This window comes from Lolium rigidum, chromosome 3 (assembly GCF_022539505.1).
Source record: "Lolium rigidum isolate FL_2022 chromosome 3, APGP_CSIRO_Lrig_0.1, whole genome shotgun sequence".
Taxonomy (NCBI): Eukaryota; Viridiplantae; Streptophyta; class Magnoliopsida; order Poales; family Poaceae; genus Lolium; species Lolium rigidum.
The window spans coordinates 402,943,525-403,015,613 of NC_061510.1; the positions used below are offsets into that span (position 1 = coordinate 402,943,525).

The 72,089-nt window shown below is 44.8% G+C and overlaps 2 protein-coding genes and 2 pseudogenes across 2 annotated transcripts; 3 read left to right on the forward strand and 1 right to left on the reverse strand.

The window, feature by feature from the left end:
- Positions 1 to 3,982: 3,982 nt before the first annotated feature.
- Positions 3,983 to 15,052, forward strand: LOC124697790 (annotated as a pseudogene).
- A 2,900-nt stretch (positions 15,053 to 17,952) lies between these two features.
- Positions 17,953 to 19,180, forward strand: LOC124700956 (annotated as a pseudogene).
- A 1,577-nt stretch (positions 19,181 to 20,757) lies between these two features.
- Positions 20,758 to 21,960, forward strand: LOC124700957 (polygalacturonase-like). Its single transcript, XM_047233024.1, has one exon. The coding sequence runs from the start codon at positions 20,758 to 20,760 to the stop codon at positions 21,958 to 21,960; it is 1,203 nt and encodes a 400-aa protein (XP_047088980.1).
- A 938-nt stretch (positions 21,961 to 22,898) lies between these two features.
- On the reverse strand, positions 22,899 to 28,500 carry LOC124704639 (probable cellulose synthase A catalytic subunit 2 [UDP-forming]). The gene is made up of 14 exons (XM_047236912.1): positions 28,465 to 28,500; positions 28,158 to 28,356; positions 27,715 to 27,953; positions 27,493 to 27,592; positions 27,214 to 27,391; positions 26,652 to 26,918; positions 26,144 to 26,489; positions 25,926 to 26,063; positions 25,699 to 25,824; positions 25,406 to 25,618; positions 24,811 to 25,060; positions 24,480 to 24,682; positions 23,829 to 24,179; positions 22,899 to 23,746 (listed from the first exon to the last, which is right to left on the reverse strand). Exons 1-14 carry the CDS (start codon positions 28,483 to 28,485, stop codon positions 23,162 to 23,164), a joined length of 3,216 nt encoding a protein of 1,071 aa, XP_047092868.1. The 5' UTR covers positions 28,486 to 28,500; the 3' UTR covers positions 22,899 to 23,161.
- Positions 28,501 to 72,089: the final 43,589 nt, after the last annotated feature.

The window sequence follows — 72,089 nt, forward strand, 5'->3', positions numbered from 1 at the left end:
CTTGACTCGTTGGAGTCGTTGTTGTAATATATGTATCTTGTGGGCTCTATTGTAATCCTGTTGTAATGTTACCGCTCGTGTTAATTCCTCTGGCATCACGTGTGTGATTCGTCGCGCACGTCGTGTCGGAGGGCGTCTCTGGATCGATATCGTGCGGATTTCGGCGGGATCGCTGGAATCCTCAGGATACCGGTTCCGGGGCGTCACAAGTTGGTATCAGAGCCTCAGGTTGTCGGTACCCCACTAGTCCAGCCTCTTGGATAACCTTGCCAACGCTCGATCAGTTTAGAGTGTCAAAACCTATTTTCTAAAATTTGTTGGATAGCTCTGATTAGCTCTGATTTTTCTCCTTACCTATATTCTTTCTCCTCTTACCTATGCGAGTTTTGAGTCTTCTCTCTTATCTGAGTTTTCGAGTCTTAGGTTCCGACGTGGGTTGGACGATCTATGCCTTCACCTAATTGGTTCGATCTTCGGAGCATCCAACAGAAGCGCATCATCAACAGCGGAACAACGACTTCTTGTTGGTGGTGTCGACCGTTCTACATGGAGCAAGAACTCTTGTTAGTGGTGTCGAGGATATCGACACGTCGCCAGAAGATCCGATAGTCCACCCCTCTCCCCCGTACCTGGACGTGGGATCTCGGGGCGCGATCCCTTGTTAGTGGTGTCGATTGTAGCGGCCCAGGAAAACCCTCATATTAGATTTTTTTGTTATTTTTTCTTTTGTGCATAATCATGACATCAATCACCTTGCATGTTTTAATAAAATCCCTCAAGAAAATTATTTTTATTAAAATCCTATGTTTGGTTGAAAAATTATTCCAAGGTTTAATAAAACCCTCCCACCTTTACTCCTATTTTCTATTGAACCTAATAAAAATTATTTTGAAAATGTTTTCAATTGGTTTACAACCAAATACCTAGTTTTTGTAAATAGTGCCACTATTTTAAAATCTTAGCAAAACCTTCCCTCTATCCCTTTTCGTTCCTGAGATAAGTGAGCAAAAGAAGAGAAGATGCAGAAAATAAAGAGAGAAGAGAAAGAAGCCCAAAAGCAACCTACATCTGCCACGACCCAAACCCACCTTGACTTCTCCATCCATCGTTGCAGCCCAACAACCCTTTCAGCCCACAGCCATCTATCTCCACGAAGCTACCTCCCTGCTTTCTTTCTTCCCTGTACGGAAGCTCATCGAGCGGAGCCACATCGACACATCTCGGACGGGACGGACGAGCAGCTCGCGTATAAAACCAGCAACCCGTCCCATCAACCCTAGCTCACCCACTCCTTCCTCCCCGCCGCCGCTCCGTTTCTTTTTCTCCATCTCTCTGTGAAACGAGAGGGTTTTTGGCCGCCGTTGCCATCCACCGCGCCGTCGCCATGGACTGCTCCGAGCCCAGCTGAGAACGGAAAAAGAACCTCCGCGACCTCCTCTTCTTCCTGGACGTGGACCTGGACCTGCTCGAGCTCTACTTCCTCTTCCACGTCCACGCCGTCGTCTTTTTTTTTCCCAGAACGTGTCGTCGTCCGCGACCTCGTCTCCGTCTTCGACCGCCGCCTCGCGTGAGCTCCGCCTCCCTGCAGCGCGAATGGGTCTCCAAGATCTTCAACCGCTGACAGCCGCACGACCCCGACCTTCCCATGCTGCACCAGCACACCGCTATGCTCGCGGCCGCGCGCCGTCAAGATCGTCTCCGACATCGGCGACCCCGTAGACAAGAACTGCGTCTTCGCCGTGTGTCCTCCACCTCCCCGAGCTCCTCGTAGCCCTCCACCGTCTCTCGTCGTCTCCGACGTCCAGCAGCCAAGAAGAGCTGCGCGCGCTATAGCACATGGCCGGCACCTGCACAAGTGCTCATCGACCTCTGTGTTCGTCCGCTTTCTTTGCCAAGGCCAAGTTCGGCATGGTGACCCGGCGTCGTTCCCCGTCAAGCGTGTACTGACGTCTCCCAGCACCACGAGCCGGCGAAACCCTAGCCCCTCCCCTGGCAATCTTCCACTCCCACCCCCGCCGCCAGCCTTCTCTCACCCCCCTGTTCTTTTTCTTTTTTTTCCGAATCAGTCCTTCCACCTCTCCTCTCGTCTCTGCGTCGACTCAGACCCAAACCCGAGCCCGCTCGACCTCCCTGCTCTCTCTGCCACGGCCGCCGTCCCGCGTGGCCCTCTCCCTCCTCTCCGCCTCCGGCCGCCGCGCGGCCGGCGTCGCCTCCCCGCCGCAGGGCCCTCGCCACGCGCGTCGTGCCACCCCGTCCGGCGCCCTCCTCTCGTTCCCCGCGCGCGTCCGCAACGTCCGTGGCCCCGGCCTCCTTCATCGACCGGGTCCGCCTCCCATGGTCGCTCCCGTCCCCGGCCTAGCCGGCAACCACCGCGCCGCGGCCACCTCCCGCTAGGCCACCCCGAGCCGCTGCTCACCACCATGCCGCCGTTTCGCCCATGTTCACCTCCAGCTCGCGGGCATCCTTGATGTTGAAGCACACGTGAAGGACCTGCTGGCCTGCTGCATCTAGTGCATGTACTCAGCAGCAGTTCCACGCATCTGCTTGTCAAACACGAGTTTTCTCCGATTGTTTTGGCCGGAGGAGGTCGAGGGCGGCCGGAATTGAAGAATACGGTCGCCGGAGTTGAAGAAGAAACGTCGAATTTGCCGGTGAAGTAGCGAGCCCCCGGTCGATTCCTTTGGGGAGGATGAAGAGGAAGACAAGGCGCATCTTTCGGTGGTCTCAGCACGGCGAGGGGTGGCCTAGAACGACAACGCCATGGCGAGGTGGAGGCGGTACTGTGAGGTTGTTCTCCTTTGTTTCGTTTCCTCACAGAAAAGAGAAAAGAGAATGGGTGGAGGAAGGTAGGTGGCGGGGGTGGGAGTGGAAGATTGCCAGGGGAGGGGCTAGGGTTTCGCCGGCTGGGCCGGTTGGGCTGCCTGGGGCCGACTTGGGCCTGGCTGGCTTGGCCGGTTCTCTCCCTTTTTTATTTTAAAAATTGTTTCCTGTTTTACTTTTTCTGTTTGTTTAAAACCATTTTAAAAATAGTTTTGATACCAGAAAATTACTAGAAAAATAGGATTTAATTTTGGGATGAAAAGGACAGAAGAATTTTGGCAACAAAAATAAAGTTTAATAAAATAATTAAGGGTTCGAAAATATGCATGATGCCATGATGATGCAAAAAGGATAAGAACAAGCAGAATCTATTAGGGGTACTACCCGGGGCCGTTACAATGCGCCTGCTGCTCTTGAAGGACAGTGCTCTTCGCCTCCGTCTTGAGTTGGAGAAGCTGCTCCGCCGCTCGCTGCCGCTCCTCCGCGGCAACGATTTCCCTCTTCCGTTGGTCGAGCGCCCTGCGGCGGTCGGCCCTCTTCTTGCTCTCGATCTTCCTCTGCTCCGGGGTGAGGTCGGCCTTCGCCTTCTTCGTCGGCGGCCCGGGGGGGCGCTCGGCCTCCGCCAGTTCAGGAGCCGCCTCCACGGCAGGAGCGGCAACGGCCGCGAGTGCCTCCTCTCCGATGGTGGCGGTGGTGGCGGTGGCGGCGGCAGTCGCTTCGTCGGCCATCTCTAGGTTTTGGGAGTATAGTGGAGTGTTTCTGTTTTGGGAGGCAGACAGGCGGGCCAGGTGCGGACAAGGGGAGGACGCGAGCGACCAGCCTTTCGCGTCCGCGGCCACGCAAACTCGTCCAAGATTTGGGCCGGGTTTGGGTCGTCCCGGACGCCGCGGCCATCCGTTTTAGGGATGGGTCCGCGCGCTGGGCCGCGGTTTTGTCCGTTTCGACCCATCCGGACGCGCGGACGCGGGATGGGTCGCCCGGTTGGAGATGCCCTAACTCTCGCCAAGCTTCTCTCATGCCTCACCTATAAATATCCTCGTCCGGTGACCCGTCTTCTCCATCGCATCTACACTTCTTCCACGGTGAAACTCCACGCTACAAACTTATTCATGACTTGCGGATAAATAATTGCATATCCTGCGTTACATATACTCCCTGCAAAATGGCATGGAGCGTGCTCGTCTTGTACATGGAGGCTCTCGTGATGCTCTTGCTGTGCAGCGCTACAGCCGCCACGAGCAATGACAGCTCAACCAACGAGGCTAAACAGAATACCTTCAACATCGACAACTACGGCGCCTGCCGGCGACATGACGGTTAGCGGGATGACACACATGCGCTGGCAAAGGCGTGGAACACAGCGTGCTCCTCGTCACGGCCGGCCGTGCTACTCGTTCTCAAGGGCAAGAGCTACCTACTCAACTCCATCGCCCTATCTGTCTTGTGCAAGTCCAACATCGTTTTCATGGTGCAAGGCCCGCTGGTGGCTCCTTCGAGCAGGTCGGCATGGATCCAAGATAGCAGAAGTCATTGGATCTTGATCCAAGGCGTTGCCGGTCTCATTGTCACCGGCGGTGGCACGATCAATGGAAATGGGGATGACTGGTGAGACCAACAAGGCTTTTCCATGCACAACGGCTCCCACGGCATTTACATTTCAGCTCTGCAACAATTTGAAGGTGGAGAACTGCTTGTGACGGTAAAGCACACGTTCGTTGGGAACCCCAAGAGGAAGGTATGATGAGTACAGCAGCGAGTTTTCCCTCAGTAAGAAACCAAGGTTATCGAACCAGTAGGAGATGAAGATCACGTGAAGGTTGTTGGTGAAGGAGTGTAGTGCGGCGCAACACCAGAGATTCCGGTGCCAACGTGAAACCTGCACAACACAATCAAACTACTTTGCCCCAACTTAACAGTGAGGTTGTCAATCTCATCGGCTTGCTGAAAACAAAGGATTAAACGTATGGCGTGGAAAATGATGTTTGCTTGCAGAAAACAAAAGAGAACAATGATTGCAGTAAGTTGTATTTCAGATGTAAAAGAATGGACCGGGGTCAACAGTTCACTAGTGGTGTCTCTCCAATAAGATAAATAACATGTTGGGTAAACAAATTACAGTTGGGCAATTCACAAATAGAGAGGGCATAACAATGCACATACATATCATGATGACTACTGTGAGATTTACTTAGGGCATTATGACAAAGAACATAGACCGCCATCCAGCATGCATCTATGCCTAAAAAGTCCACCTTCGGGTTAGCATTCGCACCCCTTCCAGTATTAAGTTGCAAACAACAGACAATTGCATTAAGTACTGTCCGTAATGTAAACAATACAAATATCCTTAGACAAAGCTTTGATGTTTTATCCCTAGTGGCAACAGCACATTGATGCGTGTAATTGACACGTTCGTTGGGAACCCCAAGAGGAAGGTGTGATGCGCACAGCGGCAAGTTTCCCTCAGTTAGAAACCAAGGTTTAATCGAACCAGTAGGAGTCAAGAAGCACGTTGAAGGTTGATGGCGGCGGGATGTAGTGCGGCGCAACACCAGAGATTCCGGCGCCAACGTGGAACCTGCACAACACAACCAAAGTACTTTGCCCCCAACGAAACAGTGAGGTTGTCAATCTCACCGGCTTGCTGTAACAAAGGGTTAACCGTATTGTGTGGAAGATGATTGTTTCCAAGAAAACAGTAAAGAACAAGTATTGCAGCAGATTTGTATTTCAGTATAAAAGAATGGACCGGGGTCCACAGTTCACTAGAGGTGTCTCTCCCATAAGATAAAAGCATGTTGGGTGAACAAATTACAGTCGGGCAATTGACAAATAGAGAGGGCATAACAATGCACATACATGTCATGATAAGTATAGTGAGATTTAATTGGGCATTACGACAAAGTACATAGACCGCCATCCAACCGCATCTATGCCTAAAAAGTCCACTTTCAGGTTATCATCCGAACCCCTTCCGAGTATTAAGTTGCAAAGCAACGGACAATTGCATTAAGTATGGTGCGTAATGTAATCAACAACTACATCCTTAGACATAGCATCAATGTTTTATCCCTAGTGGCAACAGCACAACACAACCTTAGAACTTTCTCGTCACCGTCCCGGGTATCAATGCGGGCATGAACCCACTATCGAGCATAAATACTCCCTCTTGGAGTTACTAGCATCAACTTGGCCGGAGCCTCTACTAATAACGGAGAGCATGCAAGATCATAAACAACACATAGGTAATAACTTGATAATTAACATAACATGGTATTCTCTATCCATCGGATCCCGACAAACACAACATATAGCATTACGGATAGATGATCTTGATCATGTTAGGCAGCTCACAAGATCCAACAATGAAGCACAATGAGGAGAAGACAACCATCTAGCTACTGCTATGGACCCATAGTCCAGGGGTGAACTACTCACTCATCACTCCGGAGGCGACCATGGCGGTGAAGAGTCCTCCGGGAGATGAATCCCCTCTCCGGCAGGGTGCCGGAGGAGATCTCTAGAATCCCCCGAGATGGGATTGGCGGCGGCGGCGTCTCTGGAAGGTTTTCCGTATCGTGGTTCTTCGTACTGGGGTTTTCGCGACGGAGGCTTTAAGTAGGCGGAAGGACAACGTGGGGGGCCACACGAGGGCCCCACACCATAGGTCGGCGCGGCCAGGGCCTGGGCCGCGCCGCCCTATGGTGGCGGCGCCTCGTGGCCCCACTTCGACTCCTCTTCGGTCTTCCGGAAGCTTCGTGGCAAAATAGGACCATGGGCGTTGATTTCGTCCAATTCCGAGAATATTTCGTTGCTAGGATTTCGAAACCAAAAACAGCAGAAAACAACAGAACGGCTCTTCGGCATCTTGTTAATAGGTTAGTTCCGAGAAAATGCACGAATATGACATAAAGTGTGCATAAAACATGTAGATATCATCAATAATGTGGCATGCAACATAAGAAATTATCGATACGTCGGAGACGTATCAGCATCCCCAAGCTTAGTTCTGCTCGTCCCGAGCAGGTAAAACGATAACAAAGATAATTTCTGAAGTGACATGCCATCATAACCTTGATCATACTATTTGTAAACATATGTAATGAATGCAACGATCAAAACAATGGTAATGACATGAGTAAACAAGTGAATCATAAAGCAAAGACTTTTCATGAATAGTACTTCAAGACAAGCATCAATAAGTCTTGCAAAAGAGTTAACTCATAAAGCAATAAATCAAAGTAAAGGTATTGAAGCAACACAAAGAAAGATTAAGTTTCAGCGGTTGCTTTCAACTTGTAACATGTATATCTCATGGATAATTGTCAACATAGAGTAATATAACAAGTGCAATATGCAAGTATGTAGAAATCAATGCACACTTCACACAAGTGTTTGCTTCTTGAGGTGGAGAGACATAGGTGAACTGACTCAACATAAAGGTAAAAAGAATGGTCCTTCAAAGAGGAAAGCATCGATTGCTATATTTGTGCTAGAGCTTTTATTTTTAAAACATGAAACAATTTTGTCAACGGTAGTAATAAAGCATATGAGTTATGAAAATTATATCTTACAAGTTGCAAGCCTCATGCATAGTATACTAATAGTGCCCGCACCTTGTCCTAATTAGCTTGGACTACCGGATCATCGCAATACACATGTTTTAACCAAGTGTCACAATGGGGTACCTCCATGCCGCTTGTACAAAGGTCTAAGGAGAAAGCTCGCATTTTGGATTTCTCGCTTTTGATTATTCTCAACTTAGACATCCATACCGGGACAACATGGACAACGAGATAATGGACTCCTCTTTAATGCATAAGCATGTGGCAACAATTATTATTCTCATATGAGATTGAGGATATATGTCCAAAACTGAAACTTCCACCATGAATCATGGCTTTAGTTAGCGGCCCAATGTTCTTCTCTAACAATATGTATGCTCCAACCATTAAGGTGGTAGATCTCTCTTACTTCAGACAAGATGGACATGCATAGCAACTCACATGATATTCAACAAAGAATAGTTGATGGCGTCCCCAGAAGCATGGTTATCGCACAACAAGCAACTTAATAAGAGATAAAGTGCATAAGTACATATTCAATACCACAATAGTTTTTAAGCTATTTGTCCCATGAGCTATATATTGCAAAGGCGAATGATGGAATTTTAAAGGTAGCACTCAAGCAATTTACTTTGGAATGGCGGAGAAATACCATGTAGTAGGTAGGTATGGTGGACACAAATGGCATAGTGGTTGGCTCAAGTATTTTGGATGCATGAGAAGTATTCCCTCTCGATACAAGGTTTAGGCTAGCAAGGTTATTTGAAACAAACACAAGGATGAACGGTGCAGCAAAACTCACATAAAAGACATATTATAAACATTATAAGACTCTACACCGTCTTCCTTGTTGTTCAAAACTCAATACTAGATATTATCTAGACTCTAGAGAAACCAAATATGCAAACCAAATTAGCAAGCTCTAAGTGTTTCTTCATTAATGGGTGCAAAGTATATGATGCAAGAGCTTAAACATGAGCACAACAATTGCCAAGTATCAAATTATCCAAGACATTTTAGAATTACTACATGTAGCATTTTCCAATTCCAACCATATAACAATTTAACGAAGAAGAAACTTCGCCATGAATACTATGAGTAGAGCCTAAGGACATACTTGTCCATATGCTACAGCGGAGCGTGTCTCTCTCCCACAAAGTGAATGCTAGGATCCATTTTATTCAAACAAAACAAAAACAAAAACAAACCGACGCTCCAAGCAAAGTGCATAAGATGTGACGGAATAAAAATATAGTTTCGGGTGAGGAACCCGATAATGTTGTCGATGAAGAAGGGGATGCCTTGGGCATCCCCAAGATTAGACGCTTGAGTCTTCTTAGAATATGCAGGGGTGAACCACCGGGGCATCCCCAAGCTTAGAGCTTTCACTCTCCTTAATCATATTGTATCATACTCCTCTCTTGATCCTTGAAAACTTCCTCCACACCAAACTCGCAACAACTCATTAGAGGGTTAGTGCACAATAAAAATTAACATGTTCAGAGGTGACACAATCATTCTTAACACTTCTGGACATTGCATAAAGCTACTGGACATTAATGGATCAAAGAAATTCATCCAACATAGCAAAAGAGGCAATGCGAAATAAAAGGCAGAATCTGTCAAAACAGAACAGTCCGTAAAGATGGATTTTATTAGGGCACCAGACTTGCTCAAATGAAAATGCCCAAATTTAATGAAAGTTGCGTACATATCGGAGGATCACTCACGTAAATTGGCTTAATTTTCTGAGTTACCTACAGAGAATTAGACCCAGATTCGTGACGACAAAGAAATCTGTTTCTGCGCAGTAATCCAAATCTAGTATTTACTTTACTATCAAAGACTTTACTTGGCACAACAAAACATAAAACTAAGATAAGGAGAGGTTGCTACAGTAGTAAACAACTTCCAAGACTCAAATATAAAACAAAAATACTGTAGTAAAAACATGGGTTGTCTCCCATAAGCGCTTTTCTTTAACGCCTTTCAGCTAGGCGCGGAAAGTGTAACTCAAGTGTTATCAAGAGACGAAGCATCAACATCATAATTTGTTCTAATAATAGAATCATAAGGTAACTTCATTCTCTTTCTAGGGAAGTGTTCCATACCTTTCTTGAGAGGAAATTGATATTTAATATTACCTTCCTTCATATCAATAGTAGCACCAACGGTTCGAAGAAAAGGTCTTCCCAATATAATGGGGCAAGATGCATTGCATTCAATATCCAAGACAACAAAATCAACGGGGACAGGGTTATTGTTAACCATAATATGAACATTATCAACTTTCCCCAAAGGTTTCTTTTTAGCATTATCAGCGAGATTAACATCCGGATAACGAGTTTTTCATTGGTGGCAAGTCAAGCATATCATAGACTTTCTTAGGCATAACGAAATACTTGCACCAAGATCACATAAAGCATTACAATCAAAATCTTTGACCCTCATTTTAATGATGGGCTCCCAACCATCCTCTAGCTTTCTAGGAATAGAAGTTTCAAGTTTTAGTTTTTCTTCTCTAGCTTTTATGAGAGCATTTGTAATATGTTTTGTGAAAGCCAAGTTTACAGCGCTAGCATTGGGACTCTTAGAAAGTTTTTGTAAGAACTTTATAACTTCAGAGATGTGGCAATCATCAAAATCTAAATCATTACAATCTAAAGCAATGGGATTATCATCCCCAAGGTTGGAAAAAATTTCAGCGGTTTTATCACGAGCGGTTTCAGCAGTTTTAGCGAGTTTCGGGTAATTTTGCGCGCTTTGCACTAGGAGTAGAAACATTGCCAACACCAATTATTTTATTATTGATAGTAGGAGGTGCAGCAACATGTGAATCATTAGCATTGCTAGTGGTGGTAATAGTCCAAACTTTAGCTACATTTTTCTCTTTAGCTAGTTTTTCATTTTCTTCTCTATCCCACCTAGCACGCGAGTTCGGCCATTAATCTTATATTCTCATTAATTCTAACTTGGATGGCATTTGCTGTAGTAACAATTTTATTTTCAATATCCCTATTAGGCATAACTTTCGATTTCAAAAGATCAACATCGGAGGCAAGACTATCAACCTTAGAAGCGAGAATATCAATTTTATTGAGCTTTTCCTCAACAGATTTGTTAAAGGCAGTTTGTGTACTAATAAATTCTTTAAGCATAGCTTCAAGTCCAGGGGGTGTATTCCTATTATTGTTGTAAGAATTCCCATAAGAATTAGCATAACCGTTACCATTATTATAAGGATATGGCCTACAGTTATTACTAGAATTGTTCCGATAAGCATTATTGTTGAAATTATTATTTTTAATGAAGTTTACATCAACATGTTCTTCTTGGGCAACCAATGAAGCTAACGGAACATTATTAGGATCAACATTAGTCCTATCATTCACAAGCATGGACATAATAGCATCAACCTTATCATTCAAGGAAGAGGATTCTTCAACAGAATTTACCTTCTTACCTTGTGGAGCTCTTTCCGTGTGCCATTCAGAGTAATTAACCATCATATTATCCAGAAGCTTTGTTGCTTCACCAAGAGTGATGGACATAAAGTTACCTCCAGCAGCTGAATCCAATAAATTCCGCGAAGAAAAATTTAGTCCTGCATAGAAGGTTTGGATGATCATCCAAGTAGTCAGTCCATGGGTTGGGCAATTTTTAACCAAAGATTTCATTCTTTCCCAAGCTTGAGCAACATGTTCATTATCCAATTGTTTAAAATTCATTATGCTACTCCTCAAAGATATAATTTTAGCAGGGGGATAATATCTACCAATAAAAGCATCCTTGCATTTAGTCCAGGAATCAATACTATTCTTAGGCGAGAGATAGCAACCAATCTTTAGCTCTTCCTCTTAATGAGAAAGGAAACAATTTTAATTTTATAATGTCACCATCTACATCTTTATACTTTTGCATTTCACACAATTCAACAAAATTATTGAGATGGGCAGCAGCATCATCGGAACTAACACCAGAAAATTGCTCTCGCATAACAAGATTCAGTAAAGCAGGTTTAATTTCAAAGAATTCCGCTGTAGTAGCAGGTGGAGAAATAGGTGTGCATACGAAATCATTATTATTTGTGGTTGTGAAGTCACGCAACTTAGTATTTTCAGGGGTGGCCATTTTAGCAGTAGTAAATAAAGCAAACCAGATAAAGTAAATGCAAGTAACTAATGTTTTTTGTGTTTTTGATATAGCAAACAAGACAGTAAATAAGGTAAAACTAGCAACTAATTTTTTTGTGTTTTGATATAATGCAGCAAACAAAGTAGTAAATAAAATAAAGCAAGACAAAAACAAAGTAAAGAGGTTGAGAAGTGGAGACTCCCCTTGCAGCGTGTCTTGATCTCCCCGGCAACGGCGCCAGAAATTTATTGCTGGCGTGTAGTTGACGTGGGAGTTAGAAGTCTTTGTGGTGTAGCTTTTCTTCAGTCCCCGGCAACGGCGCCAGAAATTTGCTTGATGCGTGTAATTGACACGTCCGTTGGGAATCCCAAGAGGAAGGTGTGATGCGCACAGCGGCAAGTTTCCCTCAGTTAGAAACCAAGGTTTAATCGAACCAGTAGGAGTCAAGAAGCACGTTGAAGGTTGATGGCGGCGGGATGTAGTGCGGCGCAACACCAGAGATTCCGGCGCCAACGTGGAACCTGCACAACACAACCAAAGTACTTTGCCCCAACGAAACAGATGAGGTTGTCAATCTCACCGGCTTGCTGTAACAAAGGGTTAACCGTATTGTGTGGAAGATGATTGTTTGCAAGAAAACAAGTAAAGAACAAGTATTGCAGCAGATTTGTATTTCGAGTATAAAAGAATGGACCGGGGTCCACAGTTCACTAGAGGTGTCTCTCCCATAAGATAAAAGCATGTTGGGTGAACAAATTACGGTCGGGCAATTGACAAATAGAGAGGGCATAACAATGCACATACATGTCATGATAAGTATAGTGAGATTTAATTGGGCATTACGACAAAGTACATAGACCGCCATCCAACTGCATCTATGCCTAAAAAGTCCACTTTCAGGTTATCATCCGAACCCCTTCCAGTATTAAGTTGCAAAGCAACAGACAATTGCATTAAGTATGGTGTGTAATGTAATCAACAACTACATCCTTAGACATAGCATCAATGTTTTATCCCTAGTGGCAACAAGCACAACACAACCTTAGAACTTTACGTCACTCGTCCCAGGTATCAATGCAGGCATGAACCCACTATCGAGCATAAATACTCCCTCTTGGAGTTACTAGCATCAACTTGGCCAGAGCCTCTACTAATAACGGAAAGCATGCAAGATCATAAACAACACATAGGTAATAACTTGATAATTAACATAACATGGTATTCTCTATCCATCGGATCCCGACAAACACAACATATAGCATTACAGATAGATGATCTTGATCATGTTAGGCAGCTCACAAGATCCAACAATGAAGCACAATGAGGAGAAGACAACCATCTAGCTACTGCTATGGACCCATAGTCCAAGGGTGAACTACTCACTCATCACTCCGGAGGCGACCATGGCGGTGAAGAGTCCTCCGGGAGATGAATCCCCTCTCCGGCAGGGTGCCGGGGGAGATCTCCAGAATCCCCCGAGATGGGATTGGCGGCGGCGGCGTCTCGCGGAAGGTTTTCCGTATCGTGGTTCTTCGTACTGGGGTTTTCGCGACGGAGGCTTTAAGTAGGCGGAAGGGCAACGTGGGGGGCCACACGAGGGCCCCACACCATAGGTCGGCGCGGCCAGGGCCTGGGCCGCGCCGCCCTATGTTGGCGGCGCCTCGTGGCCCCACTTCGACTCCTCCTCGGTCTTCCGGAAGCTTCGTGGCAAAATAGGACCCTGGGCGTTGATTTCGTCCAATTCCGAGAATATTTCGTTACTAGGATTTCTGAAACCAAAAACAGCAGAAAACAGCAACTGGCTCTTCGGCATCTTGTTAATAGGTTAGTTCCAGAAAATGCACGAATATGACATAAAGTGTGCATAAAACATGTAGATATCATCAATAATGTGGCATGGAACATAAGAAATTATCGATACGTCGGAGACGTATCACACATCCACAACCTTAGGGGTTGCTTTCACTCCCCCAGATTCAATGGAGACATGAACTCACTATCTAGCATAAATACCCCCACTTGGAGTTACAAGTATCAACTTGGCCAGAGCCTCTACTAGCAACGGAGAGCATGCAAGATCATAAATAACATATATGATAGATCAATAATCAACTTGACATAGTATTCCATATTCATCGGATCCCAACAAACACAACATGTAGCATTACAAATAGATGATCTTGATTATGATAGGTAGCTCACAAGATCTAAACATGATGGCACAATAGGAGAAGACAACCATCTAGCTACTGCTATGGATCCATAGTCCAAGGATGAACTACTCACGCATCAGTCCGGAGGCGGGCATGGTGATGTAGAGCCCTCCGGTGATGATTCCCCTCTCCGGCAGGGTGCCGGAGGAGATCTTCTGAACCCCCGAGATAGGGTTGACGGCGGCGGCGGCGTCTCTGGAACTGTTCTCGTATTTTGGCTCTCGGTATTAGGGTTTTCGGGGACGAAGGAATAAATAGGCGAAGGGGCAGCGTCGGGGGAGCCAGGGGGCTCCCTCCCCACATCACGGCGCGGGGGGGCCCACTACCACGCCGCCCTATGGTGTGGGCCCCCTGCTGGCCTTCCTTGACTCTTCTTCGGTCTTCTGGAACACTCCGTGGAAAATAGGTCCGTGGGCTTCTGTTTCGTCCAATTCCAAGAATATTTGTAAACCAGCTTTTCTAAAATCAAAAACAGCAGAAAACAGGAACTGGCACTGTGGCATCTTGTTAATAGGTTAGTCCCAGAAAATGCAAAAAAACATTATAAAGTGTGAATAAAACATGTAGGTATTGTCATAAAACTAGCATGTAACATAAGAAATTATAGATACGTTGGAGACGTATCAAGAACCTTAAAATTGTGGACAGCCAACAAATTCACGTGTCAGTTGAAGATTGCAGCGATGTCCAATTGGCTCGCCTATCCATCACGATGCCTGGAACAAACCCAAATATCGACGGCATCCACATTAGCCGGAGCAAAGATGTCCAAGTTAGGGATTGTGTCATCAAGACTGGGGATGATTGCATGTCGATTGAGGATGGAACTCCTAACCTTCATGTCACCAAAGTTGTGTGTGGTCCGGGTCATGGGATTAGCATCATAAGTTTAGGAGATGACAACTCCAGGGACGAGGTTTCTGGTATTATAATTGACTCCATACAGTCATATGGAACTACCAATGGTGCTCAGATCAAGACATGGCAATAAGGAAGCGGATACGCCAAGGATATCACCTTCCAAAATATTATCATGGACAATGTGCACAACCCAATCATCATTGACCAGAACTACTGCGACACGACTACGCCATGCAAGAAGCAAGAATCAGCGGTGGAGATTAGCAATGTGGTGTTCAAGAACATTAGAGGGACAACCATTTCTATGGATTCTATCAAGCTTAGCTGCAGCAATCACGACTACATTGTCTTGGAGAACATCGAGCTAAAAAAGGCATCAAGGATGACACCCAAAGCACCTGGCAGAATGCAAAATGGCGAAAAACTGTTATTCCACAACCTTGTGAAGCCGAAAACTAGGAAGGGTTATGCGAATTGACAAGGTTTTTGTGACATGTATAAATGATGTACATGATTTCAAAACAGCTAGTCGAGATACTTGTGCATACATAATACAAGAAAATTTCCTAGAAAACTGTAATACAATGCAAGTACTAGTTTATTTGTCAAAACAAAAAAGGCCACATTATTTAGGGTGCATTTGGCATCAAAGTTTCTTAAAATATTCTTGGAAATACCATGTTTTAAATAACTTTGAGGTGATTGGCTTTGCAGAAACTACATTAGCTACCATCACTATAGGAAAATCATTTTTTTTCAAGGTATGCCTATGTTTTCCTAGTGTTCTTTTACCGGAACTTGACAAATATGCTATTTTCTGAGTGTTAAAACAAAAACACTCAACAAATACAAAAACTCGACAAAGATCTAATAAACACTCTCGGAAAACAAACATACTCAGCGAACACCTTATACTCGGGAAACACCTTATAATCGACAAACAGGAGGGACCACTCGCGGCAACCGCGTTCTCACATAACGGCGCCATGACAGAGCTAGGGCTATGCCAAGTTTCGAATATCCCCTAATAGATACTCGCCAAATGTTTTATATTTTCCAGCCAATACGTACCGCCACATTTTCGGTCATCCTTTGAAGCCCTTTCTACTCTTTCTTTTTCTCCATTTTCAATTTATAATTTGTTAGAATGTGCCCAAAATTATGACAGATGTGCATATTGTATATATATAATCATTTTCCATTTTCTAAGTACAAAAAAGTGTATCTTTTTGTATCAAGTCCAAAAAAATACGGTGAAAAATGGCACCACTCCTGTTTCCAAAATACTAGACCAATTTGATGGATAATTCACATACATGATGTAAACCTTTCTAGGAATTTCTCATCATTTGTATGGCTTTGGGAGATTTATCATGAGGCTGGCAAAATTTGAAATACACGTCATGCATAGTTTGTTCATGATTAAAAATATTTTAAGGTACACAAGTTATTCCGTGGGAGATACGATGCTATTTTGCAAGATTGAACCCCTAGCTAAGAATGGTCATGCCCTCCATTTTGACCAGATTTTGAAATCACCATAGGAGATTAAAAAAATACAAAAGCTTCACATGTGTCATTTTATGTGTTCTAGTGCGAGAAACAATTACAAACTACAATTATGGCAATTATTCTAGAAAATAGCCCTTCTCATAAATGAGATACCATGGACAAAGATCCATGGCTTTCAAGTCAAATAATCTAAGTCATACCCATAACCATGGTATAGTTTATTGAAGTGTGTCCACATTGGGCACATGTGTGTATCTTAGAATTGAAATATTATTGACATTGGGAGTTTCATTTTCTTTCCACAAAATATCCATTTTTTATTTTATAAGTGCAGAAAGTGGGTTTTGTTTGTGAAGTAGCCCCGAAAAGTCTATTTGAAAACTGGACCGCCCTAAGTTTGAAAAATAGTAGACCTTATTTTATGAACAATTCACCAATTTGTTACATCTATAATCTTTATAGAAAAATCTGCATAATTTATACGAATTTCGGCCGATTTAGTAGTAAACGGGTCAAATTTGAACTACAAGTGCTTCAAAGTTTGCTCATGATTTTTCGCAAAAATCATTTGTAGGTAGACAAGTTGTTATTTCAAGAGAGATCGAACGGTCGTGCCCGCCATTTTCACCACATTTTTGAAACACCATAAGAAATTTTAAAAAATATATATATAAAGGAGAATGTTCGCATTGTTTCATTTTGACCTAATTGCGAGGAAAAATAACAAACTTGAAAAACCTTGAAACGATATATATATATGCGTCACATCGGTGTTAGCAAAAATTGTACTGCCTCCAACCCATAATACCCTTCATGGTTTTTATTTTATTTTTAGTTAAATTTGGACTAAACCCCTGACATTTATTATGGATTTGGTGGAGTAGTATATTCGTACTGTATGAAATATTTATTTACTAGGCATGTGAATACTTCGGTTTCCAAATATTTGCGCTAATACCTTTGGTTAATACTCTTGGATGTGGGACCAGTGCATCAGAATGCATATGCCTTACGCCCGTTAATCAGGGACGAGTTCTTCGTTGTTGATTAATTCACCACACTTGCCCGTTGTTCAGGCAGTAGTCGCCGATAGAAATTGAAGAAGCGACCACTCAAGTCGTCCATTTGTGCTATATTGCCGATTAATCGCGCGCCAAACTAATGAAACGTAGAAGCATGCATGTCCACTTGTGTCCATGGTATCCATTGGATACGTATATATACTACGTAACGGGAGCCAGTAGAATGTAGCCATACAGCCAAACTCATACGTGCGCGCCAACGCAACAAAGGAGTGAGACAAAGAGAAATATAGACACGTATCTGCAGACATGGAGATTTCTGTCGTTCAAGACCTGCAAGTCTGAGAAATCTAGCATGCCTATCTTCTTGCCAATTGGCAATTTGACACGCAGCACAGGTGATCGATTGCATGGGTGGCTCTCTGCGTAATCACGAGAGTTTGCAGCTTCGCGCACTCCACAACACATGCACACACGCCTAACTCTTGCCAAAGTTTCTCACACGCATAGGCATGCCGGGCGTCTTCCTCTCATATAAATACCCCTCGCAGGTGACCCTTCTTCTCCAACTCCATCATCTACAATTCTTCTACGACCAAACCCCACGCTACAACTAGGTTTCATGTCTAAATCGAATTAAATCGGAGCAAATCTTGGATGAATCGAAGGGGAACGAAGGGGAATACCTTGAGAATTGTATGGGGATGGATTTGGCCGGCCAGATCTGTCCAATCCGTGGAGGATTTGGTGGGGGGCGGAGGAGAGGCTATTTCCGTTCTGGCTAGCGGATATATATATACCTCGCGTTACATATACTCTCTGCAAATGGCGTCGAGTGCCAGCTTGTTGATCATGGCAGTTCTCGTGAGGCTCTTGCTCTGCTGCAGTGCTATGGCCACCGCGAGCGAGACTCAGCGAGAATCGGTTCGTCCTCGACAACTACGGCGGCCGTGGCGACGGGCAGCATGACGACACGCACGCGCTGGCCAAGGCGTGGAACGCAGCGTGCACCTCGTCAAGGCCGGCAGTGCTACTTGTTCCCAAGGGCAAGAGCTACCTACTCAAGGCCGTCACCCTCTCTGGCCCATGCAAGTCCAGTGTCATCTTCACGGTGCAAGGCACGCTCGTGGCTCCTCCGAGCAGATCGGCATGGAGCGATGACAACCTAAGTCACTGGATCATGATCCAAGGCGTCACCGGTCTCACTATAACTGGTGGCAGCACCATTAATGGCAACGGAGCGATATGGTGGAAACACTCATGCAAGACCGACAAGTCTCTCCCATGCACAACGGCTCCCACGGCATTGACATTTCACCTCTGCAAAAATCTGAAGGTGGAGAACCTTAAAATTGTGGACAGCCAACAGATCCAAGTGTCAGTTGAGGATTGCAGTGATGTGCAATTGGCTCGCATGTCCATCACCGCGCCTGGCACGAGCCCTAACACCGACGGCATCCACATTACCCGAAGCAAAGATGTCCAAGTTAGGGATTGTGTCATCAAGACCGGGGATGATTGCATGTCGATCGAGGACGGAACCCAAAACCTTCATGTCACAAAAGTTGTGTGTGGTCCTGGGCATGGGATTAGCATCGGAAGCTTAGGAGATGACAACTTCAAAGCCGAGGTTTCTGGTATTATAATTGACTCGGTACAATTATATGGAACTACCAACGGTGCTCGGATCAAGACATGGCAGGGAGGAAGCGGATACGCCAAGGATATCACGTTCCAAAACATCATCATGGACAATGTTCAAAACCCAATCATCATCGACCAGAACTAGTGTGACTCGACTACGCCATGCAAGAAGCAACAATCGGCAGTGGAGGTTAGCAATGTGGTGTTCAAGAACATTAGAGGGACAACCATTTCCAAAGATGCTATCAAGCTTAGCTGCAGCAATGATGACTCCTGCTCTGACATTGTCTTGGAGAACATCGACCTGAAAATGGAGGGCGGCAAAGGGGAAACCCAAAGCACCTGCCAGTACGCAAAATGGCGAAAGGCGGGAACTGTTATTCCACAACCCTGTGAAGCCAAAAACTGAGGAGGGTAATCAGAATTGAAATTTTTTCCTGTAACATGTACAAATGATATATAGAAAGTCCAAGACAACTAGTCATACTTGTACATACATATTGCAAACCATCTTGTGGTGTACTAGAAAACTGCAATATAATGTGAATAGTAGTGTATTTTTCAAAATGTTTCTAATCACATCTTTCTAAAATAATTATGTATGCACTAGCCTGGCTGAGTGTCTTGGCTGCCCAACAGACATTGTCTGCGATATATAAAAATTATGTCACAAAACTATAAATATTAGCTCCTCTCACTTGAGGATAAATATAGCTGGATATCTCACGATAAATTTACTCTCTTCAGATGGCGTTGACCGTTGAGTGTCAGCGTGTTGACCGTATATATAGAAAAGTGAGGGAGTATTGTTAAAAAAAAAATCGATAAAGGACCATAGCTCCAGCTTCTGCATCAATAGATACATACGACTTTTATTAAAAACAAAATATCAAGTCACAATAGATCCATTATCACTTATTACAATCACGGAAAGCTAGGGTTGATACATGAATCAACCAATTGAAAATATGGCAAATAGAGAAGCTATGCATTTGCTATTCTATTAAGATCTGGAAAAAAAAGTCCTGAGCAACCGCTAGCATCCGGTTGCATCTAATAACCATAGCCTCCCGATGTTCCACTGGAAGGAGTAAAACCCATTGCTAAGTTGAATGAGCAGCTCGTCGAATAACCTGCAAAAAATTAGTTCGATTTTATTTGTTAAAGATAATATCATTTCGAGTTCTCCAAATAGCCCAACAAAGAGCAAAAACACCAATTCGAATTTTATGTTAATGGATGATTATTTAGGGATCATTGCATTCATTGAGTTATTCTCGACTAATCATAAATCTAAGCTTCGTCATTGATTAATTCAGGACGAAATCGTTCGATAGAAACTGAAGAAGCGACCATTGAAGTTGTCCACTGAGCTATTGCAGATTAATCGCGCGCCAAACAGATAAATTAAGTACTGCAAACGTACGCATCTTTATCACAAACCATTAGCGGGTGACTAGTTATTCATGCGTACGCGCGAACGCAACAAAGGAGTGAGAGAGAAGGAGAAACAGGCACGCACGCATGGAATTCTGGATACGTGACTCGGGAGATCGACATTTTCTGAGAAAACTGGCATGCATGCTTATCTCCTTGCCAATTAGCAATTTGACACGCAGCAAAGGAGAAACACGCACGCACCACGTACGTAATTTTTTTGGGCGCCTAGCATGGGCGACTCTGTCGAATCACGAGCGTTGGCAGCTCTCAACACTCCACACCACATGCACACACACGCGCCTAACTCTTGCCAAAGCTTCTCACACGCATATGTGTGCCGGCCGTTTTCGTCTCCTATAAATACCCCTCGCCCGTGACCCTTCTTCTCCATCTTGATCATCTACAATTCATCTACTTCAGAACACGACACTACAAACCAGTTCCGGCTCTGATTTGAGGATATATATAGCTGCATATCTTGCTTTACGTATACTCTCTCTCTCTAAAATGGCGTCGAGCGTGCTCATCTTGTCCATGGTGGCTCTCATGATGATCTTGCTGTGCAGTGCTACGGCCACCGCGAGCAATGCCAGCCCGGCAAACGAAACTCAACAGAACACCTTCAGCCTCGACAACTTTGGCGCCCGTGGTGACGGGAAGCATGACGACACGCAGGCACTGGCCAAGGCGTGGAACGCGGCGTGCTCCTCGTCCCGCCCCGCCGTGCTGCTCGTTCCCAAGGGAAAGAGCTACCTGCTTAACGCCATCACCCTATCTGGCCCGTGCAAGTCCAACATCATCTTCATGGTGAAGGGCACGCTCGTGGCTCCACCTAGCAGGTCGGCATGGAGCGAGGACAGCAGAAGTCACTGGATCATGATCCAAGGCGTTTCCGGGCTCACCGTTACCGGTGGCGGCACGATCAATGGCAACGGGGATGACTGGTGGAAGAACTCGTGCAAGACCAACAAGGCTTTGCCATGCACAATGGCTCCAACGGCTTTCACGTTTCACCGTTGCGATAGTTTGAAGGTGGAGAACCTGAAAATTTTGAACAGCCAACAGATCCATATGTCTGTTGAGGATTGCAATGATGTGCAGTTGGCTCGCCTGTCCATCACGGCGCCTGGCACGAGCCCGAACACCGACGGCATCCACATAACCCGTAGCAAGGATGTGCAAGTCAGAGATTGCACCATCAAGACCGGGGATGATTGCATGTCGATTGAGGACGGAACTCATAACCTTCATGTCACCAAAGTTGTGTGCGGTCCAGGGCATGGGATCAGCATCGGAAGCTTAGGAGATGACAACTCAAGAGCCGAGGTTTCTGGTATTCTAATTGACTCCGTACAATTATATGGAACTACCAATGGTGCTCGGATCAAGACATGGCAGGGAGGAAGCGGATACGCCAAGGATATCACCTTCCAAAACATTATCATGGACAATGTGCAAAACCCAATCATTATTGACCAGAACTACTGTGACTCGACTACGCCATGCAAGAAGCAACAATCGGCAGTGGAGGTTAGCAATGTGGTGTTCAAGAACATAAGAGGGACAACCATTTCCAAAGATGCTATCAAGCTTAGCTGCAGCAATGATGACTCCTGCTCTGACATTGTCTTGGAGAACATCGACCTGAAAATGGAGGGTGACAAAGGGGAAACCCAAAGCACCTGCCAGAACGCAAAATGGCGAAAGGCGGGAACTGTTATTCCACAACCCTGTGAAACCAAAAACTAAGGAGGGTATTCAGAATTGAGAAGTTTTTCTCTACACATGTACAAATGATGTATAGAAAGTCCAAGACAGCTAGTCATACTTGTGCATACATATTGCAAACCATCTTGGATGGTGTACTAGAAAATAGCAATATAATGTGAATAATAGTGTATTTGTCAAAATGTTTCCAATCACATTCTTCTAAAATAATTATGTATGCACTTGCCCCGCTGAGTGTCATGGCTGCCCAAAAGACATAATCTGTGATATAAAAAATTATATCACAAAACTATAAATATTAGCTACTCTGATTTGCGGATAAATATAGCTGCATATCTCACGATACATATACTCTTAATTCGCAAATGGCGTATCTGAAAATGGAGGGCCCCAAGGGTGACACCCAGAGCACCTGCCAATACGCAAAATGAAGTAAAGCAGGAACTGTTAACTCCAAAACCATGTGAAGCCATAAACTATGAAGGGTTATGAGGATTGACAAGGTTTCTGTAACACGTATAAATAATGTACAGATATTTCAAAACAGCTAGTCATACTTGTGCATACATGATGAAAACCCTCCTGTATGTTTTACTAGGAAACTGCAATATAATGTGAATAATAGTGTATTTGTCAAAATGTTTCCAGCACATTCTTCTAAAAATATATATGTTTTGGAACAGATGACCTCTACACTCGACTCGGCTGAGTATCTTGGCTGCCCAACAGACATTATTACCTATATAATAAAATTCTGTCACAAAACCATGTAGGACAGCTGTCAACTTCAGCTTACTCAATATAACAACAAAAAGTATGGGTTTAGCTGGTAGGAAGGTAGGACTTGATGACCCTGGCTAATGGCTGTGCGGTGTTATAAACGTTGTGCTAATATCAGAACGTGAAAGGCCAAAAGCAAGAGTTGATTCCCAGAAAGAAAATTTAAGCAAGCGCTAAGTTAGCAGGCTGTTAATTTTATAACACATAGCTACATACTTCAGCATTAGTGTTCTCAATCAAGACTCCAAATATACATATCGATAGTACTAAACGCAGATGCATGATATGCAACCCGATGATCAAATTCCAAGCATATGAGCGTTTAACTTGGTACACAAGTACTACATATCGAGCAACACTCTAACCATCTGAATAACTAGTCACCCGCTAATATCTTACAGCAGAATGGGTGGCAATTCTGTTCCTAACATCATCCACTATCCTAGCAGTTGATGCCACACGTCTGGATATCTGGGCCAGTGACTCGGGTGGTAAACGGATCGATACGAACCCACAGCAACGAGAAGATGGATGCGAGGAGGATGGCCCAGACGACAACAATGGTCGGCGTGCGGTTCTGACGACCCATGAGCCCTTTGAGGAATGGGTACAAGTGGATAATCACCCAGAAGGCGAAGAAGAGCTTCCCAAAGAGCGGCCCCCATGACTGGTAACCGCTGTTGATCGCGTAGGAGGTGCCGGCCACAACACCAACTAGGTTGATGATCAAAATAGTAGTTGGTGGGATCAGCAGAGTTGTCCACTTGAACATGTAGAGCTCGGCGAAATCATTATCTTCATCGGATGCCTTCGAAGTCACGGTGAAGCTGGTGTCGATGCCAGCAAGTACCTTCAAGAGGCCCTGGAAGACAGCAAACAGGTGCGCAGAAATGCCTCCGATGACCCAGAACTGCTCATTCCTCCACCACTCGTCGATGCCAACACCGCTCCACCTCATCTCAAGGATACCAGTGGCAAAGATGGAAATGAAGAGGGACATAAACCAAATACTTGCAATGTTGCTAATCTGCATTCCAATATAATATAGTCACTGTAAGTATTTTTCACGGTTCTGTCCACACAAGAGCACGACTGAGCAGAGCTCTTACCTGTGGGATGATGAACTTCCCAGTGAGAAGACAAACCGCCGGCAGTATGCAGTATATGAGGAGTGGGATTGATGTGAGCGGATAGATAGTGGTGTTGATATAGGCAAATCTCTCCAAGAACTTGAGCCTTCCACCATAGCCATACCATATGGGACAATGCCTACTGAAAAGAATTTCAACAGACCCAAGAGCCCACCGAAGCACTTGGTTCAGACGATCTGAAAGGTTAATAGGAGCAGACCCCTTGAAAGCTGGTGGATTAGGCATGCAGTAAATCGATCGCCAGCCTCGTGCATGCATCTTGAACCCAGTGAGAATATCCTCTGTAACAGAGCCATAGATCCAACCAATCTGCAAAACACAACAACGCCTTTAAAGATTGTTTCAATTAAGGGTAAAATATTAATATCAAGTACACACAGCCATTAAAGATACGAAGCAAAAAAAATTGGTTTCAGGTTGATACATCATCTGGAAGGTACAGCAGTAGAAACAAACAATGTATGTGATAATATGAATTAAGATTAAGTTTCTTCTCAAGGTTCACAAGTAGTCTTTGTTTATTTAAATCAAGACAGAAAACTTGACTATATTTAGAAGACCACTTGATATATGAAAAATGCTTGTCTGTTGAGGTCGTAACTTACTTACCTCACTTCCCCAATCACTTTTGTCCTCATAACCACAGCTGATCACATGGATTGCTTCTTTCAGAAGAGTCTCTTGAGTTGCGGACTGTGGAACACCACCATATTCCATCAGAGTAGAGGCTACAAAAACACTGGACTGGCCAAATCTCTTCTCCAGGCTCATTTGAGACATAAGAAGTGATTTCTCGTCGTCTAATCCAGAGCCTATCATAAGAGTAGCAGTCAGGTAAGAAACAAATGTGGTCCAGCCTACCCCCAGTCTGCAAAAGTTTGCGATGCGTACTACAGAGAAAGCAAAAAAGAGCAATGTTTGTTATATATCTGAAAGGTACCTTCGAACCCCTCCTCTATATCTTCGAGATTAAACACTGGCACAGCACTGTCCGCGTGCTTGTGTGACTTCTTATTTTTTGTGCTCGCCGATTTTGATGTCTTCTTTCTTCCTCCACAAAGTGAAGAGAAGAAACCTGGCTTCTTATCCTTAACTGGTGGGTCATAACCATATAAAGCTGTTCTGTTGAACACACAGCCAGTTCCCACATAAACTGGTCCTTGAATGCCATCAAGACCTCTCAAGTTAATCTGCAGCAAACAGATGCAGATACGTTACTGATCATAGTCAACCAGATTTTTGGGAAAAGTTGATCCAATAACAATATTAGAGATGGTGATTTATCAAAACTACTGAATGTAACTGAAGATAAAAGAGTGTTCTGCACAAGAATCATTTCTCTAGAGCACAGATTAAGAAGAGAATGCAGAGAAGCCCCAAAGTACAAAATTTGGACTCCAGAAAACAAAACACAGCAGAAACTACAGCTAAAGCAAAAGAAGAACAAAAAAAAATGAAAACCAACTATAGTTAGTTAGGTTCAAAACTGAGACAAGTAATCTGCACAAAAATGTTAAATGGCATTGCAAACTTACATCGAAAAATACAGTGTTCCTGTTTGCATATCTATCATTTGTATCAATGCCATCGAACCTCTGAGGAAATTGTACATAACAGACATGCCTTCCTAGATTAGGGTCCATAAGAAAGCACATAGCCTCCCTTATAGCCTTGCTATTGTTGATGTAGTGATCACAGTCAAGATTCAACATGTACTGCCCATTAGTAAGGACAGCTGATACACGAACCTGCAGAAATCACTTCCATTACATCCAGGTAATCAAAGTATATAAGGTACGTTCGGTTTCAGTGACATTTAACTACTCACAAGTGCATTCATGGCACCAGCTTTCTTGTGGTGCTGGAATCCATTACGTTTCTCGCGAGACACATAAACCAAACGAGGAAGCTCATTGCCGGTACTATCAAGGCCTCCACCATGACCAAGGAAAACCTGACCATAAATTTGAGTTAGAAAGTGGTTAGTCTAATAACCAGTCCGTGCTAGCATATCTAGCTCTAATAAACTAATGTTTGCTGAAAGACGAGCTTCACCTGAATCATTCCAGGATGGTCCCTAGTATTGTTCCCAGGCCAAGGCGTGCCATCTTGCATGATCCATCCTTCCTCGGGAACTTTCTCAGCCTTGGCTACAAGGCTATTAATGCGAACCTTGAACTCTTCATATTCTCTCTGTGGAGTTAACAGAAATAAATGTCCTAGAACTGCAACTGGAACAACCAACAAATATGCGATTATAAACCAAAATCTACCTTCATGGCCCGACGGTCTTTAACGAAGGAAGTCTGAACTTTGTTTTTTAGAAAATCAATTTTCTGAAAGAAGTACCACTCTGGGGCTCTGGGTTCTATGTTATACTTTTTACAAAATGGAACCCATTTTCTAGCAAACTCTGAAGTCTCAGCGAGTGCATCAAAGGTCAGCATCGCAGCACCATCATCAGATACATAGCAAGACACCTTGTCAACAGGGTAGTCCACAGCAAGGATAGAAAGCACAGTATTTGCAGTGACAAGAGGAGGCTCCTTCATAGGATCCACGGTACTGACAAAAATGTCAACAGCAGCCAGCTGAGACAGTTCGCCATCCCGGTCATACCTGAAAGTGAAAGTAACACGGTGAACTACTTTGTTAATATAAATAGAAAATTTACACCGTAGGGGATTCCGGTAATGTTGTCAGAAAAAAATAGTAACATGGTGACACTGTCAGTACTATCGTAGCATAAACATTTTGTTAGCACTAAATATTGTACATCACCTTAAAGCCAGCCTATCAAGGTAAGTTTCACGATTGATTGGTGACCACTTGGGGAACTGATCCAGAATCCAGGAGAAGGCAAACCAAATCTCACAAATAACAGACAGCAGCCAAAGTGGATATGCGTTACGCACAGGATTTGTGATACGGTAGTGCAAGAAGATGCACAGCACAATCAAACGTAGCACAATAACCATTCTGTAGGGATTTATTTTGGATGAAGAAATTGGCACTTTTCTAGATAAAGGCTGGCGGGCTTCATCATTCCTGAAATTCATATGGCACAAAAAAAATGTTACCACTGCACATCGTATACATAGGCTTACATTTTTAGCAGGATATGTACACCAATTTAGCATATAATCTAGCAGATGGGTGAAATATCTCAATTGGAATCAAGGGCTATACTAGGAACACATAGCAGTCAGGTATACAAATACAACACAAACCTTCCCAAGCTTATCTCACCTAAGTGTAAATTAGTACCAATATAGCAGGAAAAACTAAATATTGTTGTAATTCAAAGATGACTAATGGTGTGCAATAGCATATTTTAACTCACAGTAAGGGGTCCTCCATATCATAGTCAGTACATGCATCAATATCAACATTTCCACGGCCTTCAGAAGGAGCAATACTTGTTCCATTAGTCATACCCTTGTCTTTCATTTTCCAGCCATCAACTCTCTCTTTCCATGGAACACTCCCAAGGCTACCAGAGAACTCCCTTGATGGATTTGCTGGCAAGACCAAGAAGCGAGAAACAAGTACGACATATTCAAAGCTGACGCAAGAATAGCATGCTAGACACGAGATGGTAAATAACGGCAGAGAAACATACAAGAATGATTCACATAGGCAAACGGATGTCCACGCTTGCCAATATTTCCAGCAGGGGACATGATGTGATCGGGGGAGGCTCCGGGAATTTCTCCCGAGACCTGTACAACAGATCCGCATGAAGAAAACAAGTGTCAGTTTCAAGTTCTAAATACTGTTAGCACAATCCACAGAAATGTCAGTTCAAGTTCTAAATACCGTCCACACAAGTCTCAATTCCAACCTGGCTATGAGTAAAGGACGGGATGTATCCGTGAGGGATTTCTCCGCTGTCGTACTTGGAGAGCCCAATCTCACCACTGTCATACTTACTAGCGTGACGAACATCGTCGTCGCGCCAGGTGAGCATCTTCTCAGGAATCTTGTGCTTCTGATCCTGGTTGCCAGATGGTGCGTAGTTTGAGCCGCTGGCATCATCTGCATAAACACCCTCGCTTTCGTCCCCACGTGCTGGTGGACTGCCTAAACGACATAGCACAGTTGGGCATAGTTAAATCTCTTATACTGTCTACTGAAATAAAATGAAGCGGTTCAAGTTTCAGAAGACAGATGAGCAGTTGGGTTGAATTCCCAGGTGGCTCCAGTCTATTGATGCTGTTATTAACCGAGCGGAATTGTGAAATGAAATCGGGAATGCAGGGAGGGGCAGCAATATAGAGTACATACCCTTGTGGCGCTTGTACTTGGTCTTGCACTGCGGGCATGCCTGTGTGCCTTCCTTGCGCTCGTACTCGTAGCAGGGGCGGCACACCGGGTAGCCGCAGACGTCGCAGGCGGTGAAGAGCTCGCCGTCCGCCGCCGCGCCCACGCCGTCGCCGCAGATCTGGCACACCTGCCCCTGCCCGCCTCCATGCCTTCCCGATTTCTTCGCGCACGCATACAGAAATAAACGGGACAGTAAAATTCAGACCAATCGCCGGATAATCCAGGCACAAAAGAGCACCGAGTTTCCAAAAAAAAAAACGTCACTCACCGCCGCGTCGCCGCCGACCATGGCGCCCGCCTTAGGAAGTCACTCAATCACTCGCCAATCCGTGCAATACTCCACGACGGCGAACGGGCTGACTGACGGCGACTGACCACACCCGCGCGGCGCTCCTCCGACGAGCCCCCGATCGACAGACCGGCCGAACCCCCTCCCTCAGCCCAAATCGCCAGTCGCACCAGCGCCACAAGAGCGGCAATAGTGCAATACAGCAGCGCCCAGCTCACCCGGATTGGAACAGGGGCGATGGAGATGGAGATGGCAAGGCGCGTGAAGCAGCACGCGTACTCTACTAGTGTTGTCGCTTCCGACGCGGGCGGGATTATGGCTCCCCTAAATCGCGGGTTAATTATTTTCGAATTTCGTGCCGGCGTTCGATCTTTCCTGTTTTAGGATCGTCTCGGCTTTGCGGTTCCTAGCGGTAGCGGGAGACGGTGGTCTGGTGGTCAGCTGGGCGGGCCCACGCGGCAGTGGCGGCGGAAGGACTCCGCGTGGACCGCCGCGTAACGGCAGGAAGCGTGACGGGGACTGTGGGTGCGGGGTGGGACCGGGTGTCAGCGAGCGAGAGTGGGGCAGACAGCTGGTGATCACTAGGACTGGCCGTGTCACACTCGCAGGAGACTGAGGAGAGTTTGGTTCTGGCTTGCTAGCTGCACCTCAGCTGTTGAGCAGAACTGCAGAAGGAGAAACAAGCTGACGACCATGCGCCGTCTCGAAGCCTCGATGGATCATCCATGCTTTCCATATGATTTTTGAAAGACTTTAATCCTTAAGGAAGTTTTATATAAAGAGATTTTATTGTCGTGTGCGGGAACACATATGCCAATATTCTGGCTAAAATCTTTTTCTAGTGCATTATCACTAATGTCATGTGCGGGAAATGGACACCAATAGTCCCGCAATCCGCTTTTACTTCTTCGGCGGTGGGTGGCAAGTGTGCTTTAGGTCATCGTCAACCATGAGTCCTCATTCCACCCCCCCCCCCCCCGCTCTCTCACCTCACTATAGTAGTTGGGAGAGGTCCTATTGGAGTTCACACGTTGAGGGCTTTGCCAAGCCGGAGGCAAGTGGTTTCGTCCCTGTCTTCGTCCATGGCTGCAGCATGCTAAGCTCCGAGCTCCACAGAGGGGAAGATGAAGGACTTGATTGTTTTTTTCAAATCCTTTACCACGGTCTTTTCTACAATTGTTAGGGATCCATATGTAATTTCTGCATTGTATGGGGTCCTTTCTAATCACTTTGTACTCCCTCTGTTAAAGTAATGAAAAGGTTCTGGCCCCTTATGGGGCGCTCCGTAAATCATCGTCAACCTGCAAGGAATTTACCCAGGTTCAGACAACCTGGAGGCTAACAACCGTATGTCCTGCTTGTCGGATTGTATTGATATGCGGCGAATGAACTACTGTTGTTGTTAGAAGGGGGATCTTCTTACCGGGTGCTCTAGGCAATGAGAGAACTATGGTGGGGAATTTCGTGGATCTAGCTCTCCCTCTACAGTCGGGGTCTACCTTTTATAGTTTGAAAAGGATACCACATTGGCCGACAAGATGCCATCCTACTGCTTACAACTGGAAGTGGCATGCATGGCGACAAAGGAGGAGCTGGCGTGAAGGTGGCGGAGGCGACGGCCGCGCAAGAGTCCAATTAGACTCCGCTCTAGTTGAGGCCATCGAACACCGCCGTCGGGACGAGGAAGCCTCCCGACGACGCGCACGGCGCAAAACGGTCTCCGCCTGCATGCGCTCTGACGACGGCATCGACCCCTCACGCTGACGGCCAGTACAAGGCCGTGGGACTGCGAGTAACGTACCCCTGCCATAATAGGTCGTGCGACGGCGAGTAGGTACGGCCGTCGTAGTTTTAGGTTAACTTGTGAGGCTAGTGATTTTGTATGTGTCTTTCTAGGTTCGGCCAATGATTTGTCAGGTTTAGAAGTTTGAACACATATATTAGTGTTTTGTATTATTTTTTGTAAGTTTTACATGTTATATATTGCATATCTTACTGCTTCGAACCCACAATTTAAAAAAAAACTTTGACGACTAATAGTCCACCGAATAAATCAGTTAATATCCCTAAACTCAAGCCTGTCGAGCAATTAACGATTACTGATTTCTTAAACATTGCTAAAAACAATTATGATTCATTTGTTTTTTAGGGGTAGTTTTTGCAATATTTCACATTCCAGATGATGTGACACATACATCACGCGTGCAATTCTAGATGATGTAAAATACCACCATCCTTCGTGATGAATATTTCACAATTGCAAGCATATGGATAGAACTCATATCTAAATGATCTGGAAACACAAATAAAATCTAAATTGTACTAAATATTATCTCACGCAAATAATTCATCATTATTACACGAATAGGTCATCATTACACTGCACACAAATCAACTCACAAACACTAATAGTTCATCAAAGACACTCAAAGTTTATCAATTTAGAAACAAAATTGTTAGAAAAAAGAAGCTCTCCTTTGTGGTGTCGCTCCGTTGACGACCGACAGAGGGTGACGGCGATCTGGAATCAGCCCGACGGTCAGCAGATTTTCATGGGGGCAGCGGGGTGTTTCTGGACATCTCAAACTACCGAGCGAGGCGGGACAGGGCCGGCGGTGGAGCGACGGTTGGTCAATACCCGATGACGGGTTGGCCAGATTTAGCCTAGATTCAGCTGGCGATGACGGAGCGGCTCGCGCGCAGGAGGATGAGAAAAAGGACAAAAAGTGGTGGTTGGGGGGGGGGGGGCTTGAGCCACCCTTTGTTTGCGAGGTGATGTGTGTTTGCATCACGTGGTGCGAATTATACATCGCAATGTAACGTTTTTTGGTTGTTTATTACATCTACATCATTTGTTTGAGTTTTTTTTTTACCCAAGGTGATATATATTTTTTCGATCAAGGGAATATATTAATATCGCAAAGATATCAATTGTGCCCAGCATCTACAACAACGCAATACTCTAGTGGCATTACCCATGTACATAGCCAAAAAAAAAAGCTAAAGAAAGAGGAAAAGTCACGTTACTGTGTTGCAGTCCTCGCAGCAGCACAATCACCACCAATACAACACCTTAAGTTCAAGTTTTCCAAAAGTGACGTCTCTAAGAAAGAAACGGAGATATTGGGTTTTCAGTCAATGATGATGTATATGGTAGATCTTTTTACAAATGTATCATATGTTGGAGATTCTCATACAATATTTTTGCATGCAAGATGCCGTGGAGACTAATCATTTCATTTTCTAGTAATTATGTATACTAAAGAATATCCATGTCCAATGTTAGAGTATATACAATTGGTGGTATCAGTCTTTTCTTACGATTGACACATCAATTTTTTCTTAGTTGGAGAAGAAAGAATGAAGGAAGAGAAGTTTACCTTTTCTTAGCTATATACTAAGTGATGATCTCTTATAAATAAGAGGAAGTTGCTTGCTCCATTGTAGCATTTGTCATCTTTTAGCATCATAATTTTCTAATTATACTAATTCTATTAATCGCTAAAGAGGGTAATAAGAGATAATACATTGTCTTCCCTAAATAACATGCAGAGTTAAAAGAAGGCTTGGCATTTCTACCATTGACCCATTGTACGTGCGTTTGCATGACCATCAGCGCGCGTGATGTAATAGCAGCCACGCACAAAAACTAAGCAAAACGAAACAATGGTGGTGTTACACCGACCCAGTCGATCGAATCACCGCAGTCCGCAGCGATGGAAGCGATCTGCGGCTGCAGCACGGGCGAGCAGACCAAGTCGTGTGCAAATACTGAAATACCAGAAAGACACAAACCAAAGGTAAGTAGCGCAATCAATTAAGCAAATCAAGGCTGGGGTGGGCTGTATCTGGAAATTGGAGAAATCAACAAGAGTCCATGAATGAAGAGAACCATGGAGGATCTGTGGAAGATTCTAAGGTGTGGTGGTCAGAGACCTTTACAAAAGAGGAAATAGATGAAGGAAGAAGAAGCAGGGAGGACGTAACTGGAGAAAAAGATGGACCGTCAGAAGCCGGGACGGAATGCTCCGACGAGCACCTCCCCGCCCCGCAAGGCGCGGGCGACGGCGGTGGCGGCGGTGAGGCACCACGATACCCACGCCGCCAGGGCATCCCACACCTTGTCCACGACGGACAAGGTCAGCGCCCACGGCATTGACATCTCCCGCCTCTCTATCCCCTTGCCACGACAGAGGAGGAAGAAGACGGCAGTTCAACGATCGAACAGCTAGCTTACGTGCATGGACCAGCAACTAGAACTAAATTAAAGCCGCGGTGAGCCAACGCGAGATATCCATGATCTGAGCTGGGAAAAAGACTGGATCGATCGCTGTGTGTACGTCACGAGCAGCGGCGCCGCTGTAGGCTCGGATGGGACGTGATTCAATGGGGAAAACGATTTAGTGCTAGTTGATTTGTTTTTTGTTTGTGCCCTTCACGGAAGAACACGTATGTGTGATCGAGTCAGAAGAGGTAGCCGGCGGATTAGCGCATCGTAATCCAGGCTTGCACACAAGCTATGAGTCTATGACAAGAGTATGGCATGGAGAAAGTTCCCGTTCGGTGGCAGCGTCAGTGAAATGGGCACTGGATATTACATATGATCTAGCCCAACTGGGCAAGACCAAACCACCGACAACACCTAAGGATAAACCGGTCTGGAAGAAACCAATAGAAGGAACAGTAAAAATCAATGTGGATGCAGGATTTATCGAGATGGATAGACAAGGTACTACAGGGCTGGTTGTTCGAGATCACAGGGGCCAATTGTTACTAGGCCAGGCGTTGTGGTACGAACATGCCGCTAATTCGTTGATTATGGAGGCTCTGGCGGTACGTGATGGGGTGCAGCTTGCAATTGATCGAAATCTTTCATCGGTAGAGATTGAAACCGATGCCAAAGTGGTGTTGAACCAGTTGGAAGATTCTGGGGGAAGTAGATCAGAAATTACTTCTATTTGCCAGGAGATAAAGGAGCTTAGTGGGTTTATTTCTAGCATTAATTTTAAGTTCATTGGTAGACTAGCAAATGAGGCAGCTCATCTCTGCGCCAAGAGTGCTAGTAGTAATAGGAGAAGGTGTTTGTGGATTAATTATAAGCCACCCTTCTTAGAGAATGTCCTGTTGAAGGATTGTAATCCCATTACATAATCAATGAAGCTCCGTTTGATCGCAAAAAAAAAAAAAAAAAAAAAAGAGTAAGGACGTGCTTGGTAGGAGAATTCTACGTCTTTCTCCCGTCCCAACAGCCTCACGTTCCTGTTAAAATCGTCATACTTTTTTTATTTTTTGTCTCTCTTTTCCGAATTACTTCTCGCAGGTTATTTCATATGCCTTGAAAATTTCCGGCAAGTAATTATTTTTTGGTAGACTGAGCTTGTTAGATTAGGAAAACTTTGCCATGATCTACATGAGGTGGTGTCGGATTGTTATGTGGCGAGCACTGATGGTGACATCTTTTTTTTTTTTGAACCGGAGAGGTCCCGAAGGGCCTGGAAGTATTATATTAAAACCAAGCAGTGGAGGTACAAGTTGTTATAAGGGACCCCATAAAATACTAGAAAAACACATAGATCCCTAGCTAAGGTAGAAATGACCTCTCTGAAAGGTAAAGAAAAGCAATCCGGTCCTCCTCTATCACCACCGTCGAGCCAGAGGCCGGAGCTGCCGCCGTTGAGGTCGGAGGCGGGGACGAAACCACTTGCCTCCGAGCCAACGATATCTGCGGTAGTCGACCTCAGAAGGGGCCTCCCAATGGAGGTTAAACTTATGTCGAAACCCTTCACCGGCATCTTGATGGGCCTAATGGCCTTGACAATCTGACGGCGTGCTCTCGCCGTCGAAGACATGCTTGATAAGGTGGTCTTCCGACTCCCGGCCCAGCGGACGGGGTAAGCAAGGGTAGGATCTTCACCGACGCCGCCAAGGAGGAACATCCCGCCGTCTAACTCCCATAACCTGCCACGGACGGGAAGAGGCAGGCATATGATGGCGGCCTGGAGAAGAAGCCCAACCTCAGCGGAGCACGCGCACGTCCAGTCCGGGCAGGAGGCGAACCCCTTCCACTCCAAAGCAGAAGGTAGCATCGGCTCTCTTGCCGACGACATGACAACTCTCGGAGAAGGGGCTCCCTCAACATCTCTCACCCGAGGACTCCACCAAGGTCGAGGCAGGTTGCAGCCAGTCTTCCCCTCGCCACCACAACAGGTCGGAAGAAAGGAGGCAGCGCACCACGGCACTTGAAGAGAGATCGGAGAGGGAGTCGCCGGCAATCCAAGACCAAAGTCCAGGGTCCAGCCGACCATGAGCTTATTAGGGGGCGGCGTTTCATAGTCCGAACCAGGCAGCATGCGGCACCACGCCGTTGCGATCTTGCCGAACAACTCGATCCACGACTCCTCGGCCGCCGCTCGGGGGCGACAGAGGGTTACCACCAAACCAACAACCCGCGACGAATCCAGTCCATACCCCAAGCCCCTCGCCGCCACGGCCGGCCAGCAAAGGGGATAGGAATAGAGACGCTACGGCACAGAGAAAAGGAAGCAGCAAACGGCCCCTCCATCCCCAACCACCACGACCAGGTGAAGAGGGGAGGAGAACCTGCTGCGGCGCCCTCCGCTGCAGATCAAGCCTCCCAGCAACAGGAGGCTCCGGATCAAGCGGATCCCCACGGATCCCGCCACCATGGCGAGCTCGAGAAGAGGGAGCCCCGACCCAGAACTAGCAAGGTTATTCAGCGAGCTGTGGCCAAGCCCGCTCTAGCCGCCGTCCACCATGGATGCCGAAGAGAGGGGGGATCTTGCCGGCGACCAGCGCCTCCCCAAGACGCCGGCGCAGAGCTCCAACGTGCGCATGACACCAACACCAGGGACATGCCCTAAACTACAAACTGTACAGGAGGGCCGGCCGCCCCTCTCCAAGTCACTCCGGCCGGCGGGGCCGCCGGAGGAGAGGGAGAGGGGCGCCAGCGAGTCAACGCACAACGGCGGCAAAAAGGGGGGAGCTCAGCTGATGGTGACATCTAACCTATGAATGTTTTTTTCGGAACCGCTATGTATGTGAGGAGGAAAGAGACGATCCTAAGGCGACTGCAAAACCCGGCCATCTAGGGTTTCGTCCTTCTCATCGTCGCTGCCAGTCCGTTCTACCTTTGATGGCCTTGGGACGTTAAAAGGCGTGGCCACAACCTCCAGTTTCCAGTTTCTCGTTTAGATCTTTTTATATATCTTCTTCGAGAAGTTGACGTGATGGCTAGATCCTGAAGTCAGAACAAGGTCCTCCCCGCCATATCCTTACTCCGGTGATGAGTCTAGCACATGCATAGGGCGCGTAGAGTCGTGTGTCCGCCGGATGTCACGGGATCCGATCGGTTTTCATGTTGGTTGTTGTGGTTTCTTGTCAGTCTCTTCCAATATTTTCATCATTTGCAATGGTTTCTTCTGTAGTGTGATGGTTCTTTGAGGCCTTAGCACGATAACTTCTTATTTTTCTACTACAACAACCTCTATTACGACAAATTTTGCTCGGCTCCGGTGATGAAAGTGAAAGGACGGTGATGCGCTAGTGTCTGTAGTGGTCGCTAGGTGGTCCAAAGATCTATATGTGATTTTTATTACTTTCAGGTTATCGTACTACTATGGATAATTACTAAAGAGTCTACCAAAATTTCGGAAAAGAAACTTGTCAATGTCTACTACCATGCATGATCGGTTGAGCCGCTCGTGGCACATGATGTACTTTTGATGGGTACCGCAAGAAGCCAAGGGGCAAGGGCCTACGATGTGGATGTGAGAGTGTGGTATCGAGCTCGTCTTCGGAAGTGCCACTGACATGCTCATGTTCATGCTAATGCCGAATCGGAATAATCACCTATCTCAACTGTTTTGTTATCCAGTTATATCCAATTATTTCTAAAACAGGGACATAACGTGATTCTAGTCAAATTAGGGTTGTTAAGAACTTACATACATTTGTATGAACATTCAGTTATGTACTTTTGTCTAGGACAGTAGTTTCCACATAAGTGGAGATCATAATGAAAGAGCGTGTGGTGAGAATGGTCTGATCCCGAGGCGACTTAAAATTAATAATTATTGCATATTTATACTAAACTTTTTTACTTTTTAAATCCAATTGGTGGGGTTGTACGTCTAGCGACGTGATGTAGCCTTACTTTCTCATAATGGCAATTTGGGTCACGGGTCATTTAGACGGTACTTTAAAAAATTATTATATTTTTGGAAAATCCATGGATACATTTGGACGTGTTATCACGAAATGTGGGTCAATTTGTAGGCTCCATGGGCAAAACAACTCTATTTTAATAAGCATATGTACATGTATATACTTGATGTTTTCAGAAAATCCATAGATACCTTTTGACTATCATGGATAAAATGATCATGATCATTGAATATGTACATGTATATACTTTTTAGATCTCATGTGTCGTTTTCGTTTTTATAAAAGAGGCTCCAATATTCTACTCCTAAATACATTTATGAAATAGACACCTAGACATGCGTAAAAATAGAAAATCACATGCGCCTCTACTCATGTATTATACAGTATGTATGTATTTGTCTCCAAGTTTGTATCCTATATATCCTTGTAGAGAGCTGGCTAGAGTGTGCAACCAAACAAATATATACACAAGAGTTTTTACCTTTTAGAGTGCATGCTTGTATATCATATCCATAATTTTAATCTAATAGAAGCGTCTAGAGTTTATAAGGTGTATACATCTACTTTACTCGAATTCTTTGCATTGCTTATTTGTTGGGCCTTTGCACGGTAAAATATTGTGGTTCAACACTAACATTTAGACACATGTGTCGTGCGCTGTGCGCATGATACAAAATAGAATCACTTCACATACACACCGTAGATTTTTAAAAAGCAATATATATGAAGTGCTTTTGTGTTCTTTCCAATTTATTTCGCATAAATTTAAGCAGAAATAAGTATTAGGAACTAAACAAAGTTTAGTCACTTATCCAAGATCCCTACACTATTTTAAGATTAATCTGACCAACAATTAGATCAACTATATGTAAATGTTGTTCCGAAGTAATTTATATCATCAAAGGCTTCCCCAGGGTGTGAATTTTGGTAGACCTTTCGTGGACATAAGTCATATTTTGTTGAAGAAAATCCACTTTTTTCCTTAAACTTTGGGGAAAGTTCACTTTTCGCTCTTAAAATATTTTTAGTTTAGAACGGACCTTGAACCTCTCGACATAGTTCACATTTCATTATTTTTTCCGTTGAGTTGAGAAAATCGCTGATGTGGCAAGAAACAACCAACCAACCAAATTGGCTTTAAACCAAACAAAGCCACAGCTAGCTAGCTGATATGCAAAATATTGAAACCCTTGTTTCCGTGAACCTCCCTCGCCTGATCTCTCTCTCTCTCTCTCTCTCTCTCTCTCTCTCTCTCTCTCTTCACTCGAATCGCGCCACGATGTCCCGCTTGATTTGTCTATCAGCATCTTCATGCTTCTCTGCCCTTGCACTGTTGCCTTGAAACTTTTGCTACCTTTGCCAGATTGTTGCCGGGCTCAACTGGGATAAGAACTAAAAGTGAATGATTCTAAGCGTTTAAGGTTAATTTTGAACCAAGCGGAAGTTCTAGGACCAAAAGTAAACTTCCAGTAGAATTTAAAAACCAAAAGTGGACTTTCTTCTATTTTGTACGTCAAATCGATGAACAAATAAAACACATAATAAATTTGGAATAAAGGAGTGTAAATCATAGCCCCGGTCCTGAACCCGAACTTTAGGCTTATGCGCTACAATCCATGTCTCCGGTATCTCTTGGATTGGTTTACTGGCGATCGCTGGCCACACCGAGTTCTACGCTACGTGTTCGCGGACACCACCTGCACGAATACCTGACGTAGCGAGTGTTCAATCACGTAGGGGAGGTCACGTGCATGTTTTCACCGTCAATTTTCCCCACTTTTTTCTTTAAGATTCGTGCACTTGATATTATTTCGTTTTATTGTGTTTCGGTGCATTGGACAAGTCATATCTCCGATGTACCACCAATGTGGCTATAGCTTGCAGTTCTGCAGGAGAATGTGGACCAAGCCCATTGGATTGTGAAGTTATCTAGGATACGCTGCGTGTAGTTCAAATGAAGAACTAGCGAAAATACTTTTGTTTTCCGTCACCGTTCATTTATTTCTTGAGATTCGTGCCCATCATGATAGATGGAAAGATTTATTTCTCTATCCTCTTTTTATCCGAATCTCAAAGCACAATGAACGGTGAAACACCCGCACACCCATGCGTGGGTGTACAAAATCTAATCTCGAAGAACTAGACAGCTCTATATAAGCACGTGTCACAGAAAGAATGTGATCCGCGAGACTACAAGTTCTCGCGTGGATAGGAGGATTGGCGTGGAGCCTGTCTACGTTTTTCATTGCTTCCACTTCATTCTACAGTATGTTCTGAATGTACAAAGAATGCAGATCTGGGTGCAGATAACTAACCATTTCACTCTAAATTCTTTGCAAAAATAAATAAATAATTTCACTGTGACTATTATTATCTACATTGATTGGAAAGTACAAAAGGAAAAATATAGATGTCCAAAGTTACATTGCGCGTGATGTAATAGCCACGCACAAACCAAACTAAACAAAACAAAACAAAACAATGATGCTGTTGCAGCAACCTGATGAATCGAACCGCCGCAGCAGCGATGGAAGCTATCTGCCTGCAACACGGGCGAGCAAACCAAACTCAGTCGTGTGAATTAACTAGCTAGAAAAAAACCAATCAATTAACAGCATCAAGAGCAGATCGAGGTTCAGGTCCAAAAATCAAAAGCAGATCAAGGTTGGGGCATCTGTAGTCAAAGGGAACAGAATTTTGCAGAAACTAGTTCATTGCAGACGAGAACTAAGATTCCAGCACGGAGGACGGAGCATGGGCAAGAAACCATTGCGGACTAGCAAGATTCTAACTGAAGTTCAGAGGCGGTCACCTACCTTTACCTCTGTACGTAGGAAGGGGATACACGCAGGACAGCAGGACGGAGACGCCGATGTCTCGATCGATCGAGCCCGTCAGATGCCGGCGTGGAAGGCTCCGACGAGCACGACCTCCCCGCTCCGCAGGGCGCGGGCCACGGCGAGGGCGGCGCCGAGACACGATGTCACCCACACGGCGAGGACCTCCCACACCTTGTCCACGACGGACACGGTCAGCGCCCACGGCATTGACATGGATCAATCTGCTGCGATGAAAGATGAGGGCTGGAGGAGGAAGAAGGAGCTAGCCAGGCAAAATTCAACGATCCAGCAGCCAGCTTCCGTGCATGGACCAGCAAGCAAAGCAAGCCGATCGAAACTAAATTAAAACCGTGATGAGCCCACGCGAGATACCCATGATCTCCCTGGGAAAAAGACGCGGGTAGCTGCCGCGCTGTTGGCTGTAGGATGTGACGGAATTGAATGGGGAAAACGATTTGATTAGTAGTTGGAGTATTATTTTGAGATAGCTTCTGCCCTTCACGTACGTCGCCGGATGATGAACACGTATGTGCGAGCGACGACCAGAAGCTAATGACTGATGAGAAGGGGTCGCCGACGGATTAGCGCATCGTAATCCAAACTTGCACACAATCATGACATGAGTGAGTACGTGCTTGGAGACGGTGGGAGAATTCTACAACTTTCTCCCTCTCCGACATCATCAAGTTCCCGTTAAGTTGAGTTGTCAGCACAAAATCCAAGGTTTTAATAGCGGCTGTAACCTATTGCTGCAGAATGCGAAAAAGGGTTCAGGAGATATAGCCAGCTAGAGCCATCTTTTAGCGGGCTTATGCACTTATGCGGCAGTGGTGTTCACCGTAGGCGGAGGAGACGAGCGTGATCACGGGCGGTGGCACGATGAACCAGGCTGACGACGAACTACGCAGTAGGGGCGGTGGCAACAAAGGAGCATTTCTTTTGCTATTTTTTTAGGTTCTATTATTTGTTTAAAAAATTGGTCTCGCATGTGGGGCTATGCCACATCACCCTTACAGGTTGGTCCCCCTGTTTGGAATTACCATGAATTCACGTTCAATTCAAAAAAAAAATTGCAAAAAAATATAAAAATGTGGTACTTTTTCCTCGAGAACACAAAGTGGTATTATTTGATAAATTTAGCTAGCAATGTAGTAATTTTATGCTAACAACTCATTAAGTTGCTCATGATTAAGCTCGTCTTGAATTTTTTATTTGTGATTTGAAAGGAGAGAAGATTAAAGGAAAATCGTATAATTGATTTGTACGTGAGATGTTGACAACAAATGGATCTACTTATAGCTTTCTGGAGGGCAGTGACGTGGTGGAACTACGAACTTAAGATGTGTGACCAATAACTTAATGTTGCCCCTATCACTCTTACAGAAAAGTTACGTGCGGTCTTGATAACTTTGCTACGTGGTGGTAATTTTTTTGAATTTTTATTCACCGTACACTTGAAGATCCCTTGATTGGTTGTGTTCGCTCAGCGAAACTAAAATTCCCACGTTTCTCAACATAACTTTCTTTTTTATTTTCTCTCATATTGTTCATCTTCGGTTAATTAACGAAAGTGAAAGTGGGCTATACATGTTTTTTTAGGACGGAAGTGGGCTCCACATAGCTCATGCACTTCGTCAATCGTCACGGCTGCCCGGCCGGCTGGGTTAGCTGCCGCAATTGACGAGTCGCTCGTGGCCTCGTGGGCTAAGGCTGGGTGGGCTATGTTCTATGCCAGCAGGAGGCCGCGGTAATGTGGTGTGGGTCGTGCGGTCCCCTGGAAGGGCCTGGCGTGGCCATGGTCCGGTAAAGGTCCCGGGAGCGCCTATAGGCCGCCTTAAGCGGAGCAGAAAATTTTCTCCGCTCAGGCTGGCGTAGGTAGGAACTTATGGGCTCGGCCCGTTTTAGCCTTTTCTTTTTTTTTGTTCAGTTTAGATTTTAAAATCCGAAATAAAATTCAAAACGGAACAAAATTCAAAACGTAACAAAATTTAAAATGGAACAAAATTCAAAATCGAACAAATTAAAAACCCAAAATTTTTAAGAATAAAGAACTTTATATGGACAAAATTCATATTTGAACAAATTTTAAATTTGAACAAATTTCAATTTCGAACAACTTTTGAATTCGAACAACTTTCAAATTTAAACGAATTTATAATATGAACATTTTTAAAATCAGAACAAAAAATAAATCTGAACAAATTTCAAAATCAGTAGGAAAAACCGAAAATAAACCATCCAAAATTGAAAAACCCTGGAAAACTCAGAAAAAACCGAAAAACAAAGAGAAAAGCCCGTACGTGGTAAGCGCTACTGGGCCGGCCCAGCCCATCCGTCGCTTGAGCGGGAGCGATTCGCTCCCGCAATAGGCGGCGAATAGGGATTGCCAAAGGTCTCGCCTCCATCTTGCGTGGCAAGTCGCATGGACCAGATGGTGTTTCGCCGTAGCGGTGAAAGTTGTTAAGTTGTTGTTTGGATAGCAAAGTTGGTGAGAATCAACTTGTGGTTGGATGGTTAGGAGTAAAATAGCACCCTAGTTTATTAGAGTTTAAATTTTAGATTTGACCCTTTGGTGTCTCATAAAGGTGAATATTTTTTAGTGGGAGGCGATCCCGTCGACAGCGAGACATCTGTGGTAACTTCGTCAATCTTAAAACCCATCGGATTAGTTATTCGACGCAGTTTCTTGGAGGTGCTTATAGGGATAGGGTGTGCATGCGTTCATAGGTTTGAGTGTGCGTGTGTATGCGTGAGCGTCTTTAATTGTACTATGTTTAGTAAAAAAAGATAGCAAAGTTTCTTTTTACTAAAAGTTCACCGATCTACATGTATAATAATCTTCAATAGTAGTATAAGAAAATTTAAAAGAAATAAAAATTCCAAACAAGTTTTTCGACAACCACTACAATCACTCGAGCAAACCGAAAGTGCGCCGATGTCCTTGCCCCTCCCTCACTAGAGTCGGGCAAAGCTTGTCGTTGTAGAGCTTGTTGTAGTAGGCAGATGAAAACTCGTCGCGCACGAGAGCCGCAATGGCCGCCGATGAAGAGAAATATAGATCGAAAGGAACACCGCCCAAAACCAGCCAGATCCGTTGGAGACACACCTCCACACGACCTCCGACGACACTTGATGCACCGCCGGGACGGTGCTAGATGGGGAGGAGTTTGTTCCATCTTCAGGGAGCCGCCTCCGTCACGCCTTGCTAAATATGATACAAACTCTAACCAAACTGAAAACGTGAAAACATGGATCCCTCCCACCGATAATGACCGGGATCCACCGAGCCTCCATGGCTCTAAGGCCACATGACGTGAGGCAAATTGGCAGCGCCACCAACAAGAGGCAGAATACCCTATTGCCTCGTCTCATGAGATTTGTGAACGAAGGGCTATGTAGCGTCAATAGGGTTATTTGGATAGTTAAGATTAGAGTAGAGAGCAAAGGAGTGTCAGGATGGGAATCTTTTGGGCCGAGGGACGGTACACAGAGGTTGAAGATCTTATCGATCTCCCTACGGAACAATGGGACGAGAATTTGATTCGATTAGTATTATCTACAAGGTAGATGCGGACCGCATCTCCCAAACACAGGCGGACCTTAGTGGAGGCCGAAAGAGCCATGCCCCTCCCTCTAACTCAAAGAAAATTTGCATAACATCACTTGGAATTTAACATTTTTTACCATACAAAACATAAAATATTTCAAGTTAGCCCCCCTCAGTTTGTGGCTAATGTCTGTTGGCCCCTCCTACATTTATGGTCAAGGTCCGCCACTGTCCTAAATACCACTAAGGGTAGGGTCTCGTTGGAACGGTCCCAAATACCACTAAGTGTAGGGTCCATGAAACTACACCAAAACATGATTTTTTTCATGGTCAAAATAGCATATCACATTGAGTGTAAACACAATTTTGGTGGTCGTTTTACGCTACTACAAATATTGCATCACCTTATGTGCGTCTAATCTAGTGTGGAAAATGACACGGAAGTTTAATATACATAGTAAGGTGAAAATGTTCCTTTGGAACTCTTTTCATGGATCATATCCTATAAAGTCAGATCTTAGTTAATAGACACATCGGTGATTCTATTCAATGCCCAATCAGCACCCTAGCTGCCGAGGACATCCACCATGTCCTTCCGGTGATCAAGGGAATATGGGAAGAACTAGTCTGTTTTAAATGAAGGACAAATTGGAACCAACAATTTTAAAAACACTACTACAATATATAGCTCCAACTATGCCAAAGATGCCTAGCTCAAATGGGTATTCAAGAGTTGATCAGCATTACTTATTGGCATCTTTGGTGGGTGTAGAGACAAACAACCCATGGTGAACAGGTTCCGCCGGACTCCGGTAAAAATATGTGCTAAGTCTATCTTGGTACTAACCGTAAATTTCATGAAGACTCATGTAGTTGTGTAATATCCCAGGTATTGGGGTTACAAAAATAGAGGAAACAGATGTGTGCATTGCATTCATGCATAGAAAATCTGGGGAATTTTCGCGCTTTAAAGTAAAACGAGTCACGATGACCGAAGTTTCACTTGACCTTGGTGGAACTGAAGTAGCTCATCAAGTCAAGCGCTATAAACCTCAATGTGACTTTGTTAAAACCTTGTTTTGGGTAGAGATGATTTGATCTAAGGGGTTAGATCAAATAGAACTAATAATCATCACAACCACACTTTACTCAATGATCAACTACTTGATCTTACAACAGATCATAATATGGTAATCCTTGCCATAACCTAAGAACATTTATTCAATTGAAAATCAAGTAACAATAAAATGGAGAAACCATTCTTCACTTATCTTTTCCATGTCTTAAACTAATCCATGTACTTATCATAAACCCTATGATATTCATTTTACCTTAATCTTGGAAACAAGACAAGGAGATCCAACTAAGGAATATAATTCTTCTCTATTCTAAATTATTATACATCAAACCTAGAGAGGTGAGAGTCCTATTTTGTTTAGAGAAGCCATGATAAACCTTGAGGCAAACTTTGGATATAAATAACCAAATGATCACAACATCATCTCCAAGAGGAACCCTAGAGTATTATTCAAGTCCTTCCCAAATGAGAGAGAGACCAATCATACTAATTCTAGCTTTACCTATTTAAGAATCAATGTTAAACTTTGAACTAAAGTATTAGGTAAACCATTTCACCTTGAAGTGGTGAGTTCACCAAATACCAAGTGGAATAAGACTATATCCATGACTTAGTAAAATAAGGAGTGGAATAAACCAACTAAGATAGACAATTGAATCTTTGGCTCAGTAACCTAAATAAATATTAGGAGTACACCATAAACCCTAGAATAACTATTCTTAAATGAGAAAACTCAAACCATGGTGTTATACTCATTATAATTGAGACAACCATAACCATGTCTACTCAAGAAACTATAAGGGAGATATTATGTTTAGTTAATCTAGACAATGCTTGATCATGGAAATGAGAACCCCATTTAATGAGAGATCCTTAGGAAGCCAAACCTTGATCATTATTAATTAAGTGATGATCATAAACCCTAAGAACTTGAGGTATGGAGAATAAACCCTAACGAGATAAGTAGATCTCATTCATCACATGAAATCATAGGGTGGCAACTAGTAGGCAACCCTAGGCTTATATTCCAACCTTAACTTGTGATTCAATTGGTGATCCTAAGTAGAATTCTACCATATCTACATTCCACATATCCTTCATTTGAGAAACATAAGAAAACCTTAGAGTAAAACTCTATACTTTATATGGTGAGAAACCATATATCCATATGACCAAAGTTAACTATAAAAAGAACTATAACCAATGTAGTTACTTAAATGATAAATTGAGGTTAACAATAGAAGCCAATTGGTAGAAGATAAAACTTATTCTCAAATCCTTAGTAACTAAAGGAGAACAGAAACAATTAAGCAAGTAACCATATTACCTTTGTTAGGAGAGATTAAAACCTAGCGAGATGCAATATGCTGCCATCTCACTTATACAAACTAAAATTATATCTCAACCCTAACTATAGTATCACTATGGAGATTGCAATATAAACCTAGACCATAATTGAGAATCAAACCCATGGCCATTAGGGAAATATCATTAGAACCCTGGAATGGCATATCAATGAGATCTTATGCTTCACATATTAGACCTCAGAAATATCTAGTGCTTAAAATCACAATTGAAACCCATGTGTGGTAATCAACCACCTATTCTTATAACCAAGATCAAACCATGAAGAGAGTAATATTTTACTCTAGGCATTCCATGGTAATGTTAAAATATAACAATAGCAATAAACTTAAAAGGGGGTTATGATAGAAAATTAGAAAAACCCTAATAAATTAGTGCACATATAACATCACATGTAAGTCAATCACTCATCAAATAGAAGCCAAGTCCTATCAACAACCTCTAAAATAATTTGAGTTGAAAACATCAACTATAACAATCTAAATGAATTGATTCACAAGTGAGACATGAAATAAAATAAAAATACAAAATCATGTCTATGTGCTATTTTGAATAAAACACAAGTATGTAATATAATTCAAATATAAAATACTTGTTCCCCAAAAGGAAAGAATGGTTTAACAATCACTGCTATTCAACTTAATGAAAATAACAAAGTAAGAAACTTACAATTAAAATTGGAATTAAAACCAGAATTCAAATCAAGGAATAAAACAGAAAATGAATAAAAGAAATAAGGGAGAGAAGCTTACTCGGACTCACCGGCCGCAGAAGCCCAGACAAGGCAGCCCAAGAAGCAGCCCGTAACCGACCCACCTAGCAGCCCACGTACCCCTTCGTCGAAATAAGACGAGGAGTTCATCCTCATCCTCTCCAACGCGCATGGAGGACAGCACGACGGCGTGTCCGTCTTCTCCTCGGCGCTGGCAGCCTCTCCTTGCTCCACTTCGTGACAAGGCGCGTCCTGGCGCCGTATAAAGGTCCGCGACGAACCCTAGCCCCCGAATTTCTTCCTCCTCTGCTCCATTTCTTCCTAGACGCAAAACCTAGCCGCCCGGCCGATTCTCGCCGCCGACGACTGGAGCCTCCCCGACCACCGCCGTGGCCACCATCGTCTTCAGCATCCTCGACAAGCTCACAGTGCGCGAGGAATCGAGCCGAAACGCTCGCAAGCGACCATGCCGGGCCTTCTTCTCCGACGCCGGTAGTGGCCCAATCCGGCGAACCAGACCATCCTGGACCACGCCGTCACGCCCGCCGTACTCGCGGTGAGCCCCTCTACCGACTAGCATGCTCGCCTTGCTAGCTAGCACTCCGTAGCGTCGCCGCGCCGTTCACCCCTGCCCGCCGCCGCAGTATCACGCCACCGGTCACGCTCCGGTGACCAAATCGGAGCGGCGCCACCACCAGATGGTCCGCCTCCGTGAGCTCTTTCCAACGCGCCCCTGCACGCCCCCGCGGAAGCACCCTAGCGCCGGCGAACCCCGCCAATTGCCGCCGGCCAGCAGCCCCGTTGCCACGATTGTGATTTTGACTTGGTCAAGCCATCGTGGCAGCTGACCTGGCAGTAGCCCCACCAGTCATTGACTGTGGGTGTGCTCTGTCCGGGTAGCTTTAGCTATTTTTTTTTTAGTTTAAATTCAAATCCAATTATTACTGCAACTTCAAATAAATCTAGAAAATTCAATTTAAGTCAGAAAAATGTAAATAAGATATTAAAATTCTTAGAAAAGAAAACTCTATCCAATAAAAATACAATATGAAATTTTTATTTTTAATAAAAATTCAATTATTTAATACTTATTAAATGAGCCTTTTCTTTAATTCTAAATTGAATTAAAATTAAATAAATTAGGAAAAATTTCCAAATTAAATAAAAACCAGTAAATAAATAAAGAAAACAATGAAACTAGTTTTCTTTATTTGTTATTTTTTTCAATCCTTATTAGAAGGATTTAAACCCTAATTAATAATTACCTTAAATATTAAATGCAGTAAAAATAATAAAATGTCAAATTCAATATTATTTTTATTTGAAACTCATTAATAATTTGAGAGTGGATTTTGTACACCCACGCATGGGTGTGGGTGTTTCCGTCACCGTTCATTGTGCTTTAAGATTCGGATAAAAAGAGGAGAGAGAAAGGAATCTTTCTATCTACCATGGTGAGCACGAATCTCGAGGAATAAATGAACGGTGATAGAAACACCCACACCCATGCGTGGGTGTACAAAAGTATTTCCGTAATAATTTCAACTTGATAATGAAGTTATTAAACCAAGAATTATAGGGTAATTAGAAAACCCTAGTTCCATATGGTAGGAAAACAGGAATTCATCATTTCATGTGTAAAACCAAAACCCTAATTCAATTAGAAACCCTAGTTCCACTACTTGATATGAACCCTAAATTATTCCCAAACCTAAAACCCAAGTCACATGTGATCATGTTACTTCATTAGTAATCATGGACTCATATTTAACAACTCAATGCTTGTTCCCATCTACATAATATATGGGAACCCTATCACTACTAATTAGTAGTCCATATATTCATCCTCATCAGACCTAAATAATTAAGTAGGGTCAACCAAGTGCAAACCCTAGTTATTATTACCAAAACTATCATCCTTAAGTACCCATGCTTAGCATCACACCAAAGTGATGAACCTCAGGAGCAACTATGCCAAATCTTGAGTATTACCTAACCATATTCCACTAAACCCTACTAGTGTTGGATACTTATCAACCATCCTATTTAGGAGTCAATTATTCATTACTTAGTGAATCCAATAACAAAACCTAGACCACCTCAATCCTAACTGATATACTTCTTATTACTTAAGAAGTATGTTCTTCAAAAGTTATTCTTTTGAAATAAATAAAGAATCATCATCAACCACGCTTATATGGACCTACAAACCCTAGCCTGGTATCACCAACAAGATATACCACCTTGATAGCAACTATTGGTAATTAAGATGTTTAGACTTAATTCAACAATACAAGCCTAGTAGCTGATGAATCCAACTAGGTTGTAATCCATCTAATACTTACTCCAGAAACTAGTAGAAACCATAGTCAACCATAGAACCCCACCAACCTAATTATCATACTTGTTCATTACTAAAGAACATGTTCTTCAAAAGTTATTCTTTTGAAATATATAATAAGTAATCATCAACCATGCACCATAGGACTTAAAATTGACAATTATTCTTTACTTATTATACAATTACTATTCCTTGGTGTGTATGATTGCTACTATGCATTTTACCACTTGCTTATGATTCTAAAACAACACAAACTTGAATAAGAACCTTGTTTGTGAATCACTCTAAAAGTGCAACACACCCTAAACCAATCATTACCATTCACTAAACCTAAATCATCGGGGTTAGGTCACGCTTAGAACGATTGCATCTCATACTTATGCATTATTGCATCCTTGCCAATCTTTTAAACATCGTCCTTACCGGACGATGATGCTATTTCAGAATTTGGAGTTATTGCGTATCGAAGACCTTGTCTCGCATAATCTTGCGACCAAGAAAGGCAAGTTCATCACTTGCTCATGTCATTTGAGTATTTCTATCAAATTACTTGCAAAGTATTATGGTTATCACTATTGCATAAAAATCAAAACCACTACTTTCATAACTATGAATATGACTATGTGGTGGGCAATGGAACCATGGATTGTGTTGATATGGTGGAGGTTCCATTGCACGGGTTTATATCCATCTAGGATTAAACAACAAATGTCGCCGATGATTCTTGTGCCGTAATACCCGTGTTAACCATAAGATCCCGAGTGGGACGGAGTAGTCAAAAGTGTTTCCACCTCTCGTTCATCAACGGATGCGCTTACCAGTAGCGGCTTGTGTCCGGCGGAACAACCGGAGGGTGGGGATCCCATTCTAATTCCCCACGGTAAAGCATTGCTTGCCGTAGCGAGTTGTGTCTTGCGGAACAACCGGAGGGTGGGGATCCCATTCTAATTCCCCACGGTAATGCGGTCTATGATGGGTTGCAGCTACCGGCGTAGGAGTGTATGGTAGAGCCCAACACTGTTGTCGTGGTCGGGGTCCACCCTGAAATTACGGGAATAATGGGACCGGCGTGGACCCAGGGTCGGGGCATGCAACAACGGGTGGGTGTTCGAGGTAGCGGAGGAACATGATTGGCTAGACCTTATACCGGGCCTCACACCAAAGGAAGTGTGGACGAGCTCGCGGCTCGGTTGGCACCAAGGATAAGATCTCTTATGGGTAAAGCAACACACCTCTCGCAGAGTGTAACAAACCGTGACCTGTCACTCCCCGTTCCGGGATATGGAAGCTGCGAACGCGGCCGGAAAGGAGCTCCATGAAGTTCTAGTAAACCGGTGAAGGCTGACGGACATAGTTCTTCCGAATAAAAGCAACCTTTTGAAGAAATGGTTATGAAAACCTGCATTGGTATTAGACTTTCCGGTCTAATGCCGTAGCTAGTGCATTAAACACCTCTTTCCTATAATGAACTTGTTGAGTACGCTCGTACTCATCCCACTCTTAAATCCCCAGCTTAGGTATGGAGGCATCAAAGGAGGATCTACGAGTGCAACTCAAAGGCCGAGGAGTCAACAACTACTTCACGAGACGGGACCCTGTCGGAGGAGTTAGATACCACATCCAACAAGGGGAAAACCTAGTTCAGCCATAGAAGGGAACTAGCTTCCTCAACCTAACTCCTATTTAGCTAGAGTCTATTCTTAGCCTCTCGTAGTTAGTGTAATACTCTACAAATAGAGTTCGTGATAAGATTAGACTACGAGTCGTTCTTCCGGAGTTTATTTGCGGTTTTACCTCATTGTAAAGTAGGAGGTTCGTGATTATCTTATGTAACGAGTCGATGTTGTAATTCTATAGACATACCTTGGACCCGCATATGTTTCGTTGTACCACTACGAGCGATATAATACTAGTGGAACGAGTGTTTCATTGGTGTTATATCAGACTTGCATACTACACCATGCAGTGGTATGCCGGGTCGCCACAGTTGGTATCAGAGCAAATGCTTTGACCCTAGGATTTAAACCCTTTAAAGGAGACCTATAGGATTGGTAGTGTCTATAGGAAGTTGTCTCAGTTGAACCAAATCTTCTTATGACTTGAGATGGATATTCACTTGAGAATAATCCTGACACACTTGAGTCAACCTTTCCTACCTATCTTTCCTAAGTAAAGTTAGTTAGCTAATCCCAAACATGTAGCATATCAACAAGTCCTTAAAACAATAGATGAGTAGATCACAGTTGGTATACAATACATGGTAGTCCAAAGAGAGGATACAACCATAAGGAAGATATCCTATTGGAAGATGTGTACCAACATATGTTATGATGAAGTAAGAGTTATCAGACCTGTAATAGGAGTAATATCGAGTGGTGAAGATAATTATGATATCCTAATAGATAATGTAGACCAAATTAAGTAATGAGTAAGTAAAATTATCCAGATTTGTGAAACAATTGATAGTCAGTGAAAAATATAAGTTATATAAAGTAGCATAGACCATGATGAGTCAATCATGGAATGTAAGGAGGAGTGACAGAAATAAAATATGTCTACTTACATAGTAGTGATAGTAATCGTATAGGATTCACCTGAGAATCATTATGTGATGAACTAGAGCATCATAAATATTTAGGAGAAGTATAATAAGAAGTCAGGTGATCACCAATAGAGCAAAACAATAGTGCAAGAATTGTGTTCAAAAAAATATGGGAAGTGTGCCAAGCACATCATGACCATAGTCTTATGATAAAAACACTTGGAAGTATAGGAACTATATCCTAATAAATATGTATTCAGAGTAACCATATTAGAACTAGTGGTATCATACAAAATAGTCCTCAATAACCCTTATATATGGAATAATACTTTGCCAGTACTTCCAAACAAAACCAGGTTAACCTTAACTATCCTAGACCACTTTTGTTTCAAGTTTATCTCATTGCAAATGTGCAATTAAGGTAAAGGTTGAGATAAATAGTAGAATTCCCTATATTCGTGCTAAGTATCACGATATAAACATATATTATGTGGTGTTATATACTACACATCAGAGCCTGATGTTTAGAGATGTCCTACTCAACTACTATATTCAGGCTTATGATGGTGTGTATTATATGCACAAAGCTGAATCTTCTTGGATTTTATTTGATTTTCATTGTTTGACTAGATCCATACATGAAGTTTGACTTCGATATGCAAATGCATGTTGCTATATCAAGTCCTTACTTGGTGCTATAGATCTAGAGGGTAATGGTAAACGTGTGAGGAAGTGACGAATTCTGGAAGATTCCGAAGACAAGATGAAGCTCCATCAGCAGAAAGGAGTAAAGTTGTGGGAAGCAACCACAATATTCAGAAGGAAATACCAATCAAAACTCATGCTTTACCTCAACAGAGGAGTACTTTAGTACAGAAGAAGCATGAAGGTGAGAATATGATGATTATGGTGAAGCTCAAGCAGATCCATAGTCAACATAGAAGAGGGAATGCATGGGAAATCACTTAGGATACTATAATCATAGTGTCAGCTAGTGGTTTTCTTGCAAAATAAACCCTGAATGAAGGAAGATGATATCTGGAACCATAGCAGATATAAGAAGACCATAGTTGATATCAGAAGACCACAATTGGTATAATATCAATACTGCGAGATAAAGTAGAAGATGTCCCTACCAGTTGATCAGAACCTATAATAGAATCCATTTTTAGATATCAAATAGCCACAGTTGGTATAATAACCACCGCTGGTATCAGTTGGTATTACAAATAGTCCACAATTTAATTAGTTGTAACAAAACTTTGTGAACAAATCAAAATTTTGTCAGCCATATAGCTAGGTCTATAATTATTTGGTCGAAGGATTCACATTGGATGTCCACAATTGAGTGGATACACCACAAAGATTCTTCGTAAAACCATAGAGGAATATAAATCGTAAACTAGACTTATACCAATATTCTAATCATCAGTCCAATAGTTGGAAGAAAAGGAGTTGAAGAACATAAGTAAACTCTAAGGGGTATAGTAAAGATTGAGTTGGATTACAATGACTCAATACTTTGAGCAAGATAGAAGAAAAAGGTCTGAACTGAGAGGAAGTTCGATCTTATTTTCATAAGACTGTTGAACATTACTTTCAGAAGGATGTCAGACCAGAAGCCGAGGTTCATACCTCGAGGAAGTAAGAAGTGGACTATAACTTGAGAAAGTGAGTAGTATTTACTCAGAAGTACGAAAGCTCAAGTAAATCAAGCATAAAGAAGTTGGACGAAGAAAATACCATAGACCAAATACAGTTCAAGAAGGCCAAAGACTGCAGTAGAATGACCATACCAAAACTAAAGTCTATTTGAAAGATTCCTTTCATGGAACCTAAAGGAACCAAATTAGATATAAGTATCAACCATCAACCATGATTGGATGGACTAAATAAGTCTAATCCATTCTTAGAGGAATAAACCATCATGATCATTTCCATGTTAAGTACCTTACCAAGTACCATTATTGCAGTTTTGGTGGTAAGGGAAAACAAAGACCTATTTTATCAAATAGGAGAATGTTATCCAAATAGTCCCCAATTAAGACTGCCAGGACAAGAAGAAGTCCCAATCATTGAATCTTCAATGAGAAAGGAAACAAGCTTATAGAGTTGAAATACTAATTAAAGTTAGAAGCCATGGCTCAGAGACAATTATGTTCAGAGACAGGTATTATTAGATTCTAGAAAAAAATCGGAGAACTGGAGTAAGAAACTAATGTTCAGAGACAAAACCTAAGGGATTCCAGGAAGAATCTGGACAAGGGATATATACAATTATATCCAGTGAGATCACCACGGAGTTCGAGAAAAGAAGTAGTCTGCACAAGTCAGATCCACACTCCGAAACGTGAGAGAGTTCAAACTTCGAGGACGAAGTTTAGTTTAAGGGGTAGAGACTGTAATATCCCAGGTATTGGGGTTACAAAAATAGAGGAAACAGATGTGTGCATTGCATTCATGCATAGAAAATCTGGGAATTTTCGCGCTTTAAAGTAAAACAGTCCACGATATCGAAGTTTCACTTGACCTTGGTGGAACTGAAGTAGCTCATCAAGTCAAGCGCTATAAACCTCAATGTGACTTTGTTAAAACCTTGTTTTGGGTAGAGATGATTTGATCTAAGGGGTTAGATCAAATAGAACTAATAATCATCACAACCACACTTTACTCAATGATCAACTACTTGATCTTACAATAGATCATAATATGGTAATCCTTGCCATAACCTAAGAACATTTATTCAATTGAAAATCAAGTAACAATAAAATGGAGAAACCATTCTTCACTTATCTTTTCCATGTCTTAAACTAATCCATGTACTTATCATAAACCCTATGATATTCATTTTACCTTAATCTTGGAAACAAGACAAGGAGATCCAACTAAGGAATATAATTCTTCTCTATTCTAAATTATTATACATCAAACCTAGAGAGGTGAGAGTCCTATTTTGTTTAGAGAAGCCATGATAAACCTTGAGGCAAACTTTGGATATAAATAACCAAATGATCACAACATCATCTCCAAGAGGAACCCTAGAGTATTATTCAAGTCCTTCCCAAATGAGAGAGAGACCAATCATACTAATTCTAGCTTTACCTATTTAAGAATCAATGTTAAACTTTGAACTAAAGTATTAGGTAAACCATTTCACCTTGAAGTGGTGAGTTCACCAAATACCAAGTGGAATAAGACTATATCCATGACTTAGTAAAATAAGGAGTGGAATAAACCAACTAAGATAGACAATTGAATCTTTGGCTCAGTAACCTAAATAAATATTAGGAGTACACCATAAACCCTAGAATAACTATTCTTAAATGAGAAAACTCAAACCATGGTGTTATACTCATTATAATTGAGACAACCATAACCATGTCTACTCAAGAAACTATAAGGGAGATATTATGTTTAGTTAATCTAGACAATGCTTGATCATGGAAATGAGAACCCCATTTAATGAGAGATCCTTAGGAAGCCAAACCTTGATCATTATTAATTAAGTGATGATCATAAACCCTAAGAACTTGAGGTATGGAGAATAAACCCTAACAGGATAAGTAGATCTCATTCATCACATGAAATCATAGGGTGGCAACTAGTAGGCAACCCTAGGCTTATATTCCAACCTTAACTTGTGATTCAATTGGTGATCCTAAGTAGAATTCTACCATATCTACATTCCACATATCCTTCATTTGAGAAACATAAGAAAACCTTAGAGTAAAACTCTATACTTTATATGGTGAGAAACCATATATCCATATGACCAAAGTTAACTATAAAAGAACTATAACCAATGTAGTTACTTAAATGATAAATTGAGGTTAACAATAGAAGCCAATTGGTAGAAGATAAAACTTATTCTCAAATCCTTAGTAACTAAAGGAGAACAGAAACAATTAAGCAAGTAACCATATTACCTTTGTTAGGAGAGATTAAAACCTAGCAGATGCAATATGCTGCCATCTCACTTCTACAAACTAAAATTATATCTCAACCCTAACTATAGTATCACTATGGAGATTGCAATATAAACCTAGACCATAATTGAGAATCAAACCCATGGCCATTAGGGAAATATCATTAGAACCCTGGAATGGCATATCAATGAGATCTTATGCTTCACATATTAGACCTCGAAATATCTAGTGCTTAAAATCACAATTGAAACCCATGTGTGGTAATCAACCACCTATTCTTATAACCAAGATCAAACCATGAAGAGAGTAATATTTTACTCTAGGCATTCCATGGTAATGTTAAAATATAACAATAGCAATAAACTTAAAAGGGGGTTATGATAGAAAATTAGAAAAAACCCTAATAAATTAGTGCACATATAACATCACATGTAAGTCAATCACTCATCAAATAGAAGCCAAGTCCTATCAACAACCTCTAAAATAATTTGAGTTGAAAACATCAACTATAACAATCTAAATGAATTGATTCACAAGTGAGACATGAAATAAAATAAAAATACAAAATCATGTCTATGTGCTATTTTGAATAAAACACAAGTATGTAATATAATTCAAATATAAAATACTTGTTCCCCAAAAGGAAAGAATGGTTTAACAATCACTGCTATTCAACTTAATGAAAATAACAAAGTAAGAAACTTACAATTAAAATTGGAATTAAAACCAGAATTCAAATCAAGGAATAAAACAGAAAATGAATAAAAGAAATAAGGGAGAGAAGCTTACCTGGACTCACCTGGCCGCAGAAGCCCAGCAAGGCAGCCCAGCAGCAGCCCAGAACCGACCCACCTAGCAGCCCACGTACCCCTTCGTCGAAATAAGACGAGGAGTTCATCCTCATCCTCTCCAACGCGCATGGAGGACAGCACGACGGCGTGTCCGTCTTCTCCTCGGTGCTGGCAGCCTCTCCTTGCTCCACTTCGTGACAAGGCGCGTCCTGGCGCCGTATAAAGGTCCGCGACGAACCCTAGCCCCCGAATTTCTTCCTCCTCTGCTCCATTTCTTCCCAGACGCAAAACCTAGCCGCCCGGCCGATTCTCGCCGCCGACGGCCGGAGCCTCCCCGACCACCGCCGTGGCCACCATCGTCTTCGGCATCCTCGACAAGCTCACGGTGCGCGAGGAATCGAGCCGAAACGCTCGCAAGCGACCATGCCGGGCCTTCTTCTCCGACGCCGGTAGTGGCCCAATCCGGCGAACCAGACCATCCTGGACCACGCCGTCACGCCCGCCGTACTCGCGGTGAGCCCCTCTACCGACTAGCATGCTCGCCTTGCTAGCTAGCACTCCGTAGCGTCGCCGCGCCGTTCACCCCTGCCCGCCGCCGCAGTATCACGCCACCGGTCACGCTCCGGTGACCAAATCGGAGCGGCGCCACCACCAGATGGTCCGCCTCCGTGAGCTCTTTCCAACGCGCCCACCGCACCCCCGCGGAAGCACCCTAGCGCCGGCGAACCCCGCCAATTGCCGCCGGCCAGCAGCCCCGTTGCCACGATGGCGATTTTGACTTGGTCAAGCCATCGTGGCAGCTGACCTGGCAGTAGCCCCACCAGTCATTGACTGTGGGTGTGCTCTGTCCGGGTAGCTTTAGCTATTTTTTTTTAGTTTAAATTCAAATCCAATTATTACTTCAACTTCAAATAAATCTAGAAAATTCAATTTAAGTCAGAAAAATGTAAATAAGATATTAAAATTCTTAGAAAAGAAAACTCTATCCAATAAAAATACAATATGAAATTTTTATTTTTAATAAAAATTCAATTATTTAATACTTATTAAATGAGCCTTTTCTTTAATTCTAAATTGAATTAAAATTCAATAAATTAGGAAAAATTTCCAAATTAAATAAAAACCAGTAAATAAATAAAGAAAACAATGAAACTAATTTTCTTTATTTGTTATTTTGTTCAATCCTTATTAGAAGGATTTAAACCCTAATTAATAATTACCTTAAATATTAAATGCGATAAAAATAATAAAATGTCAAATTCAATATTATTTTTATTTCAAACTCATTAATAACTTCAACTTGATAATGAAGTTATTAAACCAAGAATTATAGGGTAATTAGAAAACCCTAGTTCCATATGGTAGGAAAACAGGAATTCATCATTTCATGTGTAAAACCAAAACCCTAATTCAATTAGAAACCCTAGTTCCACTACTTGATATGAACCCTAAATTATTCCCAAACCTAAAACCCAAGTCACATGTGATCATGTTACTTCATTAGTAATCATGGACTCATATTTAACAACTCAATGCTTGTTCCCATCTACATAATATATGGGAACCCTATCACTACTAATTAGTAGTCCATATATTCATCCTCATCGGACCTAAATAATTAAGTAGGGTCAACCAAGTGCAAACCCTAGTTATTATTACCAAAACTATCATCCTTAAGTACCCATGCTTAGCATCACACCAAAGTGATGAACCTCAGGAGCAACTATGCCAAATCTTGAGTATTACCTAACCATATTCCACTAAACCCTACTAGTGTTGGATACTTATCAACCATCCTATTTAGGAGTCAATTATTCATTACTTAGTGAATCCAATAACAAAACCTAGACCACCTCAATCCTAACTGATATACTTCTTATTACTTAAGAAGTATGTTCTTCAAAAGTTATTCTTTTGAAATAAATAAAGAATCATCATCAACCCTGCTTATATGGACCTACAAACCCTAGCCTGGTATCACCAACAAGATATACCACCTTGATAGCAACTATTGGTAATTAAGATGTTTAGACTTAATTCAACAATACAAGCCTAGTAGCTGATGAATCCAACTAGGTTGTAATCCATCTAATACTTACTCCAGAAACTAGTAGAAACCATAGTCAACCATAGAACCCCACCAACCTAATTATCATACTTGTTCATTACTAAAGAACATGTTCTTCAAAAGTTATTCTTTTGAAATATATAATAAGTAATCATCAACCATGCACCATAGGACTTAAAATTGACAATTATTCTTTACTTATTATACAATTACTATTCCTTGGTGTGTATGATTGCTACTATGCATTTTACCACTTGCTTATGATTCTAAAACAACACAAACTTGAATAAGAACCTTGTTTGTGAATCACTCTAAAAGTGCAACACACCCTAAACCAATCATTACCATTCACTAAACCTAAATCATCGGGGTTAGGTCACGCTTAGAACGATTGCATCTCATACTTATGCATTATTGCATCCTTGCCAATCTTTTAAACATCGTCCTTACGGACGATGATGCTATTTCAGAATTTGGAGTTATTGCGTATCGAAGACCTTGTCTCGCATAATCTTGCAGCCAAGAAAGGCAAGTTCATCACTTGCTCATGTCATTTGAGTATTTCTATCAAATTACTTGCAAAGTATTATGGTTATCACTATTGCATAAAAATCAAAACCACTACTTTCATAACTATGAATATGACTATGTGGTGGGCAATGGAACCATGGATTGTGTTGATATGGTGGAGGTTCCATTGCACGGGTTTATATCCATCTAGGATTAAACAACAAATGTCGCCGAGTGATTCTTGTGCCGTAATACCCGTGTTAACCATAAGATCCGGAGTGGGACGGAGTAGTCAAAAGTGTTTCCACCTCTCGTTCATCAACGGATGCGCTTACCGTAGCGGCTTGTGTCTGGCGGAACAACCGGAGGGTGGGGATCCCATTCTAATTCCCCACGGTAAAGCATTGCTTGCCGTAGAAGTTGTGTCTTGCGGAACAACCGGAGGGTGGGGATCCCATTCTAATTCCCCACGGTAATGCGGTCTATGATGGGTTGCAGCTACCGGCGTAGGACTGTATGGTAGAGCCCGAGCATCGTTGTCGTGGTCGGGGTCCACCCGAAATTACGGGAATAATGGGACCGGCGTGGACCCAGGGTCGGGGCATGCAACAACGGGTGGGTGTTCGAGGTAGCGGAGGAACATGATTGGCTAGACCTTATACCGGGCCTCACACCAAAGGAAGTGTGGACGAGCTCGCGGCTCGGTTGGCACCAAGGATAAGATCTCTTATGGGTAAAGCAACACACCTCTGCAGAGTGTAACAAACCGTGACTTCGTCACTCCCTGTTCCGGGATATGGAATCGCGAACGCGGCCGGAAAGGAGCTCCATGAAGTTCTAGTAAACCGGTGAAGGCCGACGGACATAGTTCTTCCGAATAAAAGCAACCTTTTGAAGAAATGGTTATGAAAACCTGCATTGGTATTAGACTTTCCGGTCTAATGCCGTAGCTAGTGCATTAAACACCTCTTTCCTATAATGAACTTGTTGAGTACGCTCGTACTCATCCCACTCTTAAATCCCCTGCTTAGGTATGGAGGCATCAAAGGAGGATCTACAGTGCAACTCAAAGGCCGAGGAGTCAACAACTACTTCACGAGACAGGACCCTGTCAGAGGAGTTAGATACCACATCCAACAAGGGGAAAACCTAGTTCAGCCATAGAAGGGAACTAGCTTCCTCAACCTAACTCCTATTTAGCTAGAGTCTATTCTTAGCCTCTGTAGTTAGTGTAATACTCTACAAATAGAGTTCGTGATAAGATTAGACTACGAGTCGTTCTTCCGGAGTTTACTTGCGGTTTTACCTCATTGTAAAGTAGGAGGCTGTGATTATCTTATGTAACAAAGTCGATGTTGTAATTCTATAGACATACCTTGGACCCGCATATGTTTCTGTTGTACCACTCTGAGCGATATAATACTAGTGGAACGGTGTTTCATTGGTGTTATATCAGACTTGCATACTACACCATGCAGTGGTATGCCGGGTCACCACAAGTTGTTATCACCAGAATTTGACCGGATCAGAGGTGGGCCGCGATTAAAGGTGGGCTTGAAGAACATACATGGAAGAAATACATTAATCGGCCTTATATGCAAAGTTTGGGCTAGTTTGCCCGTGTATCTGTAATATAGTAGGATACGTGTCGGTTAGGTAGAATTTGGCTCGTGCACGGTTGGGATTATTCCCACGTTAGAAAGTCTACGGACTATAAATATGTATCTAGGGTTTATGAAATAAACAACAATCACGTTCACCACAAACCAATCTAGGCGCATCGCCAACTCCCTTGTCTCGAGGGTTTCTTCCGGGTAAGCATCATGCTGCCTAGATCGCATCTTGCGATCTAGGCGATACACGTTTATTCGCTGTTCATGCGTTGCTCGTCTTGAAGCCTTGTTGATGGCGAGCAACGTAGTTATCATAGATGTGTTAGGGTTAGCATTGTTTCATCGTATCATATGCTTTCGTCCGTGCAACCCTTAGACGTCTAGCCGCCCTTACACCTATCTTAGGTGTAAGGGCGGCACCCCGCTTGATCATTATTTAGTAGATCCGATCCGTTATGATTGCTCCTTGTTCTTCAAGGATTAGTTTAATATCTCGCATAGTTAGGCCTTACAAACGGGTTGAAGGATCCAGTGACACGTAGGGTGTAGTTTGCTAGCCCTAGACAAGATGTTCCGGGGATCAACTTCATGTTGGTTTTTAGGCCTTGTCTAGGGTCGGTTTATGATCACTGTGCGTGGCCGCCAGGCTCAATCACACGTAGGATGTTCCGATTATGTGGTGAAAACCCTAAATCGTAGTAGGTCGTTTTAGCTTTATTTTGATCAAGCAGGACCACCATCTGATCGTACACCTTGTACGGATCATGGGTGGATCGGCTCCTTGAGCCGATTCACAGGACAACTCGAGAGCCGATCGAGGCTCGTATTTAATGTTTACGTGTATGCCATGCAGGAAACTAAGCGAGGCAAATCCATCACCTTCCTGACCAGGTATAGGTCGGGTGGCACGCCCTTGCACCAGCATCGGACGTGCGTGCCGAGTCTTTGCGGGCCGTCGCTCGAGGGACCAGGGCCAGCCGCGAGTCCCGGGAGCCTCCCGGCTCTCTTGTGTTGCCCGTCGCTGCTCGCCGGTGGGTTTCCGACCGCAACACATTCCGGCACGCCCGGTGGGACAGTCTTCGACATCAACCGCATCGCCATCTACATCCGAGATGGCGGAAGGCACTCCGGTCACGTACGAGGATCTGACCGAGGAGCTCAAGAAGAAGTATGACGAGGTCAAAGCGATCCTCGAAGCCGACCTCATCGGCTCTTTCCAGAGAACCCGCTCACACGGCATCAGGTGGAAAGGGTTCTCACCTGAAGGCGCACTCGATGGAGTGGACCTGTCCGCCCCGTCAGAAGAACGCACCAGGTCTCTGCGTCAGGAGATTAATTTCATGGTAGCTCATTCGCTGCACCGCCATTCTGAGAGCCTGGTGAACACTTTGGAGCGTGTCGCTCTTCGGGTGATCCGGGGAAATCATGAGGCATCGGTACTCTCCGTCGGGACCAGCTCTAGGGACTCACCAAGGAGAGATGCCACTCCGGTCCCGACCACCGCTGCCATTCGCGTTGGCAGCACCGGAAGTGCCGAGTTCACCGGCATACGTCGTCTACAAGATCGGTGGTGACCCTAGTGATTACCAGTTCTTGCATGAGGCACCTAAGGAAATCCCTCACGGATACACGTGCACATACGTGCCAGACTGCAGTAACTGGACGCTCACGAACCATATTGCAACAGCAGGGACTTCTGGAACAGCAGGAGGAACTTCGGGAACAGATCTTGAGAAGCAGACGTGGCTAGCTAAGTATGCCACTCCGACAAACCTCCAGAGCTCAGCTCCTGCAGGTTGGCTCGAGCTGGAAAAGCAAGCATGGCTGGCTAAGTATGCCACTCCGGCGAATCTTCGAGTTCGACTCCTGCAGCCCAGCACCGCGGATCAGATTAGTACAATCTTAAAAGACCGGTTCGGCATGGTGCCGAAAAGGAGGACAATCGGCTATTCCAAGCCGTACCCCAACGAGTACGAGTTGATCCCGCTACCACCCAAATATCGGCTCCCCGATTTCTCCAAGTTTAATGGATCGGATGGTTCCGGCTCAATCGAGCATGTGAGCCGATATTTGGCACAGCTGGGCACGATCTCGAGCATCGAGACGAGCTGCGTGTGAGGTTCTTCGCACGATCCCTCACGGGATCGGCTTTCGGGTGGTACACATCGCCGCCACCGGACTCAATCCGGACTTGGAAGCAGTTGGAAGAGCAGTTCCACATGCAGTATCACTCAGAGGCTTCTGAGGCTGGCATTGCCGATCTAGCACAAGTACGACAGAAGAGCGGAGAAACGGTGTCAAAATACATCCAGCGCTTTAGGACCGTTAGGAACCGATGCTATTCGGCTCGTGTGACTGAAAAAGAAGCATTCGAGTTGGCGGTGGTGGGTCTCGCATCACCGATCAAGGATGTGGCCTCCCAAGCAGACTACCCTTCACTAGGGATGTAAATGGTACGGATAATTTCCGCTCCGAATCCGCATCCGTATCCATTTTTGAGGATATGGTATGCATTTTTAGAAATCCGCTGGTGTTATCACCAGAATTTGACCAAGTCAGAGGTGGGCCGCGATCAAGATGGGTTTGAAGAAATATATATAGAAGGAATACGTGGATCGGCCTTTTATATTAAGTTGGGCTTAATTGCCCGTGTATCTGTAACATATTAGATCGCATCTTAGTTTAGAAGTTAGAATCTTACCCGTGCACGGTTTGGTGCACGCCCCACATTAGAAAGTCCGTTGGACTATAAATATGTATCTAGGGTTTATGGAATAAACAACAACCAACGTTCAACCACAAACAAATCTCGGCGCATCGCCAACTCCTTCGTCTCGAGGGTTTCTACCGGTAAGCATCATGCTGCCTAGATCGCATCTTGCGATCTAGGCAGACAAGCCTCGCCTACGTTGTTCACGCGTTGCTCGTACTGAAGCCTTTTTGATGGCGAGCAACGTAGTTATCTTAGACATGTTAGGGTTAGCATTGTTCTTCATATTACATGCTGTCGTAGTGCAACCCTTGCATGTCTAGCCGCCCTTACACCTATCTTAGGTGTAGGGGCGGCACCCCGCTTGATCATAGTTTAGTAGATCTGATCCGTTACGATTGCATCCTTGTTCTACAAGGATTAGTTTAATATCTGCAATAGTTAGGCCTTACAAAGGGGGGGAGGATCCAGCGGCGTGTAGGGTGACGTTCGTTGGCCCTAGAAAGGATGTTCCGGGGATCAACCTCGTGTTGGTTTTTAGGCCCCGTCTAGGATCGGCTTACGATCACCGTGCGCGAGCGCGAGGCCCAACTCGGAGTAGGATGATCCGATTATGCGGTGAAAACCCTAAATCGTCGTAGATCTCATTAGCTTTACCTTGATCAAGCAGGACCACCATATTCGGACACCTCGTCCGAATCATGGGTGGATCGGCTCTTTGAGCCGATTCACGGGATAACCCGAGAGCCGATCGAGGCTCGTATTTAACGTTTACGTGTGTGCCCCGCAGGAAATTAAGCGAGGCATCATCCACACCTTCCCGACCGGGTATAGGTCGGGTGGCACGCCCTTGTGATAAACATCGGCGCGTGCGACCAGGAGGCTTTGCGGGCCGTCGCTCAGAGGGACTAGGGCCAGCCGCAGCCCTAGTTGTTCCCGGCTCTACCGTGTTGCCCGTCTCCGCCCGCCAGGGGGTTTCTGACGTCAACACATTCTGGCACGCCCGGTGGGACCGCCGACGACATCCACGACATCGCCATCTACATCCGAGATGGCGGAAGATACTCCGGTCACTTACGCGGATCTGCCTGATGAACTCAAGAAGAAGCATGACGAGATCAAGGCAACCCTCGAAGCCGAACTCATCGGCTCCTTCCACCGAACCCGCTCCCATGGCGTCAGGTGGAAGGGTTTCACACTCGAAGGCGCACTCGATGGAGTGGACTTGTCCGCCCGTCGGAAGAACGCACCGTGTCGCCGCGGCAGAGATCAACTACATGGTGGCTCATTCGCCGCACCGCCACTCGAGAGCTCGGTGAACACCTTGGAGCGTGTCGCTCCGCGCGTCGTCCAGAAATCATGAGCCACCGGTATTCTCCATCGGGACCAGCTCCGGGGGCTTTCAAAGGAGAGATGCCGCTCCAGCCCCGGCCGTTCGCATGGGTAGCACCGGAACCGCCGAACTCATCGGCATACGTCGTCTACAAGGTTGGTGGTGATCCTAGTGACTACCAATTCCTACCCGAGCCACCTAAGGAGATCCCGCACGGATACACGTGCGCATACGTACCGGACCGCAACGCCCGGGCACTCTCGAACCAGGCTGCAATATCGGCGGCCTCTCGGGACGGCAGGAGGAACGTCGAGAGCCGATCCCGAGAAGCAATCGTGGCCGGCTAAGTACGCCACCCCGACGAACCTCCAAAGCCCGGCTCCTGCAGCTTGGCTTAGAACCGGAAGAGCAAGCATGGCTGGTTAAGTATGCCACCCCGGCGAATCTTCGTGGTTCGACACCTTCAGCCATCACAACGGATCAGATTTGTACAATTCCGAAAGATCGGTTCGGTATGATGCCGAAAAGGAAGGCGTTCGGCTACACCAAGCCGTACCCCAACAGCTACGAACCGATCCCGCTGCCACCCAAATATCGGCTCCCGGACTTCACAAAGTTTAGTGGATCGGATGGGTCCAGCTCCATCGAGCATGTGAGCCGATATCCGGCACAGCTCGGGCACGATCTCAGCGTCAGATGAGTTGCGCGTGAGGTTCTTCTCCCAGTCCCTCACAGGATCGGCTTTCGGGTGGTACACATCGCTACCACCGAACTCCATCCAAACTTGGAAGCAGCTGGAAGAGCAGTTCCATGAGCAGTATCATTCAGAAGCTTCCGAGTCTAGCATTGCCGATCTAGCACAACTACGTCGAAGCGCGGAGAAACTGTGACGGAATACATCCAGCCGCTTCAGGACCATTAGGAACCGATGCTTTTCGGTTCGTATAACCGAAAAGGAAGCGATCGAGTTGGCGTAGCGAGGCCTTGCAACACAGCTCAAGGACATGGCCTCCCAAGCGGATTATCCCTCGCCGGCGCACGTGGTTCGAAACTTTCAGCATATGAACAGCGCCACCCGGACCTGTACCAAGACAAGTTCAAGCGTGCGATAGCCCCGGTCGATGCGAGAGGAAGACGAAGTTCCTGCGGGAGACCAAGAAGTAGCGATGGCTGAGTGGACTCGGGGAGGAACCCCCGTGTCCCGCAAATGGGTAAAGCCACCGAGCCCGCCCGGGGATTTGATTTTGACGTGACCAAGACCGAGCAAATCTTCGACCTCCTACTCAAGGAAAAGCAGTTGAAGATACCCGAAGGTCTCAAATTCCCCACGGCGCAAGAGCTGAATGGAAAGCCATACTGCAAATGGCATAACTCGCTCTCCCATGCCACCAACGACTGCAGGGTGTGGCGTCAACACATCCAAGCGGCGATAGAAAACGGACGGTTGATTTTCAACCAATACGCCATGAAGGTCGACACACACCCCTTTCCCGCCGTAAACATGGTGGAGTATGCTTGCCATGCGGGGTGCCGGCCGGGTTTCTCGTGCAATATCAACATGGTAGATCTTGGACACCACGCCGGCAAGGATGGAGATGAGGGCAGCTGCTCTCATAGCAAAGAAACAGAGGAAGCCGCTCCACGCGATCGGCTCCGCCAAGACGGCAAGCGCTACGTAACAGAGGGAGAAGTGAAGAACATAAGATATCGGCGACCTCTCTCTCGATCACCTCCTCAACAAGTATGTGAGTCGGTACGACCAACGCCGACGGTCCGGCGATGATGATGAAAGAGATCGTCCGGCTAGAGAAGCCGAAGACATCGTCGGCATAATCGCGATGAGGAGGAGCACGAGCGTTGTGCCAAGGGAAAGGCAAAGGAGCGAGACGACGAGGACGAGCACTCGGGATTGTCCTTTCTTCGAGCACTGCTGGGATTCAGGAATGAGCCGATTGCCAACAATCGGCAATTGCCCAGAATGCAACCGGAAGAAGAAGGAGGCAGCCAACGTGTCCGTGTTTGAGCGCTTAGGACCTCTCCCGCCACAGAGCAAACGAGCTGAGTCCCCTCGGTTGGAAGATCTCGAAGATTCGGAAGACGAGGGAGAAGAAGAAGACAGGTACCACCGGCCAAGGTGGTGCCCCGACGGACTCGGCCCGTTCCCGAAACGCAGGGTTCAACGATTGCGCGGCCCGGAAGAAGCCGAGAGGTTATACTTGCATACATTGAGGAAAGCAAGGCCTGATCCGGCTGCAAAGGTTCAGCGAACCCTGGATGAAGAGGGTCGTCCACGGAAAATGGAGTGGCGCCCCAAGCAAAGGAAAGCCGGTGATGAAACATCGGCTGGCACAAACATGGTGCTCGTTCTTCCGACGACGCTTAGCGCTCCACGATCACACGATGCATTCAAGGTGGGCGACAGCAAGCGCACCAACATGATAAAGTCAGAGATTGGGCTGGTTCGGTCTACTGGCCCGAACGAGTAGCAAGAACGCGTCAATAAGCAAACGTGGCGAGGCTGATCCTTGTGATCGGCCCCAAAAAATTTATGAAGGGACATCACAAAACCTTCACCGAGCAAGCAACGTGGAGGCCGATTCCAGCAATCGGCCAAAATTATCCTCACCCGCCATTCTCGCTCGGGTTCAACATGTTATCCAACAGAGCCGATACCATCAATTCTCTTGACAGAATCGGCTCGGGGGGGCACCCAGGTGGATAAAACATGAGGATATGCAATGGAAGCGTCTCATCCTTTAGTGATGGGTATTGGAGTATGGGGGCCGATGCACCAGTCGGCCAAAATTCTGAAAATTCGAAATTTTTCGAGCACAGCCGATGCAGCAGACATCGACTTAAGGATATAAAAGCCGATGCATGGCCATCGACTCAAGAGGAGTAACTGTTACGATCAGAGGTTCAATAGAGCACAAAGGGAGATTTTAATGGAGGAACTCCTCAATGGAGTAGTTTAAAGGCTCAGATCCTCTCTTCAAGGGCAAAGGCCAAGAGCAGCCTGGACGTGCAGATCAGGTCAAGGATGGAGCGCATCAGATCCACCAAAGGAAAGGAGCCGATCTGGCCGGCAAGAACCGAAGAAAGCTCGGGGGGCAGCTCACCTTGAAGGCTCTCTGCTTTGAGAAGCCGATTTATGTTCAAATCGGCTGGCTCTGCATAAGAAGCTCCCTCAGGCATGATCAAGCCCAGGTCCATACAGCTAATTCGCGTATTCTTGTCTCTGTTTTGTTTTGGCTGAGACTCGGGGGGCAACAGGCCTATAGGTGCCCTGTTTTTAAGAGCCGATTGGAGTTACCTCGGTTGTTATTGCATCATGATCGTCTCGGGGAGGAACTGGGAAGGAAAAGCCGTCGTCTGGTACGAGGTTTGGACCGTGCTGGTGCTGCAAGGAAAGAAGAGATTGGTTCCTCAAATTAGCCGATGAATAGTCATCGGCTGCGGAACTGCAAAACGCCACGGTTGAGAAAACAATAATAGCCCGATTCGTCACTATCGGTCTTGGTGTGGCAAGCGGAAGGATGGAAATTGGATTGATGAAAGGAGAAATTGGAAGAACAATTCTCATTAATTCAAAGGAGCAGCTTTACAAAAAGAGCCGATGGCTCTCAAAAGAGGGATCTAGTGCCTAGTGCACTGCTACTGCTAGTCCTATTCTACTAGTCGTCGCTGTCCTCATCATCGCCGTCGTCGAGGTCGTCGGCGCTGCTCCCAGGAAGCTCCTCGCCGCTGCTTCCCCAGCCGTCCGCTGGAGCCTCCTCCTCCTCCTCCTCGTCATCATCATCGTCCTCACTATCCGCCCAGCCGCGGAAGCGCTTCGTTGGAGGATACCCAATGGAGGCGGAGGAATCATCTTCCTCCTCCTCATTTTCTTCTTCCTCATCGTCATCGTCGTCCTCGCTGTCCGCCCACATGCGTGAGCGCTTCTTCGGCGGGAGCCTGGTGGAGGGGGAGGCCTTGGTATTCTCCGCTTCTCTTCCCTTCTTCTCCTTGTCAGAGGAGATGGGGTGCGCCCCGGAGCGGAGATCGTCTTCTTCTTTGTTCTTCGGCAACGGTTGGAGAGAGGTGCCTGAAGCGGAGGAGGAAGAGGAAGACATGGCTGCAGGGGAGAAGGGTTTTTTGGTTTGGTGAACAGAGCAGAGCAAGGCGATGGAGTGGTGAACCGTTTGGCACAGATAAATAAAGAGAGAGTAGTGGAGATTTAATGCCATGACGGTTCTCGAGGACGTGAGGCCGAAATTGACAGTTCATACAGAGAAGCCCGGGAGGCGAGGCGTAATGATGGGGATTCTGCGGCAGCTCTTCTCTGCCACGACATGACCCGACGAAAGAAAGCGTAATGATTTTGGAAATGTCATTTCCAAAACCAGGGGGGCATGTGTTATCACCGTAATTTGACCAAGTCAGAGGTGGGCCGCGATCAAGATGGGTTTGAAGAAATATATATAGAAGGAATACGTGGATCGGCCTTTTATATTAAGTTGGGCTTAATTGCCCGTGTATCTGTAACATATTAGATCGCATCTTAGTTTAGAAGTTAGAATCTTACCCGTGCACGGTTTGGTGCACGCCCCACATTAGAAAGTCCGCTGGACTATAAATATGTATCTAGGGTTTATGGAATAAACAACAACCAACGTTCAACCACAAACAAATCTCGGCGCATCGCCAACTCCTTCGTCTCGAGGGTTTCTACCGGTAAGCATCATGCTGCCTAGATCGCATCTTGCGATCTAGGCAGCACAAGCCTCGCCTACGTTGTTCACGCGTTGCTCGTACCGAAGCCTTTTTGATGGCGAGCAACGTAGTTATCTTAGACATGTTAGGGTTAGCATTGTTCTTCATATTACATGCCGTCGTAGTGCAACCCTTGCATGTCTAGCCGCCCTTACACCTATCTTAGGTGTAGGGGCGCACCCCGCTTGATCATAGTTTAGTAGATCTGATCCGTTACGATTGCATCCTTGTTCTACAAGGATTAGTTTAATATCTGCAATAGTTAGGCCTTACAAAGGGGGAGAGGATCCAGCGGCGTGTAGGGTGACGTTCGTTGGCCCTAGAAAGGATGTTCCGGGGATCAACCTCGTGTTGGTTTTTAGGCCCCGTCTAGGATCGGCTTACGATCACCGTGTGCGAGCGCGAGGCCCAACCCGGAGTAGGATGATCCGATTATGCGGTGAAAACCCTAAATCGTCGTAGATCTCATTAGCTTTACCTTGATCAAGCGAGACCACCATATTCGGACACCTCGTCCGAATCATGGGTGGATCGGCTCTTTGAGCCGATTCACGGGATAACCCGAGAGCCGATCGAGGCTCGTATTTAACGTTTACGTGTGTGCCCCGCAGGAAATTAAGCGAGGCATCATCCACACCTTCCCGACCAGGTATAGGTCAGTGTGGCACGCCCTTGTGATAAACATCGGCGCGTGCGACCAGGAGGCTTTGCGGGCCGTCGCTCAGAGGGACTGGGGCCAGCCGCAGCCCTAGTTGTTCCCGGCTCTACCGTGTTGCCCGTCTCTGCCCGCCAGGGGATTTCTGACGTCAACAGCTGGATATGGATACGGATGCGGATAGTGATCAAGCGAATATCCGACGGATACGGTAGAGGATATGATATTGATACTATCCGACGGATACGGATTATCCGCCATTTTTTGCGGATTATCCGAGGTCCACAAAGAGGATAATCCGAAAAAACTAGCCCAACCCTAAATATTTAGATAATATATTTAGTTCATCGGCCAAACTATGTATTCTATTAGCATGCAATTTGCTTTGTTGTACCAACAAGTGTGTACATTTAGCTATAGTCTATAATTACAAACATATTTTACATAAAAAAACATATCTCTATTTTTTATATGTATATTTTTTTTAATAATCCGCATCCGATCCGAGTCCGTCCGAATCCGCTCCATATCCGTAATCCGATATAATCCGCATCCGAATCCGCATCCGACCATTATCTGCTCCGATCCGAATCCGTTACAAAAATATGGTAAAGGATATGGTAAGAGCAATATCCGATCCGATCCGATCCGTTTACATCCCTACCCTTCACTGGCGCACATGGTGCAGAAGCTGTCATTATATGAACAGCGCCACCCAGATGTATACCAGGATAAATTCAAGCGTGCGGTGGTCCTGGTTGAGGCAGATGAAGATGAAGGCTCTGCGGGAGATCAAGAGGTAGCAGTGGCTGAATGGACTCGGGGGGCAAGCCCCGTGTCCTGCAAGTGGGTTAAGCCACAAGGTCCTCCAAGAGGGTTTGACTTCGACGTAACCAAGGCTGAGTAAATTTTCGACCTCTTACTTAACGAGAAGCATCTAAAGGTACCCGAAGGCCACAAGATCCCCACGGCTCAGGAGCTGAACGGAAAGCCATACTGCAAGTGGCATAACACGTTCACCCATGCCACCAACGACTGCAGGGTGTGGCGACAGCAGATCCAAATGGCGATAGAACAAGGGCGTCTAATTTTCAGCCAATACGCCATGAAAGTCGACACACACCCCTTCCCCGCCGTTAACATGGTGGAGTTCACTTACCCTGGGAGGTGCCAGCCAAGATTCTCGTTCAACATCAACATGGTAGGACCTGGGCACCACTCTAGTAAGGACGCGAGATGAGGGCGGTTGCTCTCATAACGAGGACAAAGAGGAAGCCGTTCCACGCGATCGGCTCCGTCACGATGGCAAGCGCTACATCACAGAGGGAGAAGTGAGGAATGTGAGATATCAGCGACCTCTCTCTGATCACCTCCTCAACAAATATGTGAGTCAATACGACCAACGCCGACGATATGACAACGATGACGAAAGAGATCGTCTGGCTAGGGACGCCAGGAGACATCATCGGCATGATCGCGACGCGGAGAGATATGAGCGCCACGCCAAGGAAAAGTCAAGAGAGCAAGACGACGTGGATAGGCACTGGGACTGTCCCTTCTTCAGACACCGCTGGGATTCAGGAATGAGCCGATTGCCTACAATCGGCAACTGCCCAGAATGTAGACAGAAGAAGAAGGATGTAGCTAACGTGTCCGTGTTCAAACGTCTAGGGCCTCTCCCGTCTCGGAACAAGCACGCTGAGTCCTCTCGGGTAGAAGATCTCGAGGAACTAGAGGACGATGATGAAGAAGAAGAAGATAAGTACCACCGGCCGAGGTGGTGCCCTGATGGACTCAGCCGTTCCCAAAAGCGTAGGGTTCAGCGACTACGTGGTTTGGAGGAAGCCGAAAGGTTATACATGCACACGTTAAGGAAGGCGCGGCCTGATCTGGCCGCGAAAATTCAGCGAACCCTGGACGAAGAAGGTCGGCCACAAAGGAAAGAGTGGCGCCCCAGACAAAGGGAGCCGATGATGAGACATCGGCTGGCACAAACATGGTGTTCATCCTTCCGACGGAGTTTAGTGCTCCGGGATTAGACGAAGCACCCGTGGCACAACTTGATCTGCGGCCCACGGCCGGTTATCTTTGAGAAGCCACGAGAAAGAAGCTACGGACATCCGAAGGCCCTGTACTTGCGAGGTTATATCAATGGGCAGCTCGTCAACAAGATGCTCGGTGGACACCGGAGCGGCAGATCAACATTATGCCATACTCCATGCTACGTCGGTTGGGACGCTCTAGCTCGGATCCGATCAAGACCAACGTTACATTGAGCGATTTCAACGGCCAAGCATCCGACGCACAAGGTGTTCGAACGTGGATCTAACCGTAGGAAGGAAAACCATCCCTACGACGTTCTTTATTGTCGATAGCAAGAGCACCTATGCTGTCCTGCTAGGGAGAGATTGGATCCACGCCAACTGTTGCATTCCATCCACGATGCACCAATGCTTAATACAGTGGGATGGAGATGAAGTAGAGGTCGTCCACGCAGATGACTCAGCCGAGATTTCAATGGCTGGCATGAACGTTTGGGAGACGACAGGCCAAGAGCCACTCTCAGGCATCAATTTGGACGACTGCGAGCGCATCGACGTGACGAAGGACGGGGTTAGGCTGGTCTTATCCACCGGC

Excerpts from the sequence above, each read along its gene's own strand:
- LOC124700957 (XM_047233024.1), top strand. The coding sequence starts at position 20,758 with ATGATGATCTTGCTGTGCAGTGCTACGGCCACCGCGAGCAATGCCAGC.
- LOC124704639 (XM_047236912.1), bottom strand. The coding sequence starts at position 28,485 with ATGGTCGGCGGCGACGCGGCG. Across the intron at positions 25,825-25,925 it reads ACCATCCTGGAATGATTCAG|GTTTTCCTTGGTCATGGTGG; the intron begins GTGAAGCTCGTC and ends ATTTATGGTCAG. Across the intron at positions 25,619-25,698 it reads CTGGTGCCATGAATGCACTT|GTTCGTGTATCAGCTGTCCT; the intron begins GTGAGTAGTTAA and ends TGATTTCTGCAG.